General features: G+C 47.9%; 1 protein-coding gene across 1 annotated transcript; it reads left to right on the top strand.

Moving 5' to 3' along the window:
- Window positions 1-16,082: 16,082 nt before the first annotated feature.
- LOC133759063 (L-amino-acid oxidase-like) lies at window positions 16,083-27,398 on the top strand. The gene is made up of 7 exons (XM_062190067.1): window positions 16,083-16,113; window positions 22,056-22,270; window positions 22,687-22,799; window positions 24,999-25,200; window positions 25,684-25,752; window positions 25,961-26,097; window positions 26,594-27,398. The coding sequence occupies exons 1-7, from the start codon at window positions 16,083-16,085 to the stop codon at window positions 27,396-27,398; spliced, it is 1,572 nt and encodes a 523-aa protein (XP_062046051.1).
- Window positions 27,399-71,661: the final 44,263 nt, after the last annotated feature.

Raw genomic sequence — 71,661 nt, 5'->3', positions numbered from 1 at the left:
TTGGGGACAGAACAGGAGGAAACAAGCCCCCAGGGGAGGGGTAGTGACCTATATCCTTTTCTCGTCCTCTTGGGGATATGAACAGCTTGGGGACAGGGCCATGGCAGCGGGGCGGTGGGGTGGACTGGTCACTTTGTGGACATTTCAAGAACTGAAATCCTCATGCTGATTTCCCTCTTCGCTCCCAAATCCCTGAGTCCTGACTCATCCATTAAATCATGTTTGAGTCACACCACTATTCCTTCCTGAACCACCTGGGACAAGTTAAAACCCCCTAGATTCTCCACTAGGACTGTACAGCATCTCGAACGAGTCACCCAGCCTCTGGCGATAATCAAGAGTTGACCGCAGAGCACCTGCCCTCCACTAGATCCTAACAAGCAGCATCTGGAAGTAAGCCGTGCCATCCCATGCCACAAACCAGGCCACTGAGGCCCAGAGGGATGAGGGAAATTGTCTAATTTCCCTCAAATCTTGTAAGTACAGAGCCAGAATTTGGATCCTGATCTAGCAGCTTCTAGTACTTGTTCTCCTAAACTTGGTGTTATTCTGCCTCAATTTTTTCCTATGTAAAATGCTAACAACAACCTCTTCCTTTCTGGGGTAGTTAGGAGAATTAAATGAGATAATGGGTTGCAAACCCTGGCACAAGTGCTAGTCATGAGTTGCACGACCTCCAATCTGGGCCAATCTCCCTATTTGAATGAAAAAGTGGGATCCCCGTCTTCGTCAGCCACAGACCACCAGAACCAGTCATTAAATCCTGAGAAATATTGTGAGTCTTTTGTTTCACACAGCCGTTGTTCAAATTTATGTTATATAACTATAATTAAGTAAATTACATTGAAGGAAAGATAATAACTACTGCAAACTCTTCACATGCAAATTATTTTGCTACATGTGACTGTAATCTGTGTTCTGCAGGACACTTGCATCTACTGGATTTCTATGGTGGAAACAATATAGGATGGTTTGCTGTTGTGCACCCTAGTTCAGAGACATCATGTTCTCAGCTTGAAATTGGTCATCAGATCTATCAGAGACACCTGTAGCACCATGTTCATAGCAGCATTGTTCACAATAGGCAAGACTTGGAACCAATCAAGGTGGCCATCATTGGATGAATGGATAAAGAAAATGTGGTATACATACACGATGGAATATTATTCAGCTATTTAAAAAGAATGAAATTCTACCATTTACAGCAAAATGGATGCAACTGGAGGACATGATGTTGAGTGAAGTAAGCAGGACCCAGAAAGACAAAACTGCATGTTCTTCCTTATATGTAGGAGCTACAGTTAAAAAAAAAAAAAAGAAAAAAGAAAAAAGAAATGTCTATGTGTATCAATATTGCTGCAAATATAATTTTATAAAGTTCTGTTTCATACCTTTGTCAAACCAATGATTAAGAACACTATACTGCTGTAGTTTTAGTGATCTGTGATTACTTTAAAATTTACTATTTATGGATGAAATGGTCATTTTCCCATTCAATTATTGGTTGTGACTATTGTTTATGTTCCCACTAAACTAAGGGTCCTTTTGCAGAAAAGAAAAGAAGAGAAAAGAAAAGAAGGAAGGACAGAAAGAAAGAAAGATTGAAAGAGAGAAAGAGGAAGGAAGGAAGAGAGAGAGAGAGAAAGAGAGAGAGAGAAACTTGGCCATCAGAAGTATACTGACACTATAGAAATCAGCAAACGTTAGAATCAGGATCCTATCAGGCACCTTCCAAGCTTGACTGCTAAATATTTAGGGCGCCTCATTGCTCCCCACCCCGAGTCCTGAGAACCCAGACATTGCAGCAGTCTCACTGCTGTAGCTTCCGTGAGCACCCATGAGGGAGAGGCGCAGCCCTAAAGCTCAGCCCTCTTGGCCTAGGCCAAGTCCCCCAGCTTTCCTGAGAATCCCTGCCTCTTCTCCCCTTCCCTCTGGACCTTTGTTCAGCCTTCAGACGCACACCATGAAGCAGCCCAGCGCTGTGCTGACTCTTTAGACAGCATAACACCTTCCCCTGACCACTGGCAAAGGCCAAGGCAGGCAGGGCCTCCTGTGCATGGGCACCCCTTCACCCATCAGGCAGGCATCCGACAGACAGAAAGCAGAATCATGAAGGGTGCAGGCCTCCAGAGGTCACATGGCTAATAAGTGGAAGAGCCCGGATGCAAGCACTCCATGATCATCCCGCAGGGCTGTGACTTCTGAGATGAGCTCCAGCTTCCGTGTCTCTAACACGGTCAGACTGGTATCTCCTGGGGTTATGATGCAGATTCAAAGACGGCATACGTGGGCCTTCAGCCCAAGGCCTAACACAACAAGGGCTGAATACAGGTCAGGCTCCTCCCTGTGTCTGCTTCCCTGTCTCCCCGCTCCTACTCCCACTTCTTCAAATCATACCTGGCAGAGAAGGGACACAGACCCTCCTGATGGCATCTCTGGAGCTTCATCCACTCTGTTTCCCTGAGGTCAGGAGAACCAGAAAACAAAGGATCTCAGCTGGGTTCTCCATGGCTCCTTGAGGGAGGGGGGCAGGCTGTGACCCCAAGGCACCCTGCAACCCACAGCTCGTCCTCAAACTCAGTTACAGTCTTGGAAGATCGCCCTGTTGGAGTCTTCTCAGTACTCTCCACCCCCACCCCCAAACATTTCCTCCAGCCCAGCCTGATGGGCCCAGAGATGCAGAGGGAGGAGGGGGCTTGGGGCCAGAACTCAGGGCAGACAAAAACTTGCTTTATCAATTATTTTCCTGAGAACACAGCCATATGCAAATAGCCAGTTCTTGGCCTGAGCTAAGGCCCCAACCCTTCCCACTGACCCTCACTTCAGCTCTGGAGAAGGAATTCAGGCAGAAGTCAACTCCCCGTTGGATGGATGAGGGAACTGAAGCCCAGGGAGATTCAGTGACAGCCCTGAAGTAAGAAGCAATGTGGGATCATAGGACGAAAAGTGGGCTACTCCAAATTCTAGAATGATAGGATCACTTAAGTATCAACAAGCATGGTCCTACCTACTTCTCAGAAAATAAACTGTAGTCAGAAGGATGTGAGGGATTTAGCCAGGGTCACACAATGGCAAAGCCAGCTCCAGAACCTGAACTCTGGCCTCTAGGGCCAGTGTTGAATCTACAATACAAGAATACTTCAAAATGTTTGTGGAAAAATGGAATTAAGAGATTAAGTTTATTTTGGTGCAATTTAAAAAAAAAATCCATGCATAGTTTTTCCATAGTACACATTTTCCATTAACCTCATATAGCTGTTCTAAACTAATGGATGCATCTAAACTCTAACTCCCGCTGGCCCGAGAGTTAGTCATGGCCACCAGTCCATGGGCTGGAATGCAGGAGAAGGAACTCTCTGAATGTTAAACTCTGAATTAGATGGGCACACAAGCCTCAAGGAAAAAAATGATGGGTTAATGAGAAGGGAGACCCTAGGGAGGCACAGTTCTAACAACCTGGTACTCTCTAATTGGACCCAGCTGAGAGCTTTTCTGGGCTGGACCTTACAGGAATTGGCTCTCGTTTGGTAAGACAGATACTCTGGAAAGTTTTCTAGGTTTGCATCTGGGGAGGGAGCCTGAAGGGGATATCAGGAGCTGGTGATGACGCTAATGATCAAGAGCACCTTAATGGTCCTTTGGGACATCCTTATTGAGCATGGCAGTTTACAGAGCACTTTCACACAAGTTTTCTCACTGGGTCCTCCCAGCACTCCTGGGAGGGAGATTCTGTAGTCCCCATTTTATAAAAGGTAATGATAATGGCAGTGATGATACTTAGTGAGCACTTGTCACAGGCCAAGCCCAAGGGTGTCATTGGTACTGTTTTTGTTGCTTTAATACTTCCTGAGTCAGAAGAGGTCTTCAAAGTCATCATTCCAGCTCCCTACTCTTTCACAATCATGAAAATTAAAGCCCAAGGGAGGACAGTAATTCTGAACTGGGTTTCGTTAGTGTAGGGGACTAACACCTAGATGTCTTGCCTCCAGTTATGGCTCCTTTTCATTGCCCAGTGCTCTCTCTTTTGCTGTTTTCTCTGTAACTGGATCGTTGTTTCTCTGGGAAGGTGAAGAAAGAGCTGTCATTCTACCAGGGATAATTAGTCAATCCCAGGAATCTTACATGAGCCAACAGAGGGACACTTGGTTCAGACCAGTGGGGAAGGGGCCAGCCCAGGAGCTGGAATGAGGGAGAAGTCCAGCCAGATTTCTATTACTATAAGGACAGTAAACATAATGTTAATAATAACCACAAAACAACAACGATAATGGTAGTGATAATAAGAGCAAAACCTTTGGGCCGGTGCCATGGCTCAATAGGCTAATCCTCCGCCTAGCGGCGCCGGCACACCGGGTTCTAGGCCCGGTTGGGGCACCGGATTCTGTCCCGGTTGCCCCTCTTCCAGGCCAGCTCTCTGCTGTGGCCTGGGAGTGCAGTGGAGGATGGCCCAAGTACTTGGGCCCTGCACCCCATGGGAGACCAGGAGAAGCACCTGGCTCCTGCCATCGGATCAGCGCGGTGTGCCAGCCGCGGCGGCCATTGGAGGGTGAACCAATGGCAAAAAGGAAGACCTTTCTCTCTGTCTCTCTCTCTCTCACTGTCCACTCTGCCTGTCAAAAAAAAAAAAGAAGAAGAAGAAGAAGAGGAAAAACCTTATAGGGTGTTGCTCACCGAGTATCTGATATTCTTCCAAGTGCTTTACTTACAATAACCAATTTGTATTCAAAACAGTCCCCAAGAAACAGGCAACATCACCCTCATCACTTTGCAGGTGAGAAAACTGAGTCATAGAGCTTCATTGATGTGCCGAATATCCATAGCCACTAATTGGCTGTCTAGGATCCAACAAGTGGTGTGACGGTAAATGTCTCACATCTGACTTTCCAGAAAGAAAGAAGGTAGAAAAGAACAAGTAAACCTGCTTCATAGCCAGGTAGCCTTGGCGAGTTGGAGTCCACGTCATTGAGCCCATGTATAACCTCCTCTGTCACCATGGCCAATTTGTTCATGAGCCAAATCATTCATTGATGAGTAGAATGACCAGGGAAAGAGGTGGACTGGCACCCTAGAATGGGTCATTCCATTCCCTTGATTATTAAAATCCCACTTTGTTAAGGACACTCTTTGGTAAGCATTCACATGAAACAAAAACATCTTCACATTATTTGCCGAGTCAGAGACAATGCACACACATCTCTCCTGTGCGGACCAGCTGCACCAGCTGAACGGAACCTGAAGGAGGAGTGGGAATGAAAAGAGGGACAAGGGCACAGAGAATGGAGCCAAGACAACAAGGCTGATCAAGGCTCGTTTATTCTAAAGTCCCAGTGGTATTTATACATCACCAGCTGCAGAACAAAGAAGCACAAAAGATAACAACATACATAAGCAACTTATTGGGGCCTCTGGTAGCACAGATAATTTTAACAGGGTGTTCTTGATTAACATCCTCCTTCAGGATGGGAGTATGCGACTTTCTTATCCCAGGAATTCCACAAGCCAAGACTGGCCTTAACTTGTCCAAAGGCTGCCTACACTCTCCCAAGACTCATTCTCACCAGTTTTCTGATTACGCTCCTTCCAAGTCCCTGATCAACCAGATAGAATTACTGGTCACACTCTACTAACCAGTATAGGCTCTTATCTCTAACCATTTCACCTTCCAGACCAACCGACCAAATGCCCTGCTTGATATTCTGCCTTCTGGAAGAAGTTTTCTTCATCACTGTCCTTCAGGGATGTCCTAGAAAGGGGATATAGGTCAACAACTGTCCACATTCCGGTGGTATTGTGCACATCATGCTGAATCATCTGTCAACCAGGCTTGGGTTTCCTCTCCCCTGTCATCACAAGGAACACTCCAGAAGATGACAGATTCAGGCTATGGGGTGTAAAGCCAGGCACAGGGTATCTGGGCCACTTCCTACTGATATTACTTTGTGATTTCAGAGACGGTTAGTACTAAATGCCATAGATACCACCTCATTTGATAATGTAGTGCTACCATGCAGGTCAGCTCTATGATCTAGTAAGTCATAGGAAACCTAGTTCAAGACAGTTCGTGTCACATAATAAAGTGATGGTTCATGGTTCATGGATCAGAAGGTTTAATGTTGTCAGGATGTCAATACTCCATAATTAGTCTACAAATTCAAACATTCTTAATATAATCCTTGATGATGTATTTGAAGAAATTGACAAACTAATCCTAAAATTCATGAAATTTAAAGGACACAGAATAAGCCAAATAATTCTGAAAAGGAAGAACAAAGTTTGGGGTCTCACACTATTCAATTTCAAAACTTACTAAAAAGCTATACTAACCAAGACATTATGATACTGGCAAAAGGACCGGCATTGTAATTCCGTGAAATAGAACTGACAGTTCAGACATAAACCCTAAAATAATTCAAAATGATAGTCCAAAATAATTCAGTGGGGGAAGGGAACACTCTTTTTTATGAATGGTGCTAAGAGGGACTATGGCTGACCCTGGGGATTATGTCCCTCAGTTTTCTTAGAATGAAGCATCTGCAGGATGAATCAGCCATTCTCTCAGTAATGTTAGCTACCACTTCCAGGATAAATCTCTTCATTCAGACTAATGGAATCATTGATTTTTCTCCAACTATTCGAGATCCTCTTCCAGGAAGGAATTGAGGAAAGAAAGAAAGAAAGAGCAATCTGTGATATTTATATCACTTTCTATCCATCCACCTATGAACTAAGCCCTGTTACATACCTGCTAAGAATGTCAGATCTAATGCATGATAAAACATACCATAAACATAATTTTATTACTTCAAAGGATTCTAGTCTAGTGAATTGAATGTAAGAGGGCAGAGAACCTAAAATGCCATAAAAGCAAGCAGAAGACTGAGCCCGGTCTAGGAGTGCGGGAAGGCTTCCCATAGGATGTACCTGCAATGATCTCTCTGAATCCTTCTACATAGGTTACTTTCCCAACATAAAGCCCTATAAGTTTCCTGGGGAAGGTCCATCTTTTACCAAGGGTGGCACTTTCCCTTGGACTTGCCAACAGGCTATTGTATCTCTGCGTTATGTTATCTCTCTTAGTTCAAATCGCCTTCAGTTTTCTCATTTGCAGTATGGGGTTAGAAATACAACTCATATATTTAATTTAAGAATAGAGAGACAGATGTAAGAAGAAGTGCTCAACATATCCAATGAGAACACTGAGAGATTCCAAGATGGTAGAATAGGGAAGGAGAAATTTTAAAAATTCTTGAAATGAATAAAGATGATAATACAATATATCAAAACTTATGGGATACAGCAAAAGCAGTGTTAAGAGGAAAATTTATAGCAATTGGTGCCTATATCAAGAAACTGGAAAGGCACCAAATAAAAGAGCTATCAATGCATCTAAAAGACCTAGAAAAACAACAAACCAAACCCAAAATTAGCAGAAGAAAAGAAATAATTAAAATTAGAAAAGAAACAAATAAAATTAAAACAAAAAAATAAAAAGATCAGCAAAAAAAAAATGTTTTTTTTGAAAAATATAAAATCGACCCACTATTCATCCAACTAACCAAAAAAAAAAAAAAAAGGGAGAAGACCAAAATCAACAAAATTAGAGATGAAAAAGGAATGCAACAACAGATACAGATACCACAGGGGGAAAAAAAGAATCATCAGAAATCACTACTACAGGCCAGCGCCGCAGCTCAATAGGCTAATCCTCCGCCTAGCGGCGCCGGCACACCAGGTTCTAGGCCCGGTTGGGGCACCGGATTCTGTCCCGGTTGCCCCTCTTCCAGGCCAGCTCTCTGCTATGGCCTGGGAGTGCAGTGGAGGATGGCCCAAGTACTTGGGCCCTGCACCCCATGGGAGACCAGGAGAAGCACCTGGCTCCTGCCATCGGATCAGCGCGGTGTGCCAGCCGCGGCGGCCATTGGAGGGTGAACCAATGGCAAAAAGGAAGACCTTTCTCTCTGTCTCTCTCTCTCTCACTGTCCACTCTGCCTGTCAAAAAAGAAGAAGAAGAAGAAGAAGAAGAAGAAGAAGAAGAAGAAGAAGAAGAAGAAGAAGAAGGAAAAGAAGAAGAAGAAGAAGAAGAAGAAGAAGAAGAAGAAGAAGAAGAAGAAGAAGAAGAAGAAGAAGAAGAAGAGGAAAAACCTTATAGGGTGTTGTTCACCGAGTATCTGATATTCTTCCAAGTGCTTTACTTACAATAACCAATTTGTATTCAAAACAGTCCCCAAGAAACAGGCAACATCACCCTCATCACTTTGCAGGTGAGAAAACTGAGTCATAGAGCTTCATTGATGTGCCGAATATCCATAGCCACTAATTGGCTGTCTAGGATCCAACAAGTGGTGTGACGGTAAATGTCTCACATCTGACTTTCCAGAAAGAAAGAAGGTAGAAAAGAACAAGTAAACCTGCTTCATAGCCAGGTAGCCTTGGCGAGTTGGAGTCCACGTCATTGAGCCCATGTATAACCTCCTCTGTCACCATGGCCAATTTGTTCATGAGCCAAATCATTCATTGATGAGTAGAATGACCAGGGAAAGAGGTGGACTGGCACCCTAGAATGGGTCATTCCATTCCCTTGATTATTAAAATCCCACTTTGTTAAGGACACTCTTTGGTAAGCATTCACATGAAACAAAAACATCTTCACATTATTTGCCGAGTCAGAGACAATGCACACACATCTCTCCTGTGCGGACCAGCTGCACCAGCTGAACGGAACCTGAAGGAGGAGTGGGAATGAAAAGAGGGACAAGGGCACAGAGAATGGAGCCAAGACAACAAGGCTGATCAAGGCTCGTTTATTCTAAAGTCCCAGTGGTATTTATACATCACCAGCTGCAGAACAAAGAAGCACAAAAGATAACAACATACATAAGCAACTTATTGGGGCCTCTGGTAGCACAGATAATTTTAACAGGGTGTTCTTGATTAACATCCTCCTTCAGGATGGGAGTATGCGACTTTCTTATCCCAGGAATTCCACAAGCCAAGACTGGCCTTAACTTGTCCAAAGGCTGCCTACACTCTCCCAAGACTCATTCTCACCAGTTTTCTGATTACGCTCCTTCCAAGTCCCTGATCAACCAGATAGAATTACTGGTCACACTCTACTAACCAGTATAGGCTCTTATCTCTAACCATTTCACCTTCCAGACCAACCGACCAAATGCCCTGCTTGATATTCTGCCTTCTGGAAGAAGTTTTCTTCATCACTGTCCTTCAGGGATGTCCTAGAAAGGGGATATAGGTCAACAACTGTCCACATTCCGGTGGTATTGTGCACATCATGCTGAATCATCTGTCAACCAGGCTTGGGTTTCCTCTCCCCTGTCATCACAGGGGACACTCCAGAAGATGACAGATTCAGGCTATGGGGTGTAAAGCCAGGCACAGGGTATCTGGGCCACTTCCTACTGATATTACTTTGTGATTTCAGAGACGGTTAGTACTAAATGCCATAGATACCACCTCATTTGATAATGTAGTGCTACCATGCAGGTCAGCTCTATGATCTAGTAAGTCATAGGAAACCTAGTTCAAGACAGTTCATGTCACATAATAAAGTGATGGTTCATGGTTCATGGATCAGAAGGTTTAATGTTGTCAGGATGTCAATACTCCATAATTAGTCTACAAATTCAAACATTCTTAATATAATCCTTGATGATGTATTTGAAGAAATTGACAAACTAATCCTAAAATTCATGAAATTTAAAGGACACAGAATAAGCCAAATAATTCTGAAAAGGAAGAACAAAGTTTGGGGTCTCACACTATTCAATTTCAAAACTTACTAAAAAGCTATACTAACCAAGACATTATGATACTGGCAAAAGGACCGGCATTGTAATTCCGTGAAATAGAACTGACAGTTCAGACATAAACCCTAAAATAATTCAAAATGATAGTCCAAAATAATTCAGTGGGGGAAGGGAACACTCTTTTTTATGAATGGTGCTAAGAGGGACTATGGCTGACCCTGGGGATTATGTCCCTCAGTTTTCTTAGAATGAAGCATCTGCAGGATGAATCAGCCATTCTCTCAGTAATGTTAGCTACCACTTCCAGGATAAATCTCTTCATTCAGACTAATGGAATCATTGATTTTTCTCCAACTATTCGAGATCCTCTTCCAGGAAGGAATTGAGGAAAGAAAGAAGGAAAGAGCAATCTGTGATATTTATATCACTTTCTATCCATCCACCTATGAACTAAGCCCTGTTACATACCTGCTAAGAATGTCAGATCTAATGCATGATAAAACATACCATAAACATAATTTTATTACTTCAAAGGATTCTAGTCTAGTGAATTGAATGTAAGAGGGCAGAGAACCTAAAATGCCATAAAAGCAAGCAGAAGACTGAGCCCGGTCTAGGAGTGCGGGAAGGCTTCCCATAGGATGTACCTGCAATGATCTCTCTGAATCCTTCTACATAGGTTACTTTCCCAACATAAAGCCCTATAAGTTTCCTGGGGAAGGTCCATCTTTTACCAAGGGTGGCACTTTCCCTTGGACTTGCCAACAGGCTATTGTATCTCTGCGTTATGTTATCTCTCTTAGTTCAAATCGCCTTCAGTTTTCTCATTTGCAGTATGGGGTTAGAAATACAACTCATATATTTAATTTAAGAATAGAGAGACAGATGTAAGAAGAAGTGCTCAACATATCCAATGAGAACACTGAGAGATTCCAAGATGGTAGAATAGGGAAGGAGAAATTTTAAAAATTCTTGAAATGAATAAAGATGATAATACAATATATCAAAACTTATGGGATACAGCAAAAGCAGTGTTAAGAGGAAAATTTATAGCAATTGGTGCCTATATCAAGAAACTGGAAAGGCACCAAATAAAAGAGCTATCAATGCATCTAAAAGACCTAGAAAAACAACAAACCAAACCCAAAATTAGCAGAAGAAAAGAAATAATTAAAATTAGAAAAGAAACAAATAAAATTAAAACAAAAAAATAAAAAGATCAGCAAAAAAAAATGTTTTTTTGAAAAATATAAAATCGACCCACTATTCATCCAACTAACCAAAAAAAAAAAAAAAAGGGAGAAGACCAAAATCAACAAAATTAGAGATGAAAAAGGAATGCAACAACAGATACAGATACCACAGGGGGAAAAAAAGAATCATCAGAAATCACTACTACAGGCCAGCGCCGCAGCTCAATAGGCTAATCCTCCGCCTAGCGGCGCCGGCACACCAGGTTCTAGGCCCGGTTGGGGCACCGGATTCTGTCCCGGTTGCCCCTCTTCCAGGCCAGCTCTCTGCTGTGGCCTGGGAGTGCAGTGGAGGATGGCCCAAGTACTTGGGCCCTGCACCCCATGGGAGACCAGGAGAAGCACCTGGCTCCTGCCATCGGATCAGCGCGGTGTGCCAGCCGCGGCGGCCATTGGAGGGTGAACCAATGGCAAAAAGGAAGACCTTTCTCTCTGTCTCTCTCTCTCTCACTGTCCACTCTGCCTGTCAAAAAAGAAGAAGAAGAAGAAGAAGAAGAAGAAGAAGAAGAAGAAGAAGAAGAAGAAGAAGAAGAAGAAGAAGAGCAAAACCTTATAGGGTGTTGCTCACCGAGTATCTGATATTCTTCCAAGTGCTTTACTTACAATAACCAATTTGTATTCAAAACAGTCCCCAAGAAACAGGCAACATCACCCTCATCACTTTGCAGGTGAGAAAACTGAGTCATAGAGCTTCATTGATGTGCCGAATATCCATAGCCACTAATTGGCTGTCTAGGATCCAACAAGTGGTGTGACGGTAAATGTCTCACATCTGACTTTCCAGAAAGAAAGAAGGTAGAAAAGAACAAGTAAACCTGCTTCATAGCCAGGTAGCCTTGGCGAGTTGGAGTCCACGTCATTGAGCCCATGTATAACCTCCTCTGTCACCATGGCCAATTTGTTCATGAGCCAAATCATTCATTGATGAGTAGAATGACCAGGGAAAGAGGTGGACTGGCACCCTAGAATGGGTCATTCCATTCCCTTGATTATTAAAATCCCACTTTGTTAAGGACACTCTTTGGTAAGCATTCACATGAAACAAAAACATCTTCACATTATTTGCCGAGTCAGAGACAATGCACACACATCTCTCCTGTGCGGACCAGCTGCACCAGCTGAACGGAACCTGAAGGAGGAGTGGGAATGAAAAGAGGGACAAGGGCACAGAGAATGGAGCCAAGACAACAAGGCTGATCAAGGCTCGTTTATTCTAAAGTCCCAGTGGTATTTATACATCACCAGCTGCAGAACAAAGAAGCACAAAAGATAACAACATACATAAGCAACTTATTGGGGCCTCTGGTAGCACAGATAATTTTAACAGGGTGTTCTTGATTAACATCCTCCTTCAGGATGGGAGTATGCGACTTTCTTATCCCAGGAATTCCACAAGCCAAGACTGGCCTTAACTTGTCCAAAGGCTGCCTACACTCTCCCAAGACTCATTCTCACCAGTTTTCTGATTACGCTCCTTCCAAGTCCCTGATCAACCAGATAGAATTACTGGTCACACTCTACTAACCAGTATAGGCTCTTATCTCTAACCATTTCACCTTCCAGACCAACCGACCAAATGCCCTGCTTGATATTCTGCCTTCTGGAAGAAGTTTTCTTCATCACTGTCCTTCAGGGATGTCCTAGAAAGGGGATATAGGTCAACAACTGTCCACATTCCGGTGGTATTGTGCACATCATGCTGAATCATCTGTCAACCAGGCTTGGGTTTCCTCTCCCCTGTCATCACAGGGAACACTCCAGAAGATGACAGATTCAGGCTATGGGGTGTAAAGCCAGGCACAGGGTATCTGGGCCACTTCCTACTGATATTACTTTGTGATTTCAGAGACGGTTAGTACTAAATGCCATAGATACCACCTCATTTGATGATGTAGTGCTACCATGCAGGTTAACTCTATGATCTAGTAAGTCATAGGAAACCTAGTTCAAGACAGTTCGTGTCACATAATAAAGTGATGGTTCATGGTTCATGGATCAGAAGGTTTAATGTTGTCAGGATGTCAATACTCCATAATTAGTCTACAAATTCAAACATTCTTAATATAATCCTTGATGATGTATTTGAAGAAATTGACAAACTAATCCTAAAATTCATGAAATTTAAAGGACACAGAATAAGCCAAATAATTCTGAAAAGGAAGAACAAAGTTTGGGGTCTCACACTATTCAATTTCAAAACTTACTAAAAAGCTATACTAACCAAGACATTATGATACTGGCAAAAGGACCGGCATTGTAATTCAGTGAAATAGAACTGACAGTTTAGACATAAACCCTAAAATAATTCAAAATGATAGTCCAAAATAATTCAGTGGGGGAAGGGAACACTCTTTTTTATGAATGGTGCTAAGAGGGACTATGGCTGACCCTGGGGATTATGTCCCTCAGTTTTCTTAGAATGAAGCATCTGCAGGATGAATCAGCCATTCTCTCAGTAATGTTAGCTACCACTTCCAGGATAAATCTCTTCATTCAGACTAATGGAATCATTGATTTTTCTCCAACTATTCGAGATCCTCTTCCAGGAAGGAATTGAGGAAAGAAAGAAAGAAAGAGCAATCTGTGATATTTATATCACTTTCTATCCATCCACCTATGAACTAAGCCCTGTTACATACCTGCTAAGAATGTCAGATCTAATGCATGATAAAACATACCATAAACATAATTTTATTACTTCAAAGGATTCTAGTCTAGTGAATTGAATGTAAGAGGGCAGAGAACCTAAAATGCCATAAAAGCAAGCAGAAGACTGAGCCCGGTCTAGGAGTGCGGGAAGGCTTCCCATAGGATGTACCTGCAATGATCTCTCTGAATCCTTCTACATAGGTTACTTTCCCAACATAAAGCCCTATAAGTTTCCTGGGGAAGGTCCATCTTTTACCAAGGGTGGCGCTTTCCCTTGGACTTGCCAACAGGCTATTGTATCTCTGCGTTATGTTATCTCTCTTAGTTCAAATCGCCTTCAGTTTTCTCATTTGCAGTATGGGGTTAGAAATACAACTCATATATTTAATTTAAGAATAGAGAGACAGATGTAAGAAGAAGTGCTCAACATATCCAATGAGAACACTGAGAGATTCCAAGATGGTAGAATAGGGAAGGAGAAATTTTAAAAATTCTTGAAATGAATAAAGATGATAATACAATATATCAAAACTTATGGGATACAGCAAAAGCAGTGTTAAGAGGAAAATTTATAGCAATTGGTGCCTATATCAAGAAACTGGAAAGGCACCAAATAAAAGAGCTATCAATGCATCTAAAAGACCTAGAAAAACAACAAACCAAACCCAAAATTAGCAGAAGAAAAGAAATAATTAAAATTAGAAAAGAAACAAATAAAATTAAAACAAAAAAATAAAAAGATCAGCAAAAAAAAATGTTTTTTTGAAAAATATAAAATCGACCCACTATTCATCCAACTAACCAAAAAAAAAAAAGGGGGGGGGGGAGAAGACCAAAATCAACAAAATTAGAGATGAAAAAGGAATGCAACAACAGATATAGATACCACAGGGGGAAAAAAAGAATCATCAGAAATCACTACTACAGGCCAGCGCCGCAGCTCAATAGGCTAATCCTCCACCTAGCGGCGCCGGCACACCGGGTTCTAGGCCCGGTTGGGGCACCGGATTCTGTCCCGGTTGCCCCTCTTCCAGGCCAGCTCTCTGCTGTGGCCTGGGAGTGCAGTGGAGGATGGCCCAAGTGCTTGGGCCCTGCACCCCATGGGAGACCAGGAGAAGCACCTGGCTCCTGCCATCAGATCAGCGCGGTGTGCCGGCCGCAGCACGCCAGCCGCAGTGGCCATTGGAGGGTGAACCAACGGCAAAAGGAAGACCTTTCTCTCTGTCTCTCTCTCTCACTGTCCACTCTGCCTGTCAAAAAAAAAAAAAAGGAATGAAAAGAAAAGAAATCACTACTACAAAGAGCTGTATCCCAACAAATCAGGAAACCTCAAAGAAATGGATTGATTCCTGGACACATACAACCTACCTACATTGAACCATGAAGACAAAGAAAACCTAAACAGACCAACAACCAAAATGGAAACTGAATCAGTAATAAAGACTTTTCCAACAAAGAAAAGCCCAGGACTGGATGCTGAATTCTACCACATATTTAAAGAACTAACTCCAATTCTTTGCAAGCTATTCAAAACACTGGGAGGGAGGGAATCCTCTCACACTCCTAATAACAAGATCTGAACCTGAGTCTGGCCCCAGCTTCTGAGCACTGCTACATATTTCCTTTCCTCCCTACTCTCCAGCCCCATGCTCCCTACTCTCCCCAGGCTTGGTTCACACTGACCACCTGTTTCTCTTGCCAGCCAACCTGCCTCTACCTGAGGGTGTACGGTGAGCCGTACACGGAGAACAAAAGCCGGTCTTGGCACCTCAGCCAGCTGGCCCCACTACTCAGTGAAAGGAATTCCAGTGCCAGAGAAACCCAACTATTCCTAAAGAAACCTGGTGGGACCCAGAGGAAGGGGCAGAAAAACGCCCTGCTGCCAGTGGATGAGGTCAGAGGCCTCTGTCCTGGAGGGATATGGAAAGCAACATGCTCCCACAGGAGCTTCTGGCCCAAGCCCGACCCTGGGCAGACTCCACAGAGCAAAAGGCTCCACAGCGGAACAGCAGTGGGAACAGGTGCATTCTCTAGTGGGAGCAGTCAGGTGCCCAGATAATCAGTCCCAACCTTCCTGAGAGATGACCACAGCAGCTTTGTGGGGGCCACCTGGCCCCACAGCCCTGCCTCCCAGCAGCACCAGATTGCTATGAGGTGAGCGGGGGAAGGGGCATTCCCCAGGAGGGGAGATGATGGGGAGGAAGGTGTGGATGCAAAAGATAGGCCGAGTGACCATGGTCATTGCACCTGATTGATAGGCCATGACTTGAGGGGCAGGTCTACCCCGCTCGGTCCAGCCAATAGGCATCGGGAAGGCTAGTGGGAGGAAGACCAATTCCTGGGGGGAGGGGTGGATCTGGCTCCTCATAAAGAGAAGGAGAGCTACCCAGGACTGCAGAGGAGCTACCTAGGATTCAGCATGAGCTGCAGGCCCATGGCCAAGATGAGTGGTAAGTGGGGTCCCTCCTCCTGGGCTGAGGAAGGAGGTGTTGGATGCTGGAACAGGAAGAGGCACTAGATCGAAGGTAGAAATGGCTATGGAACTTGAGACAGATCTCAAGATGAGTCTGGCTATCAGGTTGTGCAAGGGGAAAATCAATGGAGAGAGATACAGGAGAAAGGAGCTCCACTGGGAGCTAGGAACGAGTGCCTGCTTCGCAAGTGGGTTAATAGAAAGGATGTGGGCTCGAGGAGAAGTCTGGGGGTTGGGTCCTTTCAAAGGAAAGGACGTGGGGACTGAAATGGCAGTTGCTCAGGGAGATGAGAAAATCTGCCCAAGATGGACAATGCATTGGGGAGTCTGGGGGACAGAGGGAAGGGGGTGAATTTTGGGGACTCTTCTCCAGTTGGCATGGTGACAGGTTGCCCCTGCAGAAGGTTCTCTTTATCTTTGGGAAGGGCCTCTGCTGGGAGCCAGCTGGGGCTCCTGGATCTCCATAGAGGGTGGTCCCTGAAGATCCTTTTCTGTCCCACCTGTTTGAAGCCTAGACTAAGGGGGATTTGTACCTGCCCTCCAGAAAAGCCTAGTGCTGGTGGAGTGAGGGTAGGTATAGTGTGTCACAGTTCCTGCCTGCTCACATCTGAGGTGACACCAGGGAACCACACCACACAGACTCCCTGTGAACTTCTCTGAACCTCAGACCACCTGATTGTGGAGAAAATTGAGTCATTGAGGACTTGATGCACAGTAGTTATTAACTGTCTGAGCCACGGTTTCCAGGCTTGGCTGGACATTAAATACCTGGAAAGCTTTGGGGGAAAGTGCTGGGAGGCCAGAGAGGAACAATAGAACTGCCAAGTGCCCCTGGGTGGCTTCCCACGCCCCACCTCCCAGAAGGACCGTGTCTTCCTCCTTCACACACTGTCGCTTTCACTCGCTCACACACACCACCCCCCGCACAATGCACACATTTCCAAGAACACAGATATCTGCAGGCTGTCTTGGAGCTCAGCCTTGTGCACAAAATGCACAGTCAGCGAAGAAGGCGAGCACCCACATCCTCACTCGAGGTCACCTCTCAGTCCCAGAAGCCACCCCGGCTTCCCATACAGATTCATGCAAGCTGTGACACACACCCACCCCCTCACACACAGTCAGACAAGCTACAGTCACCCAAGGCCAGAATCATGGAGTCAACCGGTCTCCTGCACAAACCGGCCCCCTCTCGGATCCATGCTCACAGACAAGCTGCTCGCGCACACATTCACCATCCAGACAGACACACTTACAGTCAAATATGAACCTGTGCACCTCGTGAGTTTCCGACCACAGGAACACATATGAACCTGTAGCCCTCATTCATAATCACACATTAATAACACAACTGACACCACCACAGTTCACACATGCACGCATACCCCACCCAACACAATCGCCCCTAACAGACACAGCCAAACACGCGGGCAGTTCAAACAGACCATGGAAAACAGAATTAAAAGGTAAGCTTACTTGGGTGCAAAAATTTTGGAAATCTACTCGTGTGAGGGGTGTTTGAGAATCTCATGGATAATGTGTATTGTGAAAAAAACTATGCATGGATTTCAAAGTGCTTTTTTTTTTCTTTTTTTTTTTTTAACTTTTATTTAATGAATATAAATTTCCAGTGTACAGCTTATGGATTACAATGGCTTCCCCCCCCCCATAACTTCCCTCCCACCCGCAACCCTCCCCTCTCCCGCTCCCTCTCCCCTTCCATTTGCATCAAGATTCATTTTCAATTCTCTTTATATACAGAAGATCAATTTAGTATAAAGATTTCAACAGTTTGCACCCACATAGAAACACAAAGTGAAACATACTGTTTGAGTACTAGTTATAGCATTAAATCAAAATGTACAGCACATTAAGGACAGAGATCCCACATGAGGAGCAAGTGCACAGTGGCTCCTGTTGTTGACCCAACAAATTGACACTCTAGTTTATGTCGCCAGTAACCATCCTAGGCTGTCGTCATGAGTTGCCAAGGCTATGGAAGCCTTCCAAGTTTGCCGACTCTGATCATATTTAGACAAGGTCATAAAAGACAGAGTGAGGATAGTAACCAATGATCCTAAGAGTGGCATTTACCAGGTTTGAACAATTATACAGCATTAAGTGGGGAAGAGGACCATCAGTACACACATGTTGGGAGTAGAGCCATTGGTGGTAGAGTAGAGGTTATGATTACAAAGGAATGAGGCCCAAGTGCACTAGACAGGGCCTAGAACAAAGGACAGAGTCATTATTAGAGGAGCTAAGGAAGGTGCTGTCTAAGCTACAATTAAGTTTTCTGATTGAGAGGCAAATAGAACCTGATAGAAGGGGCTTGATAATAATCTGGTGGGCTTTAGGCCTTGTAAGTAAAGAGGCCCAGACCTATCTATCTCTTCACATGGGGTATATCCTAAGGGAGGTGTGAACCTCCTAGGGGAAGGCACTCTGTTGACTTTCATTACTTGGCTGGGCTGGGAGGAGAGCTGGCCAGGTAAAGGCAGGTGGCATCTCTAACAAGAAATTTATAGTTCTGCCTGCAATGTTGCTGACCCTACTTGACCATCCCCTCAGCTGCAGTGGTCACTTTGGAAGTTGGGCTGAGTGAAGGGCTTTTCAGCTTAGAGCCAATAAGATCTGTGGCTCTGACCTGGGCATCCTTCGACTCCAGGGCAGGTCCATTTCCAGTGATCCAACTCTTGGCAGAGCTGCCAGGGCTCTTCATAAGCTGACTTCTGCTGAAGCCCAGGCTTACCACATTGAAAGCCACTGCAGTGGACTGGCCTGTTGGGTCTGCTTGAGGGCAGATCACTGTACAGATCAGCCATTAATAGGCCTGCCACCCATTGCTTCTGATGCCTAGCTTTCTTTTCCTCCTGGTTTGTGTTAAAGCAGACCAGAAGATGCAAGTCAAGGGAGTGCCCGTTTCCCATCTCTAATCTTCGGTGGCCTGAACTACAAGTCTATAGTCACAGGCATGTTCTGTAGTAGTTTTTCTAAGGTAGACAATGCCCATGAGGAAAATTATATTCTCACTTTAAAACTTTCTTTCCCTTTGGTCTGAAAGGGAGGTTTTTTCTACTTACTGTATATTTCGCTGATGGCGAAGTGAATCTAGCTATGAGATTATTATTTGAGTTCTTATTTTGGCTATGCTATTGCAGAAAAATGTTAGCCATCTCTTTTATAAGGTCTAAAGATTAAATTGTGCATCCTACAGATTCCTTCATAATAGAATTAGTTTCCTACCTTGAAGAGAATAGAGAAATGAAAGAACAAGTTGGGCTTAGAATAGAGAAATGAGGGAGCAAGTCCTAGATCGCTTGCTGACAATTTAAAATTATAAACTCATCAACCAACAAGAGGCACTTGCTTACTTCACAGTATTTTTGAAAGCACCTGTAGGATTTTACAAGTATTTAACCCTTTAAGCCTCTGGGGCTTTCTCATTAAGATAACTATCATGTCTCCAAAATATCTGGTTGAAATAAGATTTCTTAAAATCATGACATAACATAGACCAAATCTGATCATTGTTACAAGGTGATTATTCAAATTTTTGAAAAAAGCACATATTTAAATAACCCATAGCTCTTAATAAAAATTCAGCTGTTTTTGAACAATTAGAATTTAACAGACATCAAGAGAACATAATAGATTACTTTAACACATTGCTTTAACAGAGCATCAGAGTTTAATTCTATGTCAAAGAGAAATTGAGCTTCCTGTGATCTTTTGCTGTGAGGTTTCCTTCCTTTACCTTCTTTCATGTTGGTGACCATGTTTCTGTGTTTCTGTGTGTAAGACATCTTTAAGCATCTTTTGCAGGGCAGGATGAGTGGCAACAAATTCTTTCAGTTTCTGTTTGCTATGAAAAGTCTTAATTTCACCTTCATTCACAAATGAGAGCTTTGCAGGATATAGTATTCTGGGCTGGCAGTTTTTCTCTCTTAGTACCTGGGCTATGTCTCGCCATTCCCTTCTAGCTTGTAGGGTTTCTGATGAGAAGTCTGCTGTGAGTCTAATTGGAGATCCTCTAAGAGTGATCTGACGTTTCTCTCTTGCACCTTTTAGGATCTTTTCTTTATGTTTCACTGTGGTGAGTTTGATTACAACATGTCGTGGTGAGGATCTCTTTTGGTCATGTTTATTAGGGGTTCTATAAGCTTCCTGTACTAAGATGCCTCTGTCCTTCTCCAAACCTGGGAAATTTTCTGCTAGTATCTCACTGAAAATGCCTTCTAATCCTTTCTCCCTCTCCATGCCTTCAGGAACTCCTAGAACCCGAATGTTGGGTTTTTTAATAGTATCCTGTAGATTCCCGACAATATTTTTTAGATTTCTAATTTCTTCTTCTTTTCTTTGGTTTGCCTGTTTCCTTTCCTGTTCTCTGTCTTCTAAGTCTGATATTCTCTCTTCTGCTTCACCCATTCTGTTTTTAAGGCTCTCTAATGTGTTTGTCATTTGATCTATTGAACTCTTCATTTCATTATGATTTCTAGTCACTATCAGAGTTTCTTGTTCCACTAGTTGTTTCATTTCATTTTGATTCCTCCTTAATATTTCACTTTCACGAGAGAGATTTTCTATCTTGTCCATGAAGGATTTCTGTAGTTCAAGAATTTGTTTTTGAGAACTTCTTAATGTTCTTATCAATTTTTTGAGATCCGCTTCTTGCATTTCTTCGATCTCATCATCTTCATAATCTTGAATTGGGGTGTCTTTTTCATTTGGGGGCGTCATAGTGTCTTCCTTGTTCTTGTTAGCTTGGTTTTTGCGTTTGTTGTTTGGCATGTTGGAGATATTTGGTTTCTTCACTGTGGTGTTTTTTCTTGTTACACTATGGCTCTATATTAAGTGGACTGTCTGCTTTCAGTGGAGCCTTAGAGGCTTCAGATGAGTGTGGACTGAGAGCTGTGTTTGGTTCCTCAGGGTTGAGGGTGTGTCAAGGATGACACTCCCAGGTTAGGTGTGGTAAATCTCTCTTTTTTTGATTTAAAAGGGAAGTAATTCCGCACAGCTGAACGTAATTGGAGGTAGTTAGCAGGCAAATGATATACCCACAGGAGCCAGAGATCGGAAGCTCTTTCCCAAGGACCACACAGGGAATCTCTGCTGCCCTCAGTGTGGGCTCCAATTCTCCTGCAGTCTCCCACTGGGTTGCCAAGTTAGATGCTAATCTCCTGTTATTTCACCCCTCCCCACAGAGTCAGGTTTTTCTGCTAGGCTCAGGGCTGGTGCAGACCTGAGGTCGCCCTGCTTATGACGTATGTCCAAAATGGCGCCTGCTCTGTCTTGCTCGCCTTTGAGAGGTGAGCGGAGAGAGAGAAACTTGTGTCCGTATCAGTCACTTTTTTTATTTTTTTTCTCTCTCTTCTAGTTAGCCTGGTGAACTTTTCCCCACGGAGTTTCAAGCCTCGTTCCCTCTAGCCTCCTCTTTCCGCTTGCCTGCTGGTATCTCGGGCTATTGAGGTTCGGCTCACCTCGCGTTCCAGCGCTGGTGCGTTGAGTCTGCCGCTGGTGTCCCGAACTTGGGCTCCCACGCTCTCCACGCAGGGCCACTGTGAATCACTAGTTCGGAAGAGTTTCCTCTGCTGTTTCTTCCCCTACTCTTCCTTGACCCTGCAGTATCTCCACTTATATTAAACTTTCTCTCCGCCCGGACTAAGTGTGCTCCCTGCCTATTCCGCCATCTTGCCGCCTCTCTCAAAGTGCTTTCATACCAAAATAAACTTACCTCCATTCCATGCTCCGAGAAGTATTTAAAGTATCCTCACACACAGATTTGCAGCCACACACTCACCAGACATTGCCCTGACCACCCGACCGTCATTCCTGTAGCCACGTTCATCCTGGGTAGGCAGGCAGGGCCCAGAGCCTGGGCCCCCGGAAGGCCAACCCCGTTGCTTTCTCTGCTCACAGGAATCCTTATCCTGGGGCTCCTGCTGGCTGCCCCTAGCTGCCTCGGCTACTTGGAGGACCTGGCCAAGTGCTTCCAGGACCCTGATTATGAGTCATTCCTCGTCACAGCCCAGGAGGGGCTCCACGCCTCCCCACTGCCCAAGCGCGTGGTGGTAGTGGGAGCAGGCATGTCTGGCCTGGCGGCAGCCAAGACCCTTCAGGATGCTGGCCACCAGGTGAGGGGGCCTTGAGGGAGCCTCAGTTATTTGCTTCCAGTTTGCTTTCTTGGGTGGGAAGAAAGTGAGTGGTGTTGCAGCCACTTTTTGCACAACTGTACATAATCCATGGAGTGTCTCAAACCTCTAACCCTTAAGTCATTGTTAACTGCAATTTGTATTCCTGTGGGGAAAAGGCAAACAGCTTTGCTACAGGCAGGGCCGGAGGTGCTCTGTCCACTGCCCACTTGTGTCCAGCTTCACTCTGGGCTCTGGGCTCCTCTGCGGGAAACACCCCCAGGTTGGTTATCCCGCACAGTGGGAGACCCAGAGCGGGGATCTCCAGGCCGGAGCATGTGGCCAGGTTAGGGCGGGAACAGGGGTGGAAGCAGCAGCAGCATGTCTCTGAGGATGACAGCAGCTTCTCTGGACTCCAGGTCACCATCCTGGAAGCCAGCAACCACATCGGCGGTCGAGTGACCACAATGAGGAACGAGGAAGAGGGCTGGTACTGCGAACTGGGGCCAATGAGAATCCCCAAATCCCACAGGTAAGTGCTGGGAAAGAAGTGGAGCGGAGAGCCAGTGGGAGGGATGACCAGGAGGGGCCCTGCTGGCCTCGTGTCAGGGCCCGTTCAGACTCACTGTGTCTTGGGACTCAACTCCACAAATCAGGACTAATACTTCCCGTCCGTCTAACAGAGAAGACCAAGGTGCAGAAAGTAACAGATCCTAACTAACAGCTATGATACTTACCATTAACCCAGCGATTGTGTACTCTAAATATGAGCAGTTTCTTATGTGTCAATTATATTAAGATGCAAAATAATTATTTGTAGATGATAATAACTATTTGTTGAGCACTTACTATGTGCTAGATCCTGTGCTAAGCACTATATGTGCATTTTTTAAAAAGATTTATTTATTTCTGGGGCCGGTGCCGTGGCTCACTTGGTTAATCTTCCACCTGCTGGTATCCCATATGGGTGCCGGGTTCTAGTCCCAGTTGCTCCTCTTCCAGTCCAGCTCTCTGCTGTGGCCCAGGAGGGCAACGGAGGATGGCCCCAAGTACTTGGGCCTCTGCACCCACATGGGAGACCCGGAAGAAGCACCTGGCTCCTGGCTTTGGATCGGCGCAGTGCCAGCCGTGGCGGCCATTTGGGGACTGAACCAACAGAAGGAAGACCTTTCTCTCTGTCTCTCTCTCTCTCTCTCTCTCACTGTCTAAAACTCTACCTGTCAAATAAAAAAAAAGATTTATTTATTTTATTGACACGCAAAGTAACAGAAAGAGAGGGAGAAAAGGAGAGATTGAGATCTTCCATCGCTGATTCACTCCCCAAGATTGGCCTCAACAGACAGGGCTAGCCCAGGCTGAGGCCAGGAGCCAGGAACTCATTGAGGGTCTCCTTTATGGGTGGCAAGAACTCAAGGACTTGAGTTCCACTGCCTTCCAAGGAGCACTATAAAGGAGCTAGGCTGGAGTGGAGTAGCCAGGACTCAAACCAGCACTCATATGGGATTCCAGCATCGCAAGCAGCAACATAACCTGCTGAGCCACAACACCAGCCCCTATATGTGTATTATTTAACTGATATTCACAATTCTATAATTTGATACTCTTATTATTCCCATTTACAAATCAAGAAACTGAGCTCCCATATTAAGTGACTCACTCATGTTTCTCCTAGGAGGTGACAAAGTTCCTCCCTTCACATAAGGAGGAACCTGACACAGAAGTATATGCTTAACCCCTCATCTGCACCTGACTCCTAGAAGAGAACCAGGCCCCTGCCTCTAAAGCTTCAAAACAAAGAAGCTCCCTGGCCTGGTAACCCACACGCCTTCCCAAATAAAATACGAGAGGTCTTCAAAAAGGCTCATGGAAATTGCATGTGTATTATGAAAATAACACACATGGATTTCAAAAGAATGTTTGCACCAAAACAAACTTACCTTTTAATCCCACTATCCTTTGAACTGTTTAAAGGACCCTTGTGTGACATCTGTCTTCTCGCCTTAAATGTAAATTGAACCCAAGAGTTCCCTCCTAACATGGAAAAAAACAAACTAAGCTGATCCAAACTGGGAGTCTTTAGACATGACCTCAAATCTACTTCAAAATGAAAAACAGAATTTTTTTTTATATGTGCAGAGTGGACAGTGAGAGAGAGAGAGACAGAGAGAAAGGTCTTCCTTTTTCTGTTGGTTCACCCCCCCACCCCACCCAATGGCTGCTGCAGTCAGCACGCTGCACCGATCCGAAGCCAGGAGCCAGGTGCTTCTCCTGGTCTCCCATAGGGTGCAGGACCCAAGCACTTGGGCCATCCTCCACTGCACTCCTGGGCCACAGCAGAGAGCTGGCCTGGAAGAGGGGCAACCGGGACAGAATCCGGCACCCCAACCAGGACTAGAACCCGCTGTGCCAGTGCCACAGGTGGAGGATTAGCCTATTGAGCCGCGGCGCCAGTCCGAAAAACAGAATTTTAAACACTGAAATGAAAGGCTTCTGTCTCTACTTTCTGGTTCTATAAACTGGGACTCCCTATGAGGCCTAATGCAGTGAGGCTTAAACTCCCCCAGAGCAACAGTGAATGCCCCCAGCAACAGGAAAAAGGATTAGCATTGAGGACGCAGCTAGCCCGAGCTCCCTAGGTACATGAAGGAACTTGGTTTTCCTGGAAATGGTTTCTATGTTGAGGCCAACAGGAACAAGGATAGCAGCTGTGTTATGCCTGTTTCTGCTCCAGGCTGGTCCATACCTATGTCAAAAAGCTTGGCTTGAAGCTGAACAAGTTCATCCAGTATGATGACAACACCTGGTACCTCATCCATGGACAACGCTATCGTGCCCGGGAGGTCGAGGCCAACCCAGAGCTCCTGGGCTACTCCGTGAAGCCCACAGAGAAGGGCAAGAGTGCTATGGCTCTCTTCCATCAGTCCATCACCAAGGTGCCTGTCAGGGTTGCAAAGGACGAGGGGTTGGCCAATAAAGTTAGTGGGTGGGCCCAGGCCACCTGCTTCTTAATCCAGTGCTCCTAAGACTGATCTGCCTTCCTTCCAACACCCCTTAAGAATGATGCTACCTCCAGCCCCTCACCCAAACCCTGCTGTTCTCTTGTCCCTGGGTAGTCCAATGGCCTATTGCTTGATCAGAGCAGTGGGAAGAAGAGCATCATTAGATCACCCAATCCTTGGTAGTTAATCAGTCCTCCTGGGTCACAGTGAATGTCCTCACCTTAAATTTTCATCTCCAAAAAGTCTCTAAGTGACAGGGTATAGGGAAAGAGGAGCACTTACAAGCTCCTGGAACTATCCAGACCCTGGCCTTTCTATCTCATTTGCTGGCCCCTACTCTCCTGAAGGGTCAGACAAAGAACCTAGGAGTTCTGCCGCTAATCAGCTGCTAATCTTCTCTCTCCTCCCCTTTTGCAGCTCGGACAAAATCTGAAAATATTCAACTGCAGTCACCTTATGACTTTATATGATTCTTACTCCACCAAGGTAGGTGAGGCACGGAAGTCCCAGGATGGGGGCGGGGTCTGTGCTCACCTGCCTTGGGGTTGTCCTCTGCTACCAGGAAGCTCTCTTCACACTGCCAAGATCTTCGCCTCCCTGGAGTTCAGTCCCTTGCCTTGGCCAAGGCTCCTGCCGAGCCCCTTGCTACTGGGCCCTCCACCCAACACCCCCACCTGTGGTGCCCCCTCCCCAGGCTTACCTGCTGCAGGAAGGGATGCTGAGCAGAGGAGCAGTCGAGATGATTGGGGACATGATGAATGAGGATGTCGGATACCACAAGTCTCTCCTGGAGTCCCTGCGGGCTGACATCATCTTCTCCCAGAGTGATGAGTAAGGCTGGCGGGGGTCGGGGCTAGAGTCAGTTCCCTCCTCCAAAACCCAGCACTGAGGAAGGCCGTGTGATCCACTGAGTATGCTCTGTGCCAGGCACATGCTGAGCGTGGCCCCAGGGGAATCCTTAGAGCGCCTGTACAGCAGGTGCTCTCATTCAGAGCCCGTTCACCGGAGCAGAGGCTGTGACATTCTAGAACTTCACCAACATCACACAGGTCAGGCAGTGTTTGCAGGACTCCTGGGAAGCAGAGCTGCAAAGTGCCTGAATCCACGGGCTTCCACTCCCCAGGCTGGACTGCCTATGGGGTCTCAGCGAAGTGGCTTCTCTCTGGGTGTCAATTTTCCAAGTTACCAGATTAACTGAGAACCGTGCATTAATTAGGGTGAGGTACACGAAGCCTTGGGCCCAGGGTGCAGGCCTTGGCGTCCCTTTTCAGAACAAGTTTGGAGGTGCCTCCTACCTTCACCCCTCCCCCTCTTTGCACTCTTGCAGCTTTTCAGAAATTATCGGGGGCTTCGACCAACTCCCCTATGCCCTCAGCGCCACCTTGAAGCCTGGCACCATCCATCTGGGGTCCAAGGTGGAGACGGTGGTGAGGGACGGCTCTGAGGTCCAAGTGTCCTACTGCGCAGGCGAGCCCTGCTCCGAGCTGCACAACCTCACCGCCGACTACGTCCTCATCTCAGCCTCCGCCAAGGCCACGCGCCTCATCACCTTCCGGCCACCGCTGTCCGCGGGCAAGATGGACGCGCTCCGCTCTGTGCACTACAACAGCGCTACCAAGGTGGTTTTGGCCTGCGACGAGCCCTTCTGGGAACGCGAGGGCATCCGAGGCGGTGTCTCCATCACCGACCGGCCCTCGCGCTACATCCACTACCCAAGTCACCACCTCCCTAGCGGCAAGGGCATCTTGGTGGCCTCCTACACTGTGGATGACGACTCCCTCTTCCTCACCGCCATGACTCAGGAGCAGGTGGTGGACCTCGTCTTGGACGACCTGGCAGCGGTGCACCGGATCCCCAAGGAGGAGCTGCAGCACATGTGCCCCTCCTCTGTGGTCAAGCACTGGTCCCTGGACCCCCTCACCATTGGCGCCTTTGCGGAGTTCACACCCTACCAGTTTGTGGACTACTCGGGGCAGCTCTTCCAGCCAGAGGGTCGCATCCACTTTGCTGGCGAGCACACCAGCCTGCCCCACGCCTGGATAGACACGGCCATCAAGTCTGGCCTCCGGGCTGCCAGGAACATCCAGGCTGCCGTGGACGAGGAGGCCAGAGTGGGACAGGGGCCGCCATAGGCGCTCTTTGCCAACATCTGGGATGATTTCCCACACAACATCTGTTCCTGAGGGAGTCTGGGGGGAGGAGCAGGCTGGGAAGTGTGAGGAGGAGGCAGAGACCCAGGAGAAAGTTCACCATTGGTCCCCCTGGCCCATGAGCAGGAACCCCCAAGTCCTGGACTCCTTTATCCAAGTTTTCCGTTCTCCACCATATTAGCCGGGACTTTTTTTAGTTGAGAGTGGCAGAAATCAAACCCAGACTAACTTAAGGAAAGAGATGATCTTTTGCCCACTGACCTAGGAAGTTCAGGGTGAGGCTGGGTTCTCTCAGAGTAACTGGGTTCAGGGACTGAGAAAGCATCACTAAGGTCCTCTCTCTTTCCACCTCTGGCTCTGCTTTCCCATATAACACCTGCTTGGGGTTGAAGAGTGTCCCTCAAAATTCATGTCCACCAAACCCATGAACATGACCTTAATTGGAAGCAGGATCTTCACAGATATAATCAAGATCATTATCAACGTGGCTTAGGGCAAGTCCTCATCCGATGACTGAAAAACGTGAGCCCAGACACACACAGAGGGCAGACTGACACACCTTAGCAGAAACCGCCAGAAGCTAAGAGAGAGGCATGGTTAAGTCACCGTCAACACCGGGACCCCCACATTCCATATCAGAGTGCCTGGTTTGAGTCCTGGCTACTCTGCTTCTGATCCAGCTTCCTGTTATGTTCCTGAGCCAAGTGCCACCCCAATGGGAGACCCAGATGGACTCCCTGGCTCCTGGCTTCTGCCTGGCCCAGCCCTGGATTTTGCAGACATTTGGGAAGGGAACCCCTAAATGGAGGATATTCTCTCTCTCTCTCTTTCTCTCTGCCTTCCAAACAAAAGTGAAAATAAATAAAATTTAGAAAATAAAAATGGCTCTCCTGGACAGATGTACGCTGCAAGCTGCAACTCCTTCGGACCCCAAGGTTGGGGTAGGGACTAAGGCTGGGCTACTCCAGAGCTTGGTTAAGCCAGTGGCCTTGGGGTTTCCAGGGCTAAATGGTCACCACGGATGGAGTCACAATATACTTAGTGAACACGAAGCAAAGTAAACTACACCCTAGAACCTGGCCCCACTGAGACAGAAGTCTTTTCTCAAACTGTCTTGAACCATTTAGATTTGGAAGTCCCACCACTCCCACTCCAGCATTATGACAAGGGCCGTGCCTTCTTTGAAACTCTCCAAGCCACCCAGTGGAATCTGGTCAGTGAGAGGAGCAGAAGGCAGGACAAGAGAAGAGGAAAGGGGGGCAGTGCTGTCATGGAGCGGGTTAAGTCACTGAGACACCGGCATCCCCTAGGAGCACCTGTTTGAGTCCCGGCTGCTCCACTTCTGATCCAGCTCCTTGCTAATGCACCTGGGAAAACAGGTGGCCCAAGTACCTGGGCTCCTGCCACCCAAGTGGGAGACCTGGATGGATTTCCTGACTCCTGGTTTCACCCTGGCCCAGCCCTGGTCCTTGTGGTCAGTTGGGGAGTGAACCAATGGATGGAATCAATCTTTCTATCTCTTCCTCTCTCTGTAACTCTACGATTCAAATAAATAAAATAAATCTTTGGGGGAAGAAAAGGAGAGGAAAGGCCCTGGGGAGGAGCCCACCATGAATTCCAAGAACAGGATGTCAAGTGAACACATTAGGGTGGAACACAGGCAAGAAACTGAGCAGCAGAAACAACAACTCTTTGCCAACCTTTGTCCTTGGTGCCCAAAAGGGCACAGAGTCTGTGCAGAGAGGGATCAGAGTGAATACAGAATGAATGGTGGGAGTTTGGCTCAATCTGTGGCTTTGAGGCAAATGACTCCTAGCATTTGGGAGAAAATATTTTAGGCAGAATGGGGAAGATTCAGAAGTACCAGAGGACTACCACTGGGCACATAGAGTTGCCACACGGCGTCTTGATTACAAACACGAGAAACCAAATCTGAGTCGCTTAAGCTGAAGAGGAAATTAAGGAAGACTCACAAGAAGCTCACCACATTGATAGGAAGGCTCAAAACCAGTCTCAGGAAGTGGGCAATAGCCAAGGGAGACAAGGTGGCCTGGGCCATGGGCGAGGTCAGGCCTACTAGATGGCACTGTGGCCCCTGAGCAGTGGGCATGACCAGAGACTCACTACCACGAGTCACAAGATGCTCCCACTGCGACCTGAACTAATTCAAACTCTCCACTGCTCCTTTGAATCATTTCCCCCAGATTCAAAGTCCCAGATGGGAGCATCCAGTTGCCTAGGGCTAGGTCAACACCCACTCCCTGGCTGTTAGGAATCAGCCAGCAACAAGGAACCATCAACAGTACTCATTGGCTTTTAAGGTGGGAGTGAGGCATTGCCTTCCAGAAAACCTCACATCAGTGAGTGGATTTCCCAGACACAGAGAACAGATATTGAAGCTGGGCAGCCATAAGGCAGAAGTCAATGTAAGGCCCAAAAAGACGCCAGCACACAGGCACCTCTGCCACCTGAGCCGTTTATATCTCCTCTAAGCCTCGCTTTGCCATCTGGACAAGAAGGACAGCATCCCATCTCATCGTGGCTGGTGGGGTTGGAGATCAGGAATAAAGAGCACCCGGAGGTGACAGGTATATAAAGCATGCAGCAGGCCTTTGCCTTCTAAGGCTCTGAGAGAGGAATCTTCCCAGTTTAACCATGAGGACACACGAGTTCAGTGGGGTTCAGTGATTGAGCAGTGGTTTTACAGTGAGGGATGGGGGTGGTGGGATTGCAGCCAGGGCTGCCTGGCTCAGAAAACTAGTGCCTTCCGTTCTCTCTGGAGAGAGGAGGAGGCCTGAAAGAAATGGGGCAGATTCCAGACCAAGTAGATTCTGGGGCAGTTGAAGCAGCAGGGTCTCCGTGGTCGAGAGGAGCACAGGTCAGAACGGCCACCTGTCTGGGTGACACATGGCCTCTGTCGCGTTACAATCCCCCATTGCTACCCTACAGGCTTCTTGAAGTGGGGAAGAATAGAGCTGAGTTACAGCTCGCAAGATCAACAGCCTCTCTAACGTCTCTGCTATACATTTCAGCAGGCAGACTTTTTATTTTTGTTTTTCTCTTACTTAAAATTGAGGGGAACCCAGGGAAGTGGAAGTACACATAAGGACCACACGTACCACACGAGCATAGCAGCAAAGACCGAATAGAAGACCACTCCACTATCAAGAGAAAAGCATAGAGCCGGCGCCATGGCTCAACAGGCTAATCCTCCACCTAGCAGCGCCGGCACACCGGGTTCTAGTCCTGGTTGGGGCGCCGGATTCTGTCCCGGTTGCCCCTCTTCCAGGCCAGCTCTCTGCTATGGCCTGGGAGTGCAGTGGAGGATGGCCCAAGTGCTTGGGCCCTGCACCCCATGGGAGACCAGGAGAAGCACCTGGCTCCTGCCTTCAGATCAGCGTGGTGCGCTGGCCGCGGCGACCATTGGAGGGTGAACCAACGGCAAAGGAAGACCTTTCTCTCTGTCTCTCTCTCTGTCCACTCTGCCTGTCAAAAAAAAAAAAAAAATAGAAAAGCATGTCTCATTTCTCCCTGAAACGCATCAACACACGATCCACTGGAAGGTCTGACCTGGGAAGTGCAGGCTGAAGCTAACTCTAAGGGCCAGGAGACTCCTGAAAGAATCCTTCCTGGGAGTCCCCAGGCACGGCATGTTCTCTTCCGGCCCCACGGATCTGCCTGGAAGCCAGTGAGCACATCAAGGGCCAGGCTCCAGAGCTCCAGATTAAGCAGCTGCAAGACTAGGGAGCTGCACCTCCTTTGCCAGCTCAAAGAGGAGCACTGAGAGGCCCCAGGAAAGGGGGTGAGGTAGGCAGGGCAGAAGAGGAATCAGATGCGGGAGCCTCCAGCAGGGGCAAGGCAGCTCCTGTTCACCCTCCTTCTCCACGCCTTCGGCCGTCATCATTGAATTTTAGACTTCCAGCTTGACAGAGAAGAGAAACTCAGAGGGGGCTCATCTGATCCAGGGCTACCCAGCATGTGAGTGGGAGGGCCGAGAGCAGAGGATGACGACAGCAAGCATTGTTACCGAGGCTTACGCCACAGGCAGTGTGCTGAGTATGTCCACTTTCTAACCAAATCCCCATCAAAGAACAAATTCTATGACTCAGGGGCAGGTGTTGTGATGCTGCGTGTTTGGTCCCTGCTTGGATGCTTGCACACCAGATCCCAAGGCCAGTTCAAGTCCCAGTTACCCTGCTGCTTTTTATTTTAAAAAAAAATTGGTTTATTTATTTGAAAGGCAGAGTTACAGAGAGAGAGGGAGAGACAGGGAGAGTGAGATCTCCCATCCACTGGTTCACTCCCCACATAGCCACAATGGCCAGTGCTGGGCCAGCTCCAAGCCAGGAGCCTTCATCTTTGTCTCCCATGTGGGTGGCAAGGACCCAAGTCATGTTGTTTTAATGCAAGTTTTGTTTTGTTCTAAGTTGCATAAACAAGATTTCCTACTTAGCACCCTATGTATATACGTGGATTTAACTTTTTTAGTGTAAAGTGTAAATTAAAGATCCTCCAGAGCCCCTGTAGTAAAAAGTGAGGCTTGATGCTGGTGCTGTGGTGTAGCAGGTAAAGCCACTGCCTGCAGTGCCAGCATTCCATATAGGCACTGGTTCTAGTCCCAGCTGCTCCACTTCCGATCCAGCTCTCTGCTATGGCCTGGGAAAGCAGTAGAAGATGGCCCAAGTCCTTGGGCCCCTGCACCTGCGTGGGAGACCTGGAGGAAGCTCCTGGCTTCTGGTGTTATGATTCACCCTGGGTGCTCTCCCATGCCCAACACAAGTGAAACACCATCTCTAATCTCTGTTGTCTCTAATCACGTTCTCAGCCAGTGTTATATTAAGCATGAAGGCTTTGTACTATGCCTCAAGCAATCTCTAGTTCTCTCTGTGTGGGGTCCTCTGTGCAATTTTGGTTGTCTTCCTTTCTCCCCTGCCCCAAGGAAGACAGGCATACTGCCAAACCCCCCTACACACACACATGCACACCCACGCACGCACCTGCGAATTTCATAGACTGCCCTGAGTGCATCGTCCCTGGCTGGCTCCTTCAGTCTCTGTGCACCCTGTACTCTCAGACTGTATTCAGTCCTGAGTCTTATCTTTCAGCTTTGTTTGAGTGTATTAATCCTGGGGGATGCTTCTCTTTCCCTTTGCCCACTTGTAACTAGTGTGTTCTTGGGGCTCCATTAAATCTCTACCTGTGGCTGGAGGAGCAGTGCAGGAAACGACTTGGCCCTGTCTCTGAAGCACACGCAGGGTCTGGGCTTCCGCTCCTTCAGGGAGTACGTTATTGACGCAGTGTGTCAGGGTGGGAACAGAGCCCTCCCTCCCCTGGACCTCAACACCACAGACCCTTAGCCCCACACAGGACCACCGTCCTCACCCGGAGTTCGTCTTCCTCAGTCTACACCTCTGTGCCTGTCTATCATGATCGTTGTGCCAGTTACCATGCTGACCAAAGGGGACATCTAGAGGCCAGTGCTAGGAATTGTTTCTTCTTGAGAAGTTCTGTCTTCATTTCTACCACAGTTGGAACTTCCAGAGGAAGGAGAGAAAGCTCAGGCTTTGTGCAATCCATTTCTGGGCCTGCTCAGACCCAAATCCCACTTCCCTTGGCACAGAACACACGTAACGCAATGCAGTGCCTGGGGTTGAGGGAAACGGGTGGGGTAGTGAATGTGTGTATGAAATATGCATTGTTTGGGCTCTGTGTGACCCTACGCTTCTTTCGTATTCTACCTTCTGTGATGGTGCTGAACCGGATACCCTGTGGGGAGAAAGAGAAGAATGAGGTTATCAAAAATTATAGTCTGTATAATCAAAATTTATCTAGAAGAAAGCTGAAGAAATTATCTACAATCTGAGATGAACAGTTTGAAAAAGAACTAAGGGGTAGCTGTTGTGTCACCATGGGTTAAGATGGCACTGGTGACATCGGCATTTGATATGAGAGCTGGTTTGAGTCCCGGCTGCTCCACTTCCAGTCCAGCTTTCTGCTAACGCACCGGGAAGCCAACACAAGGGATGTCCAACATGCCTGCACTCCTGCTACCCTCAAGGGAGGCCCAGATGGAGTTGCAGACTCGTAGCTTTGGCCTGGCATAACTCTGGCTATTTTGGCCATTTGGAGAGTGAACCAATAGATGGAAGATCTCTAGCTCTCTCTCTCTCTCCCTCTATCTCTCTTCCTGTGTGAGTATTCTCCTCCTCTCTCTGTAATTCTGCCTCTGGTTTACCAGGAAAGGCAATATTTGTCTTGTAAGACATAAAACAACAGTTTAAAGAGGTTCAACAAATTCCCAAAGTGGGTAAGTAAAAACAAATCCATGCCTGAACACATTATGGTCAACCTGCTGAACACAAAAGACAAACAGAAGATCTTAAAAGCAGCCAGAGGGACTGGTGCTGTGGCATAAGAGGTGCAGCACTGGCATCCCACGTGGGCACAGGTTTGAGTCCCAGCTATTCCACTTCCAATCCAGTTCCCTGCTAATGGCCAGAGAAAAGCAGTGGAAGATGGCCCAAGTGCTTGGGCCCCTGTGCCTACATGGGAGACCCAGAAGCAACTGGCTCCTGCTGGCCCAGCTCTGGTCGTTGATGCCATATGGGGAGTGAACCAGCAAATGGAAGATATTCCTCTCTATCTCTCTCTCTCTCTCTCTCTCTCTCTCTCTCTCCTTTTTTTCTTTGTAGTTCTGCCTTTCAAATAAATAACTAAATCTTAAAAAAGGAAAAAAAACAGCCAGAAAAGAGGTTACCTATGAAAATCTGTCAATTAAACTGATAGCTGGTTTCTCAATTGCAGTAACACAGGCCGGAATAAATAAAATACCATCTGAAAAGTGCTAAGGGAAAGTAGCACTTGGCCTAGAGTTGAAAACTCAGCAAAATCATATTTCAATAATATGGAAGAAATAAAGGCATTTCCAGGCAACAAAAATGGACAAGTTTTACTGTGAACAGATACTCATTAAATGACCTTCTGAGGAGCTGACTTTAGGAAGAATAAAATGATTCCAGTAGGAAAGTTTGAGATAAGAGAAGGAACGGGAGCAAATAACATTATAAATGTGGTAAAAATCTAAACACCAAGTGTGTAAAACAATAACTGCAACCCATTTTTAGTCTAAAAAATTTTAAGACAGAATAAAAATCCTGGAGCAGAATAATCTATAAGCCGAGGAAGGCAAGCAGAGGCCAAATATACTGTGTCCCCGCTACAGTTCACCTCGGGAAGACTCGAGAGCCACACAGCATGCAGTGAGACAACTGCAGGGCTATTGACACTGTACCACAGCAGGGAAGAAAGAGAAACAAAACTAGGACTTACAGGGGAGCAATGGCTACAGACACCAGAGAGGCTTTTAAGACATGTTATGATAGTGGGGCTGGCATTGTGGCCCAGCAGGCTAAGCTGCCATTACAGCGCTGGCACACCATACTGGAGTGCCAGTTCCAGCATCAGCTGTTTTGCTTCCAGTCCAGCCCCCTGGCTAGTGTGCCTGTGAAGGCAGGAGAAGATAATCCAAACATCTGGGACCCTGCCAAGTGGTAGGCCAGGATGGTGTTCCTGGTGCCTAGCTTTGGCACAGCCCTGGCTGGTGCAGTCACCTGGGGGTGGAACAGTGGATGGAAGATCTCTCTCCCACCTCTCCCTGTCACTTTCAAATAAATCAATAAATAAATCTTTTAAAAATCAGAAAAGAAAATTAAAAATAAACACAAAAATTCCTACCGTATCACTATTGCTGCAAATATGGCTTTGTCAAACTTTGTTTTATATCTTTATCAAAAATGATCCTTGATTATTTTAAAATTTACTGTGAATGAATAAGATGGTCATCTTTTCATTTGATAATTATTGCCTTTGCCTGTATTCCCACTGAAGTAGGGTCTTTTTACTTTTTACTTGTTGAACTTCCTGTTTAATCTTGTCAATTTTTTCTCTGGATCAGATCAGAGTGATCAGTAATATTAAAACAACAAGCCCAGGACATTGTTGACATCCAGTACATTGTTTAAACAACAAATAGTTCATCACAGCTTGATTTTAGACAATCCCAAAAACAAGAAAGCAGGGAAGGATCTCTAAAGTTACAATAACATTTGATAAAGAAGTTTTTAAACAATTAGTGTAATAACAGGGATAGGGAGGCAAGACATCGAACTCATCAATATGAGGGTGGGAGTATACGTGCACTGAGCAGAAACTGTAGTAAGCGAAGTCTCTGGTGTTTCTTTTCTTTGTTCCCGAAGTAAGCGTCATCGAGCAGAGGCGACCAGGGACTTGATGTTTCCCCGAGTAACCGGTGGTCTTTCCGGTTTAGGTGTCTTCTGTCGGAGAGTTGGTGCTTCTTCCAGCGTCGCTGGGGTTCAAACAGCAGCACTGGCTCTTTGTCTTCCAGTTTGAGATGCACTGCAGTATTGGATCCTTGACGTCAGCTCATGTTGCTGGGCAGGATGCTCACTCTGGGCAGCATCCACAAAGCACCTGCGGGGCACAGAACAGACACACTCCTGCTCCCCCATGCTATTAACGTTTAAGGGCCTTTCCTATTAGGGTCAGGGGGCTCGTTGTAACAGACTAGTGGTCGTGATTCCTCATTCACTGGATGAAAATGCTTTTGTGTTGGGGTTTCACAATCTATAGAAGCAGAATTAAATTTTGAAAAAATAAGTTAAATGATTAAGAGTAAATAAGAGAATTGCCATAGTCTGATTCATTTCCCCGGGGATATTTCCCTCTGTTTAAATTTATTTTTGTAGAACGGATTTTAGAATATGATGGGCACATTCACAATGGACGCATTCCACAATGGCTTTGCTTGCAGCATTGTAAGGAATTCCATGAACAAGCTTAATATCCCAAAACTGACACAATTGTTTAAGAGTAGAAGAGGTGTAAAAGGGCCCATGACCTGTTTTTAATTGGAAGGTGCGCCCATGACAGCCACAGTCGTTAAGAAGTGTTTCGTGACGTGTGGAAGAGGAGACCCCAGATGTACCCTGAGTATCAATAGCGATAGGTACATAGGAAAAAGGTTTCCGTAAGGGTCAGTGAGTGACATCCATTTGCCAAATCTCATTGGCCCAATGACCACGAGGGTTAACAGCTGCAAAGGGAAAACAATGAAGGGTGTGAGCACATTGGGAGCAATTAGAAAGGACAGCGTGAGCGTCAGAAAGGGACTGTGAACCGTGAAGTGATTTATCGGACTGCTGGAAAACTCATGACTCTGAAGAGGATCAGTAGGTGGAAAGCCTCTCCCTCCCTCCCTCTCTCTCTCTCTCCCTCTGCCTCTCCTTCTCTCTCTGTGTAACTCTGACTTTCAAATAAATAAATCTTTTTTTAAAGATTTTTATTTATTTTACTTGAAAGTAAAATAAATCTTTTTTTAAAGATTTTTATTTATTTTACTTGAAAGTCAGAGTTACACAGAGAGAGAAGGAGAGGCAGAGAGAAAGGTCTTCCATCCCCTGATTCACTCCCCAATTGGCCCCAACAGCCGGAGCTGCGCCGATCTGAAGCCAGGAGCCAGGAGCTTCTTCTGGGTCTCCCACGTGGGTGCAGGGGCCCAAGGACTTGGGCCATCTTCCACTGCTTTCCCAGGCCATAGCAGAGAGCTGGGTCGGAAGTGGAGCAGCCAGGACACAAACCAGCACCCATATGGGATGCCGGCACTGCAGGAGGCAGCTTTACCCGCTATGCCACGGAGCTTGCCCCAATAAATAAATCTCTAAAAAAAAGAAATTATAGAATGGAAAGAAAATGATAATGCAGTAAAAAGAGTTCACTGAGGATCTTTAGTGAGATTATAGGAGAGTTCTCCTACATAATCAATGAAAGAAATTTGATAAACAAGTTGGAATTGTAATACATTTTCATGTTCCTGTCTGGAAAAAGGTAGATAAATATTAATTAGATCAAGTCCATTCAAAGGCAGAAATCAATGATGTCCTTTGGTAATTAGATGAGCAATAGCTTGTGAGGAAGGATTAATATTGAGAGGAGGGGCCTGGGGCAGGTAAAGTCATTCAACTGTACAAATTCTTTCCTCAACCTTTGCAAGCAGGACTCCAGTAGGGCTGATGGGAGCAGGAAGCAAGGCTAATTATAAGCGAGTGCTATTAGGAATGCAGTCAACAAAGCTCTTAGTGTAAAATTAATGTCTTTAGTGGCCTTTTGAATTTGAGGGGAGATTTTAATATTAGCAGTAGGATGTGCTTTTCCTTTAATGCTTCAAAAAGAGGTTGTAGTTGTTGAGTAGTTAAAGTAAGGACAAGCCCAATTAATGACCTAAATATTGTAATTGGACCAAGGCTAAATGCTGAGGTAAATGTCCTGAGGAAGACAAGGAATAGACTGAGTGGTGGGAAACTTACGGCCCAAATAAGAATAAGGAGACTGTTTTTGTATTTTTTCTGGTGTGATGTGTAATCCATATTGTAATAAGTCAGTAGTGAGTTGTTGTAAATGCATGGAACTAACAGTGGGTCCTGCTATTAAAATATCGTCCATATAATGGATTATCATAAGATCTGGAAACTTTGATCTAAAAGGAGTTAAAGTCTGATGTACGTAATATTGATGTAACGTAGGACTGGTCAGCCTGCCTTGGGGGAGTACTTTCCACTGATAACACATCACGGGTTGAGCAGGATTTAACATGGCACTCTAAAAGCAAATGTCTTCCAGTCCGTCTCAACCAAGGATATGGTCAAAAAAAAAAAAAAAGCAGTCTTTTAAATCAACAATGAATAAAGAATATTCTGAGGGAATTAAATTGAGATTAGGTCACCCACATTGAAAGGCTCCATGGGTTGAATGCGTTTATTAATTTTCCATAAATCATGAAGCAACCTCCATTTTCTAGACCTTTTTTTAATACTAAAAATTGGCATAAACCAGGGGCTGGTACAATGTTCAGTGTGACCTAATAGTAAATGTTCTTGAACTATGGACTTCATTGCAAGTAATTTTTCTTTAGGAAGGGGCCATTATTTAACTCAGACTGGCTCCTCAGGCAACCAAGTTAAAGGCAGCGCTGTGTGGGGATGGACTGAGTCGGTGGAGGCCCCTATTATAAATTTGTATGGATAGTAGCTTGGACTTGTTGTAATAAGTCTCTGCCCCAATGGGAAAGCGAATAGGAAAAATGTAAGGGCCAGGTGTTGGCCTTCAGGATCTTAACAAGCTAACCAAGCTCTACTTTGTGGAGCCTGAGAATTACCACTAATTTCCCACAAGGGGTCAGCAGAGACCGGAGGCCAAGAGGCAGGCCACTGTACTAGGGGGATTAGAGAGACATCTGCTCCAGTGTCTATTAACCCTGAAAATTCTCTAACTTGTATGGTCATTTTAGGCCGGTCATCCGAGATAGAGGTGACAGCTGTAACAGGGGTAGATCCAAAGCCCTGATCTCCACAAATTTTATCCTTACTAGAAGTAGAAAGATAAGGCAGAACAGGAAGTGAGCAACAGGAGTTCTTGCGGTAAACTGGACCAGACCTGTACGTAAATAATTCCAGTACAATCAGCATCAACAACCACAAAAATTCCTTTTTCGTAGGCATGAGATGGGGGGAGGATGAATCCCACAGAGCCCGGAGGCAAAGGACCGGTCAGTGGAGTAGGGGCTTTGTAAATGGTGCCAGGCGTTTCTAGAGAAATGGGCTCCTGTAAGGATGAGCCTACTCCGGCACTGGAGGTGGTAGTGTGAAAGAATCGTTGGAAGGTTGCTGGTAGGGGGCATCGGGAGATTTTGTTGTTGGACCAGAAACATCCTCTGTTGGGCCAGGGCCGAGCGTTGGCCCCTTTTGCAATTTCCCAATAGGACAGAACAACACTGATTAGCCCAGTGATAACCCTTTTGACATTTTGGACACATTTTCATGGGAGAGCTGTAGCTGTAGGTGTGCAGCAGCAATCTCTCTTAAAATACCCAGCTTTACCACAACCAAAACATTTTTTATCAGGACATTTTAAGAGCACCAGCTGACAGATTAGTTTCATTAAGTTTCTGTGCCCACTGTTTGACATAATTTAACCAACTCTGCCAAGGTTGTTTTAGGTTTGGAGGCAGCAGCTTTTAAAACATTCTTACAGGGCCAGTGCTGTGGCATAGCAGGTAAAGCCTCCACCTGCAGTGCCGGCATCCCATATAGGCGCCAGTTCAAGCCCTGGCTGCTCCACTTCGGATCCAGCTCTCTGCTAATGGCCTGGGAAAGCAGTGGAAGATGGCCCAAGTGCTTGGGCCCCTGCACCCATGTGGGAGACTGGGAAGAAGCCCCAGCCCTGGCCGTTGCGGCCAATTGGGGAGTGAACCAGCAGATGGAAGACACCTCTCTCTCTGCCTCTCCTTCTCTCTCTGTGTAACTGACTTTCAAATAAATAAATAAATATTTTTTGACAGGCAGAGGTAGATAGTGAGAGAGAGAGAGAGAGAGAGAGAGAGAAAGGTCTTCCTTTTCTGTTGGTTCACCCCCAAAATGGCTGCTACGGCCGACACGCTGCACCAATCTGAAGCCAGGAGCCAGGTGCTTCCTCCTGGTCTCCCATGTGGGTGCAGGGCCCAAGGACCTGGGCCATCCTCCACTGCACTCCCGGGCCACAGCAGAGAGCTGAACTGGAAGAGGGGCAACCGGGACAGAATCCGGCGCCCCGACCGGGACTAGAACCTGGGGTGCTGGCTCCGCAGGCAGAGGATTAGCCAAGTGAGCCGCGGTGCCAGCCAATAAATAAATCTTTAAATATATATATATATGCCTTCACAAGGCTGCTTAGGCAGAGGCAGGACCGCAGCCATGTCTGGGATTCAGGAGGCTGTGCCCTCGCTGTGAACACCTAGGGGTATCCACTGCCAGCAACCTCACAGTAACTCCATGAAGTAGATGCTGAGCTCTGATCTTGCCCTCTTCTGACTGATGAAGAGACTGTGGCAGCAAGAAGTTCAATCCTTTTCCCTAGGCCGCCCAGCAGGGCCCTGGTGGAGTTAGATTTCCAAACCCAGTAGGCATCCACAAAATCTAATCCAAAGTGGATCACGGGTCTAAGTGCCAATGTATAAACAAACGAAACTTTTACAGCTGTCTGCTGGTGATGCCAACAAGATGACAGAAGCTTCAGGTTGTCACTGTCATCGTTCCCACACAGAAACATCAGGTAAACAACAGCTGGGCTAAAACAGCACTGGGGAGCCCCCGGGCTTCAGTCAGAGATCTGAAGCTCCCTAACGCTCAGTGAGAACAGGCAGTGCTGCAAAGGGGCAGGAGATGGCGTGACTGGCCTACCCCTCCTCGGTGTGGCACAGTTAGGAAGAAGTCACCCAGTTCCCCATCCCTCCCCCAAGGCGGAAGGAAAAGGGTGGACTTGTTTGCAAGGATCTGGCTTGTGAGCAGGCTGCCCGAGGACTGCGCTCTGTCCTGACTCAGCTCAGATGGGAACTGTGGCGTGGGTTGCATACGGTGGGAGGCTAGGAAAGCAGCGGCAGGTGCCACAGCACAGGAGAGCCGCAGGAACACAGCGGGCCCTGTGCAGCTGGGGTGGGAGGAGATGGACAGGAGACCACAGGCAAAGACAGCAGAATGTCTAAGCGATGCAGAGGAGAAGCAGGGTGAGCTTACTGGGGAAATGCAGACATTTAAAAGCAGCTGTGGTGGCTGGTACCGTGGTGCCATGGGTTAAGTCATCTTTTGCCGTGCCAGCATCTGATATAGGTGCCTGTTCAAGTCCCGGCTGCTCCACTTCTGATCAAGTTTCCTGCTAATGTTCCCGGGAAAAGCAGCAGAAGATAGCCCAAGTGTTTGGGCCCCGCATCCACATGGGAGACCCAGATGAAGCTGCTGGCCCCTGCAGCCACTTGGGAGTGAACCAGCAGATGGAAGATATCTGCTCTCCCCCTGCCCAATCTATCTCCTTCTTTCTCTGTAACTCTGACTTTCAAATAAATAAATAAATCTTTAAAAACAGCAAAAGCACCTGTGACAATGTGTGGTTTTCAGCATCCTGGTCAATGCAGTACGAGAAGTCCCAGCCAAGCTCAATCAGGGAAGGAAAGTAAATAAGAGCTATCCAAATTGCAAATGAGCAAGTAAAATTCTCTCTGTTCAGAGACAGCAGGATCTTTTTTCTTATTATTCAAAACATCTATTTACTTACTGGAAGTGGACGAAGCAGGAAAGGCAGTGATGCATTTTTTTATTTTTAAGATTTATTTTATTTATTTGAAAGACAGAGTTACAGAAAGAGAGAGAGAGAGAGAGAGAGAGAGAGAGAGAGAGAGAGGTCTTCCATCCGCTAGTTCACTCCCCAGATGGCCGCAATGGCTGGAGCTGCGCCAATCTGAAAACAGGAGCCAGGAGCTTCTTCCAGGTCTCCCACGTGGGTGCAGGGGCCCAAGGACTTGGGCCATCCTCCATTGCTTTCCCAGGCCATAGCAGAGAGCTGGATCAGAAGAGGAGCAGCTGGAACTACAACTGGCACCATATGGGATGCTGGCGCTTCAGGCCAGGGCTTTAACCCACTGTGCCACAGCGCTGGACCCATTGTGATGCATTTTTTTTAGAATAGATGTGGTTTTCCACCCATAAGCTCCCTTACATCAAAAGAACAAGATGGGCTTAGCATCTCACTCCTGATCATTCAGCATTATCAGCTTTCAAAGAAACAAATCCCTTAGAAATAAATCAGACCACCTTAACAAATTGCAATCATGCTATGCAAGTTGGATCCTCTTTAACGGTCATGCCCAAAATCCAAACAGCGGGACAGCCCTCGGAAACACTGGGATGTAAACTGTGGAGCTCCACTTGGAGATCACCAATGTCTTCATCATCAGCTCCAGTGTCATCAGACTGGCTTTCAGCATCAGCTCCAGGACCACGCTGATCCGTTTCGTTGATTCTCACAAGCCCTGGAAGCTCACCATGTGCTTGCAGCCTTCCTGGCTTCACCTGCACTGTATTTGAACGTACAGCTTTGTCATCCTGACAGTCTCAGAAGCCAGCCAATATAATGTCCGAGGTATTTGTCCAAACCTTTATTCCCAATTTCCCTCTGAGGGGACACAGCGTCCTTCACCCCAGCCAAGCACACTGCCTCCACTGGTCCAGGCCCCAGCATGTGGATGACCTGAGCGCTCCTGTCCATCCTCTTTGTTCAGATGCCTTCTTGTTCCTACCTCTGCGTCTGGATTCACCTCCTTTTCCTGTATTCTTTGGCGTGGTGGTGACGGGGGTCTCTCGGCGTTTGTAATTTCTTTCTGGAAGGCTGTGGTGGCAGTGAGGACTTCTCGAAGCAAGCACTGGGGGCTGAGCAGTGTGCGTGGGAGCCTCTCAGCCAAGCTCTTCTGAGATCTGCTGTTGCCTACATTCGGCGGCACCAAAAAATCAACACCATGCTCTTACACATAGAAAACTAAAGATTCCACTAAAAAATTGTTAGACATAGTAAATAACTCCACGACACTGCAGGATACCAAACCAACACAGAAAAATTACATATGTTTCCATGCACTAAGAATGAACAACTCAAAAAGAAAGAAAAAAAATCCATTGACAATGGCATCAATAATAGTTAGGAATACATTTAACTGTCGGGATGAAAGCCTTGTACACTGCAAACTACAAACATTGCTGAAGAAAAGTGAAGACTCAAGCAAGTGGAAAGATAGCCTGTGTTCTAGACTGAAAGATAAAATATCGTGACAATGTCAACACCATGCAAAGCAATCTACAGATTTGATACCATGGCTATCAAAATCCCAGTGAGTTTTTTACAGAAATGGAAAAATCCATCACTAATTCAGATGGAATCTCAAGGAACCCTGAATAGTCAAAACAACCTTCAGTACCAAAGTCTGGGCTACCGTACTTCTTGATGCCAACACGTACTACAAAAGCAGAGCCACCCAAGCAGTGTGGCACTGGCATAAAGAGAGATATGGGGTAGGCCCTCGGGACAGGACGGAGATGCCGGAAGTTAACCCTGCACGTGTGATCAGATCACTTTGTACACTCAGTGGGTGGTGTGGGGAAGCAGTTTTTTCAATATGTGGTACTGAAAGAGAACTGCACGTCCATCTGCAAAAGAATGAAACTGGACCTTTTTCTTCACGCATAGACATCAACTAAAATGGATCAAAGGGGCCGGCGCTGTGGCGCAGTGGGTTAAAGCCCTGGCCTGAAGCGCCGGCATCACATATGGGCGCCGGTTCTAGTCCCAGCTGCTCCTCTTCCAATCCAGCTCTCTGCTGTGGCCTGGGAGAGCAGTAGAGGATGGCCCAAGTCCTTAGGCCCCTGCACCCACATAGGAGACCCATAAAAAGCTCCTGGCTCCTGGCTCCTGGCTCCAGAACGGCTACAGCTCCGGCCATTGCAGCCATCTGGGGAGTGAACCAGTGGAGGGAAGACCTCTCTCTCTGTCTCTACCTCTCTCTGTAACTCTGTCTTCCAAATAAATAAAATAAGTCTTAAAAAAATGGATCAAAGACCCACCCAAAACAGGACTCCTAGAGGCAAAAAAAAAAAAAAAAAGGAGAAAGCTTCGTGGCATTGGATTTTTGGATATGGCACTGAAAGCACAGGCAACAACAACAACAAGAAAAAAAAATCAGAATTTAAAACTGTGGCCTCAAAGGTGACAATCAACAGAGTGAAAAAGCAGCCACAAAATGGGAAAGGGGATGTGTAACTCATATATCTATAAGGGGTTGATATCCACAGTACATAAAGAACTCCTACAGCTCAACATCAAACAAACAAAGAGAAACAACTAAAAATGGGCAAAGGGGACTAGCACTGTGGCATAGCTGCTTAAGTCGCTGCCTGCAACACTGGTTCGATTCCTGCTGCTCCACTTCCAATCCAGCTCCCTGCCAAAGCAGCTAGGAAAGCAGTAGAAGATGGTCCAGTGTGTGGGTCCCTGCACCCACGTTGGGAGACCCAAATGAAACTCCGGACTCCTGACTTCAGCCTAGCCCAGCCCTGGCCATTGCAGCCATTTGAGGAATGAACCAGTGGATGGACCATCTCTCTTTCCTTTTCTCTAACTCTGCCTTTCGGATAAATAAATCTTTTAAAAATGGGCAAAGAATATGACAAGACATTTCTCCAAAATAGATCAAATGGGGGGCAGGACTGTGCTATTACGGGTAAAGCCACTGCCTGCAGTGCCAGGGCCCCATGTGGGTGCCAGTTCGAGTCCCAGCTCCAATCCAGCTCCCTGCTAATGTGACTGGGAAAACAGTAGATGGCCCAAGTCCTTGGGCCCCTGTACCCACGTGGGAGACCCAGAAGAAGTTCAGGCTCCTGGCTTCCGACTGGCCTAGCTCCAACTGCTGCAGCCATTTGGGGAGTGAACCAATGGATAGAAGACACACACTCTCTCTCTCTCTCTCTCTCTCTCAACCAATGGATAGAAGACTCTCTCTCTCTCTCTCTCTCTCTCTCTCTCTCTCTCTCCCTGTGCCTCTCTGTAACTCTGCCTTTCAAATAAAAGATGCAGGCCTGCGCCGCAGCTCACTAGGCTAATCCTCTGCCTGCGGCACCAGCACTCTGGATTCTAGTCCCGGTTGGGGCACTGGATTCTGTCCCGGTTGCTCCTCTTCCAGTCCAGCTCTCTGCTGTGGCCCAGGAAGGCAGTGGAGGATGGCCCAAGTGCTTGGGCCCTGCACCCGTATGGGAGACCAGGAGGAAGCACCTGGCTCCTGGCTTCGGATTGGTGCAGAGCGCCAGCCGTAGCAGCCATTTGGAGGGTGAACCAATGGAAAAGGAAGACCTTTCTCTCTGTCTCTCTCTCTCTGTCTCTCTCACTGTGTAACTCTGCCTGTCCAAAAAATAAATAAATGAATACATAAATAAATAAATAAAAGATGCAGAAATGACCCACAAACAGTCAGAAAATGTTCAACATCACAAATGATCAAGGAAATCAGAACCAACATGAGATCCTACCTCACACTCACTAAGATGACTACTATCTAAAAAGCCAAACAGGCAAAATAACAAGCATCGGTAAAGATTTGGAATGACAGGGTCTCATGTGTATGCGCTATTGGTGGGGATATAAAATGGTGAAGCAGGGCCGGTGCTGTGGCATAGCAGGTATAGCAGGTAAAACCAACACCTGCAGTGTTGGCATCCCATGTGGGCACTAGTTCGAGTCCCGGCTGCTCCATTTCAGATCCATCTCCCTGCTAATGGCCTGGGAAAATTAGCAAAAGATGGTCCAAGTGCTTGGACCCCTGCCACCCATGTAGGAGACCTGGAAGAAGTTCCTGGGTCCTGGCTTCAGCCTGGTCCTGCTCCGGCCGTTGCGGCCATTTGGGGAGTGAACCAGCAGATGGCAGATCTCTCTGTGTCTCTCCCTCTCTCTATAACTCTGCCTTTCAAAATAAATCTTTTTAAAAAAATCTAAGGCAAAAATTGACAGAACTATAAGTCAACAACCATAGTGGAAAATTTCATCACATTTCCCTCAGTAACTGATTCAAATGCAGAACAAATCCGGTAAATACATGAAAATTTATAAAAAGGAACTAACAAACCTACCTAGTGGAACATAGAACAGTTTCCCTTACCCACTGGAATATGTCATACATAATAGTGTTAACTGTTAAATTAGCAACAGGAGTCACTGGGCACTCACCTTCCATGCAGGACCTCTGCATGGAGAGCTAGCAATAAAACTTGTTTTCAAAGATTTAGTCCATTTTAGTGTATTAAGTGGAGGATATACTTATGTCTCATAAATTTTAGTTAGGCCAAAGTGTCCAACTCCATTGCTTATGTTCTTAGGTGCTTCTTCAATTAATGACAAAACTTGACCCCAAAAACTTACTTTCTTTTAATGTATTAAGTGGAGGATACTTTTATGTCTCATAAGCTACAGTTATATCTAAGTGCTGGAAAAGATGTAGCATTCTTGGGTGCTTCTTTAAAGTTAATTATGTTTCTCAAAAAAAAAAAAAAGAAGAAGAAGAAGAAGAAGAAGAAGTGAAACAAGGGTCCAGAGACCCGCCCCCCTCATTTCCTCTCCTCTATGAAACCCTCTCATTACTTGGTTAATGCCACTCGTAGGATTATTGGTTGCTATTCTCACCTTGTCTTTTATACTACTGTGTCTGTTTAAGTGTTTACAGGAGGTGATAATGGAACGAACCAAGGCCTTCACCAACCAGGCAGTCAATCAAATGCTACTACAGGGATATACTCAGTTCCCCACCCAGGAGACAGCAGCTTGAGACATCACCCCATGTCAGCAGGAAGTAGCTCTAAAGGCAGATCATCGTCCCTCTACCCCTCCTGGACTTTGGGGGTTAATGTAATACCACAAAATGCCTGCTTTATAAAAAAAACAAAAGGGAAGGAATATTAGTAAAATGGCAGTGTCCTATCTATGGCGCGATCTACACCCCAGATGCCATCCTACTCTCTAGCCCCCCCCTCCCCCGCCACCATGGCTGGAAGCCAGGTGACCACATGGTCCAACCACCGATGTCAGCTCCACCCCCATCCTAATGGGATTCGCTACTCCTGCTTCCCTGCCTCCCCCTGGCAAAGTTTTAAGAGAACTTGTTCCTGAACATGTGGCTCACTCGCTCTCTCTCTCTGTCTCTCTCTCTCTCTTGATCTCTCTCTTATGCTCTCCTTCTCCCTCTTTTCCTTCTTCAACCCTCTCCTCCGGTCTGTCAGGTTTCCCCCAATAAACCCTTTCCCTTAAAAGAAAAAAAAGAAGTGAAATTAATTTCAAGATGCAATGACATTGAATAGCCCTTGTCTGAACTGTCGGGAAACAAGTTTTTTCTTTTTTTTTAATTTTTTTTCTACAAATTGATGAACTCTTTATTTACTATAGACTTAATCTTCTGTGCATAAAGTTAATTGAAAATAGATCTTAATATAAAATAATACTGGGAATAGGAGAGGGAGGAAGATGAGGGGTGGGAAAAGGGGTGAGGGGGTGGGCACGGTGGAAAGAATCACTACATTCCTAAAGTTGTACTTAAGAAATGCATGAAGTTCACAGTCACTAAATAAAAGGTTTGTCTGAAAAAAATAATGTATGTAACAAAGGTAAACTCAACTAAAACTTTAACTAAAAGGTTAAAAAAGAAAGAATGTTACAGGGAGAGAGAGGTGTGTGAGAGAGAGATCTTCCATTCTTCCATCTACTTGTTCACTCTCCAAATGGCTGCAATGGCCAGAGCTGGGCCAATCTTAAGCCAGGAGCTTCCCCTGGGTCACTCTTGTGGGTGCAGGGGCCCAAGCATTTGGGCCATCTTCTGCTGTTTTCCCAGGTACATTAGCAGAGAGCTGGATCAGAAGTGAAGCAGCTGGGACTTGAACTGGCATCCGTATGGGACGCCGGCACCACAGGTGGCAACTTCACCTGCTATGCCACAGAGCCTGCACCAACAATACCTATTTCTTAACTGTGATGAATTAATAAGGTATGTAGGGGGTTTTACATGGTGTGTAACCCAAGTCATTGTTCCCAAAGAAATGTTTAGTATCAAATATAGTTCTAGCTAAATTAGAAAAAGAAAATGGGAAACAGCAGACCCTAGAAAATAAAGGATTCTTTCTAACATTTTGATTTAAAAAAAATCCTTACAGTAAAACAGGGTGAAAGCACACAAAAACTGAAAACTAACTTCACTTGAATACCGATGTAACACTCCTAATGAAATAAGAGTAGCCTACAGTGCCATCATCCCATATGGGCACCTGTTAAGAGTCCTGGCTGCTCCACTTCCAATCCAGCTCCCAGCTAATGAGCCTGGGAAAGCAGCAGGAGGTGGCTCAGGTCCTTGGGCCTCTGCCACCCTGTGGAAGACCCAGATGGAGTTCTAGGCTCCTGGCTTTGGCCTGGCCCAGCCTTGACCATTGAAACCATTTGGGGAGTGAACCAGCGGATAGATGCCTGTCTCCCCATGTCTCTCTCTTGCTCTCTGTAACTCTGCCTTTCTAAATAAATAAATAAAACTTTTTAAAAAGTTGGAGAGAAATAAATGCATTTTGCTTACTATAAATAAAGCAATTATATCCATAGGTTAATAAAGAAAACCATATGAAGATTTGTAGCGACAGAGTGGCCAGGTATCTGAAATCAGGGAGAAGTGATTTAACACGAAGTCCAAAGCTGAAGAAAACCATGTCTGGGGTCTCTCAACAGAAGCAGCTTCAACGCCTGGAAGGACCAAGGCTGTATTAGCTTGCCCAGAATTTGAACTCTGGCTCCATTGTTTTATTTACTTAGCTGTGTTCTAAACTGACCAGATGTCTTACCCTGGGCAAGTCACTTAGCTTCTCGGAGCATCAGAACTCACATCGATAAGATAGAAGTCATGATATTGCAATGATAAAACAACCAATGTAGCAGCACTTAGTAAAATGTTTGCCATAGAATAAGCTTTCAATCAACAAACCGTTAAGATAATTTAATCACTTACTTGGGAATTTCTACTTTGGAGCTAACTGGTTGGGACAGAGCACACAGCAGTTCTGTTTAGATTTAGTTGCTTAACAGAAGGTTCTGCTTTGTTTCTCTAGATCAGAGGTGGGGAACTCCAGCACTGCGAATCCCAGGAAATCATTTGGTCTCTCCTTGCCGAAGCAACCGACCACAATAAATCTACATAACAGGCTAATCTGCTCTCAGATGATGCTATAAATGTCCAAGTGACCCTTGACACAAAAAAGGTTCTCCACCTCTGCTCTCAGTGAAGGGAATACTTATGGCAATAAACCTGACACAGATCTGATCTTGGGCTCTGGGCACTTTGCTGCCATCTGCTGGCGATTTGCCTACACAGTGCAATCAAATTTTTGAAAGGTTCTTCAAAATGCAAGTGGCAAACATGACTCTCTGTGGATCTCATGGAGTTCTGTGAGCTTACATGAGGGGTCTGTTGCTTGAGGTGTTGCCAGATAATGACCCTCAAGCAGCAGGTGCTCCGAGGAAACCTGTCCTAGGACAAGAAGACAGTGGAGAGGTACAGCTCGCTAAGGAATCCACCTCTGGCGGAGCATTGGCTTAGGGGCGTGTCAGCGCGTGCGCACTCCCCCTCAAGCAGCGTGCATCTTCACACAGTTCCCGTGCAGAAGTCCGCCTCACACCTGCTTCTTGCTGCTTTCCTTGCTTGCAGGGGTCAGGTCTGTGGCAAGACAGGCTTTCCTGCAACACTCCCTGGAAACCACGCTCCACCGAGCACACTGTCAGGTTCTCTGCCCTGGTACACCCTACATTCATTTCCACCTTCTGTCACTGGCCTTATGATCTCAGACTATTCAGTTCCGAATTACACATAGAAATGTGTTTTTGAGATGTGTTTATTTATTTGAAAGGCAGACTTAGAGAGAGAGAGAGAGATTTTCAATCTGTTGGTCCATTCCCCAGATGGTCTCCCACATGGGTACAGGGGCCTAAGCACTTGGGCCATCCTCCATTGCTTTCCCAGATGCACCAGAAGGGAGCTGGATCCAAAGTGGGGCATAGCTGGTAAAGCCACTGCCTACAGTGCCAGCATCCCATATGGGTGCCGGTTCGAGTCCTGGCTGCTTCACTTCCAATCCAGCTCTCTGCTGTGTCCTGGGAAAGCAGCAGAAGATGACCCAAGTCCTTGGGGCCCTGCACCTGAGTGGGAGACCCAGAAGAAGCTTCTGGCTCCTGGCTTCAGATCGGCACAGCTCCAGCTGTTGTGGCCAATTATGGAGTGAACCAGCAGATGGAAGACCTCTCTGTCTCTCTGCCTCTCTTTCTCTCTCTGTAACTCTGACTTCCAAATAAATAAATAAATCTTTTTTTAAAAAGTTATAAAGGAACTAAAAACCATTGGTGCGGGGCTTTGACATCAATGTTACAATTATGTATCCCCATCTGACCGTGGCTGCCCCTTCAGGAATATTACAAATGTGAACCTGAAAGCAGTCTCTGTGCGGCGTAGCCATGCACAAAACCTACAGAGGCCAAGTCAGTGAGAACGTTTGCGCTCCAGGCTGCCAACAGGTCGTGTGCCAGTCTTCCACGTGTCAGCAAGTCTTCACCACCCTCTCACCCCACGACCAAAGAAGCTTAAAGCTGAGAGATGAGAAAACAGGCCGGGAGCAATCTTAGGGAGAATGGTTAAGGGATCCGTACTCACCTCTTCCTGAATATAGATGACATCAGAATAAATGATGTTCTTCTATATCAAGGGTATTTTTCTTTGAAATTACCTACAACTAATGAAGTCTTGGGTTAAAATCTCCATCTTACACCATTTGGGCTTTTTTCTGTTTCTGCTGTGAGCCTTCGATGAATATCTAGCTTCCTTCTGTCTCCAAAAAACTAAATTCTGTGACAGCAGCAGCCGTGTGGCTTTCTTCACCATCACATCCCCAGCACCTGGAACATATGTGGGCCGTAGCCATGTTGAAACTAATTAAAAACTGAAATTATCTGCAGAGGTATTTTCTCTGGCATATTTGGTTTTTTAAAGCAAGATCCATGGAAAAGGAAATGTTTAGGTACATAGAAACCACTAAGATTTCAAGGAATTAAAAAAAAAAAAACTTTCGGGGGCCAGTGCTATGGTGCTTGCAGTGCCGGCATCCCATATGGGTGCCGGTTCAAATCCAGGCTGCTCCACTTCCAATCCAGCTCTCTGCTATGGCCTAGGAAAGCAGTAGAAGATGGCCCAAGTTCTTGAGCCCCTGCACCCTCCTGGAAGAAGCTCCTGGCTCCTGGCTTCGAATTGGCCTAGCTCCAGTCATTGCAGCCAGTTGGGAAGTGAACCAGCGGATGGAATACTATTCAGCCATAAAAAAGGATGAAATCTGTCTTTAGCAACAAAATGAATGCCACTAGAAGCCATTATACTTAGTGAAATAAGCCAGTCCCAAAAAGATAAGTGCCATATGTTTTCCTTGATCTGTGGTGACCAATAGATTACCAAAAATGGAATGGATAGGAGTGAAACTCATATTTTGAGATTTGATGATTGTTTACAGCCATTGTCTGTACTGTTGAGGAGCAGTGTTTTTGTTTTTTTTTCTTCTGAGAATTTGTTGAACTCTGTACTTAGTGTAGGGTTAATCTTATGAGTACAAAGTAAACTGAATACAGATCATTGTAAAAATTGAGAGAGGGAATAAAAGAGGAAGGAGTGTGGGAGGGAGGGAAGGTGGGGTAGGAAATATCACTATGTTCCTCAATCTGTATATATGGATTACAAGAATTGGTTTACCTTAAATTTAAAAAAAAAAAAAAGAAAAGAAAGAAAGATAACCTTCAAATGCATGCAAAGAACAAGTTAATCTCGATCCAACTTAAGGCCAAGGGTCTCGGCAGAATTAAACAAAAACAAACCTAACCGAAACACATTTAAAACCATGTTTTGAGAGCACCATCCAGTGCTCATCTGTCCAGGTGCAGAGCTGCAAGGCAGAGTTCACAGTTAGTGTACCTCTCCCACAGGTTCAGGGCGATCCAGAACCCGGGTCACGCACACCGCTGGACCTGTGTCTAGTAGGATGGACCAGAAAAGAAGAGGCCTGTCTGTCAGTCTTAACCCTGCTCTGATCCTGCTCCACCCCGTATCTGGATCCACTCCTTCTCTGAGTTGGGAACAAAGAGAACTTGTTTCCCCTGGTCCATGATCCCCCAGACCTGTGGATTAGGAGCCCCTGCAGCCCTGAGGAACTTTTCCAAAATACACACACAGAAAACAGCAGATTCACAGGCTCCAGCCCTGGAGCCCAGCCCGGCTCACCTGCTCTCTGGTCTGGCCCTCTAACGTCTGAACTGAGCTGAACTCCAGCACAGAGAATTCCACCACGTGAGGCCCTGGACCTAGATGAACCCTGAGTAAAGGAATCGGAGACTCAGCGCCACCAAGCAGTGAGGACGGGTTCTCAAGTCATTTCGCTGCTTCAGGGCCTCACAATCAAGATCGCCCATGGAGAAAAACAAGTTGGGGGGGGGGAGTCTCTTGTGACGGGTACCTTAACGGGGACATGTGAGGTCCAGGTTCGGGAGACTGGAGAAGAGAGTACAGAAAATGAAGCTTCTTGTTTGCAGGGTAAATACAAAAAGAAATAAAAACCTTCCTTTTAAAAACATGATTTTTCGTGATAAAGGTGAGATGCACAAAGGAATTTAGACCAAAGGAACAGAGATTTGTAACAAGGTACGGAGAATTATAAGCAGGTGAAAATAGATATTTAAAAAATAAATTAGGGGCCGGCATGGCATAACCGCTACCTGCACTTCTGATCCAGCTCTCTGCTATGGCCTGGGAAAGCAGTAGATGTCCCAAGTGCTTGGACCCCTGCACCCCTGTGGAAGATCCAGAAGAGGCTCCTGGCTTTGGATGAATTAGTGGGCACAGCAGGTTTGTGGCACAGCGGGTTTAAGCTGCCACTTGAAACACATGTGTCCCGTGTGGGAGCGCCAGTCCCAGCTACTCTGCTTCTAATCCAGCCTCCTCCATCTCTCCTTCTCTTCTTATCCCTCTGTCTCTGTCACTCTGCCTTTTTTTTTTTTTTTTTTTTTTTGACAGGCAGAGTGGATAGTGAGAGAGAGAGAGACAGAGAGAAAGGTCTTCCTTTTTGCCGCTGGTTCACCCTCCAATGGCCACTGCAGCCGGCGCATCTCGCTGATCCGAAGCCGGGAGCCAGGTGCTTCTCCTGGTCTCCCATGCAGGTACAGGGCCCAAGGACTTGGGCCATCCTCCACTGCCTTCCCGGGCCATAGCAGAGAGCTGGCCTGGAAGAGGGGCAACCGGGACAGAATCCGGCGCCCCAACCGGGACTAGAACCCGGGGTACCGGTGCCGCAAGGTGGAGGTTTAGCCTGTTAAGCCACGGCGCCGGCCTACTGCCTTTTCAACTAATTATTAAAAGCTTAGGTTTTAAAGACAAATAACATTTTAAAATAATTAATAATTATTAAAACCAATAATTAATAATCAAATAAATAATCATTAATTTTAATTAATAACTTAATGGATAAAATAATGATTATTGCTAATTTAAATTTTATTGATTTTATTAATTTTATGATTAACATCAATAAATATTATAATCTAATTAATGTTGTGGTGTAGTTAGTAATTAATATAAGTAGTATGATTAATATATTTAATTATAATGCTAAGATGTTGATATTAATATATTAATATAATTAATTACATATTAATTATGATTAAATTAATTGAATGTATTTATGTGCTTGATTGATTGTGTAGTAATCAATGATAATAATTAGTAATAATGATAAACAATAATTATTTAATAATTATAATAATAGTATTAATATGATAATAAATATCAATAATTAATTATCAATATTGTTTTATATTATGCTATTATATTATTAACTATTGTAATACTAATTGTTGTTAATATTGATTAATTATTAATACTTATATTATTTATTGTATTAATTATTAATATTAATAATCGATATTATGTTGATTAACAATTTTTAAAATGATTATTTGAATTTATTATTAAATGATTTAATAATTAAAAGTTAATAAAATTTTAAAGACTGAATTAGCTTCTACCCTAGACTTTTCCCAAAGCTTCTAAAGCAGGTTTTGCAGCTGTGTTCATCAGGGCTAGTTTCTTTTCTCATAGCATCTTTGTATGGGTAAAATGGGTTTGAAAGTGTTTCTTCCTCTTCAGGTGTTTTGGAAGAGTTTGAGAAGTCTTGGTATCAGTTCTTCTTCCAACATTTGTTAGAGTTCAACAGTGAAGCATCATTTTTTCCTGGAAGACTTTGTATCATTAATTTAATCTCCTTACTCATTGATCTGCACAGAACTTCTTCATGGTTAAGTCATGGTAGGTTCCATGTGTCTAGGAATTTACCCAGTTCTTCTACGTTGTCCAATTTATTGGCACACAATTGTTCACAGGGTCTTTTTCAGTGCCTCGCATTTTTTTAAAAATATTTTTATTTATTTATTTGAAAGAGAGAGTTGTAGACAGTTGGCCATCCTCAACTGTACTCCCAGGCCACAGCAGAGAGCTGGACTGGAAGAGGAGCAGCCGGGACTGCTTTCCCAGGCCATCAGCAGGGAGCTGGATCAGAGGTGAAGCAGCTGGGACTTGAACCGGTGCCCATATGGGATCCAGCTGTGCAGGCAGTGGCTTTACTTGCTATACCACTCCTGACCCAGCGTCCTGCTAATACACTTGGGAAGGCAGTGGATGATGGCTCAAGTGCTTAGGCCCCTGTGGGAGACTGGGATAAATTTCCTGGGACCCGGCTTTGACCTGGCCAGCCCTGGTTGTTATGGCCATTTAAATGGAAGATTCTCTCTCTCTCTCTCTCATCTTTCTGCCTTTCAAAATAAATCAATATTTTTTAAAACAACTCAGTTTTATTTCATTCATTTCTGATCTGATCTTTGCTATTTCCTTCTTTCTAACTTTGGACTTAATTCTTTTTCTGGTCTCTCGAGGTGTAATATTAGGTTGTGTTTTTTGTTTCTCTTTTCAAAAATTTTTTTGTTTATTTTTATTTTACTTAAAAAGCAGAGATACAAAGAGAGACACAGAGGGATGTCCATCTACTGGTTCACCCAAACCAGGCACTTTGACGTGGTATGCGGGCATCCCAAGTCATGTCTTTTCACCACTAATCCAAACACCTGTCTTTGTGTTTCCTTTTTTGATTAGCATTTATTGTTGTAACTTCCCTCTTGAAACTGCCTTTGCTGGGTCCAGCGCTGTGGCATAGTGGTTAAAGTCACTGCCTGCATTGCCGGCATCCTTATGGGCGCTGGATCGAGCCCCAGCTGCTCCACTTCCGATCCAGCTCTCTGCTATGGCCTGAGAAAGCAGCAGAAGATGGCCCAATTGCTTGGGCCCCTGCACCCATGTGGGAGACCTGGAGGAAGTTCCTGGCTCCTGGCTTCGGATCGGTGCAGCCCTGGCCGTTGCGGCCATCTGGGGAGTGAACCAGCGGATAGAAGACCTCTATCACTCGCCTTTCCTTCTATCTCTGTGCAACTCTGACTTTCAAATAAATAAATAAATATTTAAAAAAAAAAAACTACAATGCGATTGTATCTCACACACATCAGAATGGCTATCATCAAGTAGACATAAAATAAAAAGTGCTGGTGAGAATTGCAGGAAAGAGAGCCCTTATACATTCTTGGTAGAAATGTAAATTAGTACAGTCATTATAGAAAACAGTATAGCAGTTCCTCAGAAATTAAAAATTTGCCGTATGATTCAGTAATGCCATCACTAAGTATTTATCCAAAGGAAATGAAATCAAGTGTCAGAAAGACATCGCACTCTTCTGTGTTTTGCTGCACTATTCACAGTGGCCAAGCCTGGAAACAACCAAAGTGTCTATCAAGGGATGAATGGGTGAAGGAAATGTGTAATACATACATGATGGAATGTTTCTCAGCTCTGAACAGGGTAAAAATTTGTTCTTTGCCAAACGGATAGAACTGGAGATCATTTTGTTAAATGAAATAAGCCAAGCACAGGAAGACAAACAGATAAATCTTAAAAAAAAGAAAGCCTCTGTACTGGAAGAGGGTTTGGAATTTGCATTCTGTCCTGGTCCAGGCTGAAGTTAGTCCTGATCTCAATCACGTTGGCAGAGGGGACACTACTCGTCAGTGGTGTGCAATGGACATGCAGGTACTTAACTTAATGCCTGTAACTGGCATAGTCAAGGGTCTACAGAGGGCCCGGCCTTGGAAGATCATGTAGCCGCGGTGATAAAACATTCTGATAGTGGTAAAGCAGACGAGGATGGGGGGTGGACTGGATTCCTTGCAGAGAGCTGGAGAACCTGGTGAAGTATGACAAGGTCAGAGACCAACTCTCAGCTCACCCCTGTGTAGAAAGCTGGACAACAGGACTAGCTTGAGGGAATCCCTTATTTCTTGAAGTGCAGAGACTGGATTTCTGAACAACAAAACTGGGATCCGTTCCTGTGGTTGACTAAATTATACCCAAATTAAATTCATGGCCCCGCTTTTTAAATAAAGTTATACTGTTGCTAGAAAAAGACATGGGCCTTGGGGATTGTCATAGGGATAGTGCAGATTTCAACCCCCTTCACCTTCCAAATTAGGCCAGTCCTCCGTTGCCAGAGAAGGTAGCCCTTCCTCCCATCTCGATATGTGCTCCCATTTCCTGAAGAATCTATGATGGCCTTGCTTGAGGTAGCCACCTCGGAAGCCCATGGTTGATCTCAAAACCCACACTCACAAGCCCACACGGATTCCAGACCCCTAACACGATGCGGATGGCACAGCAGACCCAGATCTTCCTCAACGAAATCCTGAGGAATATTTACAGAAATAGTTTCCGCAGAAGTTATACGAGGGAGAGAGAAACCTGTTTCCATTATGTTCAGCCCATTGACACAGATCTGTTGGATCAAGAAACTGAAAGTGGTTGTGACAGCTTTGTGATTGAGTGACTGAAACCTGGACTTAATGGCAGCTTACCTTAAATTAAGGAGTTATGCCTAAACTTCCTCAGGTTACAGTTAGAACAAAATAGTCCAAGGTGCTGTGGCATAGTAGCTCAAGCCTCAGCCTGCAGTGCTGGCATCACATATTGGTACCATTTCAAGTCCTGGCTGCTCCACTTCTGATCCCGCTCCCTGCTAATGGCCTGAGAAAGCAGCAGAAGATGGCACAAGTGCTTAGGCCCCTGCATCCACATGGGAGACCCTGAAGAAGACTCTAGCTCTTGGCTTCGCCACTTGGTGAGCGAACCAATAGATGGGAGACCTCTCTCTCTCTGTTTGCAACTCTACCTCTCAAATAAAAAAAAAAAAATCTTCAAAAATAAAAATAAGGGCCGGCGCTGTGGCATAGAGGGTAAAGCAGCCGCCTGCAGTGTCAGCATCCTATATGGGCGCCAGTTTGAGTTGCGGCTGCTCCACTTCCAATCCAGCTCTCTGCTATGGCCTGGGAAAGCAGTAGAAGATGGCCCAAGTCCCTGGACCCCTGCAACCATGTAGGAGACCTAGAAGAAGCTCGTGGCTCCTGACTTTGGATTGGTCCAGCTCTTCATTGTAGCCATTTACGGAGTGAACCAGTGGATGGAAGACCTGTCTCTCTGCCCCTGCCTCCCTGTAACTCTGCTTTTCAAATAAATAAATAAATCTTTAAAAGAAATTAAATCCTTGCACAGTTTTTTCCATAATATACATTTTTGTGAATTTTTTTGAAAGATTTATTTGTTTATTTGAAAGGAAGAGTTACAGAGAGGCAGAAGCAGCCAGAGAGTTCAGTCTTCCACCTGCTGTTTCACTCTCCAAATGGCCACAATGGCCAGAGCTGGGCCAATTCAAAGCCACAAACCTCTTCCTGGTCTCCCGCGTGGGTGCAGGGGGGCCCAAGGACTTGGGCCATCTTCTGATGCCTCCCCAGGCCATAGCAAGGAACTGGATCAGAAGTGGATCAGCCAGATCTCAAATCGGCACCCAAATGGGACGCCGGCACTGCACGCAATAGCTTTACCCACTATGCCACAGCACCAGCCCATTTTTGTGAATTTTTTTTTTTTTTTTTGACAGGCAGAGTGGATAGAGAGAGAGACAGAGAGAAAGGTCTTCCTTTTTGCCGTAGGTTCACCCTCCAATGGCCGCTGCAGCCAGCGCATCTCGCTGATCCGAAGCCAGGAGCCATGTGCTTCTCCTGGTCTCCCATGCGGGTGCAGGGCCCAAGCACTTGGGCCATCCTCCACTGCACTCCCGGGCCATAGCAGAGAGCTGGTCTGGAAGAGGGGCAACCAGGATAGAATCCGGCGCCCCAACCGGGACTAGAACCCGGTGTGCCAGCGCAGCAAGGCAGAGGATTAGCCTGTTAAGCCGCGGCGCCGGCCCATTTTTGTGAATTTTTTAGAGACGCCATGTATATAGGGCTTTTAGTTTTTCTGCACAAAAAAAAAAAAAAAAAAAAAAAACTTTACCTTTTAATTGCATTTTCTATAGATTTTTAAATACTTTCATACATTCCTAGGGTATTGTTTAATACATAAATTGGGCCAAGCAAGAGATTAACAACAACAGAGTAGAACTAGGTACTGTAAGAAAGGCTATGTGACTGTGAAGTCTGTCTCTTAAGTCAAGACAAATATTAGCATCTTCAGAAAGCAGTCGACTGTGGGCATCTGAAACCACAGAAAGTGAGACCACAGAGAGGGACCCCTTTACCTCTCTGGGGACGCTGCTAAGGCTTGTTTTCTGAGTGATCTAAAAGACTTCCACAGGGGGGCAGTGTTGTGTCTCAGAAAGTTCTGGAGCGTCAAACAGGCCTCAGTGACTCTGAGCCTATTTTCTCATAAATGAAATGAAAATAAATGACTTCCTTATAAGGTTAGGATGACTATAAAATGAGCTAACGTGTGGCAAAGTCTTTTAAAGCATGCATCTATACGTGTTGGCTGTACCACTCCAATTGAAGCCATTCTAACGACAAAATGTTTGTCAGCCCAGAGTAAAACTCGCCCCACAAAGAGTGCCAAAAAGTCTATTGCGTTTCATCAATATTAATGTAGAGCTGAAAGAGGGATTATCACACAACACCCTTCTAACCATCACTTGAGTCAGGAATGGAACCCACATTGGCCAAGCAGCCACTAACCCTGCACGAGGGTTAAGGACAAAGGGGGCCCTGAAGTCGGACAAGCTCCTACCCAGACCTGCCGGGTGCAACGTGTACCAACCTTCCCCCAGGCCCCTGCATCTGAAAGGACGTAGCTCAGCCCGTCCCCTTCTCTTCTGAGGCTGGCAGGTCACTCGCTCTCCTCCCTTCCAAGAAGTGCCACTCACAGACCACCAGATGGCACAGCTCCCCAGGGTGCAGAGAGCCAGCCTCAGCCCTGGGCCTTTCCCTTCTCCTCTCCAAGTTTGCAGCACACACCGGAATGACATAGCACAAACATCAGTGCCTTTGGTGAGAGGGAGACCTGGGCTTGAATCCTTGAACAGGTAACATCATCTCTCCAAGCTGTGCTGTCCTTATCTGGAAAAACAGGGTACAAAAATAGCACCCTGCCCATGGGGCCGCGGGTACGACTGGGGATAAAGGGCAAAGCACGGTCCAGATATCAACTGTTCTTTGACAACACAACAATTAACCTAATCTGATTTCTCCCCAGTCCTGGCAGCCACAGGAGGGAAACACGACTCCCATTTTTCAGATGAAGAAATTGAGACTCAGTGGAATGAGTTACGTGACTGGCAGCCTCATGAGAAGGCGCAGCGGTCTTATTTTCCAAGTCCCTCCCTCAGCCATTGTACAGTGAGGGCAGTAGATCTGGGAGACTGGTGGAGAACCCCTTGGAGGTCCAGACAGGGTAAATCTCCTACCCAAGGCCACACAGTGACTCGGTGGCCAATTCAGGATGTACAGAGCCATCCCACACTGCTCTCAGTGTCCTGATCCAGTTATCTGTGAACCTCATCTCCTTAACCAGACAGGGAGCTAAAAGAGAAAATTCTCAAGGAAGACTTATTGTTACAGAACAGCATTCACGGCACGTCCCTAAAGACTGAGAGAGCAGTAGGTACAACGTGATCCCAGTACGTATTTATGTATACTGGCAGAGGACGAAAGCGTAAGGTCATGACACATCATGGTAAACATGCTTATCTCTGCGTGGTGGCACTACAGGGGACTTTTTGATTTGTCCCTTACTCTGGCGTGTGTGTGTCTAGATGTCTCCAGTGAGGATGTTTTACTGCTGCGGTCAGAACAGGTCCGTGAGTGTGTATTACACTATTGCAATTGGCCACTTAGAGAATGAATAGGGAGGGGCTGGTGCTGTGGCGCAGCGGGTAAAGCCGCCACCTGCAGTGCCGGCATCCCATATGGGCACCGGTTCTAGTCCCGGCAGCTCCACTTCTGATCCAGCTCTCTGCTATGGCCTGGGAAAGCAGTAGAAGATGGCCCAAGTGCTTGGACTCCTGCACCCGCGTGGGAGACATGGAGGAGACTCCTGGCTCCTGGCTTCCGATCGGCGCAGCTCCAACCGTTGTGGCCACCTGGGGAGTGAACCAGCAGATGGAAGACCTCTCTCTCTCTCTCTCTCTCTCTCTCTCTCTCTCTAACTCTGCCTCTCAAATAAATAAAATAAATCTTTCAAAAAAGAGAGAGAGAGAGAGAGGGAGAATGAATAGGGAGTGGGCATGTAGCGTAGCAGTTAAGATACCCATATCCCACATCAGAGTGCCTGGGTTCGACTCCCGGCTCTGACTTCGGATTCCAGCAGCTGATGGCTCAAGCAGCTGGGTTCCTGACACCCACATGGGAGAACTGAGTTGAATTCCCAGCTTCTGGTTCTGACCTCAACCCAGCCCTGTTGCAGGCATTTCAGGAGTGAACAAGCAGAAGTGAGCTCACTCTCTCTCTCCTTTCTCTCTCTCCTGCTCTAAAAATAATTTTTAAGAAATTAGTATATTAAGAATCAGGCAATGGGCTGTCCTCTCCCATGAATTTATTGTGACTTGAACAAGCCCCTTAGTCCTCTGAGCCTCAGTTTCTCCAGCTGAAATATGGGGATGATGTGCCTATGCCCCCTTCACCCACGGGTTCAGAAGCACCCCCGTCCGGCCCCTTCATCTGAGCCAAGCCTGGGCATGGCTCCTCCCACCACCCCACCCTGTGCATGAATCCGTCCCCTCGGCAGGCGGGGCAGCGTGCCTATTGTCTCCTCTTCTTGGATCACCAGGGTCTCCTCATTGTCTTCTTGCCTTCGTGTCTGCCCCCTGTTCTGCAGCCTGTCACTGGCCGTCATTCCCTCCTTGGAACGCACTCTTTCCTCGCCCTCTAGGGCTACCACGGGCCTTGGTGTCTGCAGCCCCTGCGGCCACAGCTTCCCGCAAGGCTCTGGCCTCCTCCGGAGGACTTCCTGGGCTCCAGGGCCTCTCTCCAGTCGGCTTGGATGGCCTCACCCAAACCACCAGCTGCCAGCACCATGAGCACATAAACAACTCACTTGTCCATGTCCACGTGCAGCCCCAGTCTGTCTCCTGAGCCCAGGTGGGGTCCACCCTACCCTCAGTGCCTCAGGAACAGAGCCCCTTCTCTCTTCAGTCCCCTTCCTCCACCCCACCAACACTCCTTCATTATCCACTCCAAAAACAGCCCACCTCCCCGGTGCCGGTCACCCAAGGTCAAATGCAAGGTCACGCAGAGGCGCCATCTGCCCACCCTTCTGTACTCCTGGAGCCTTCTGAGACCTCTACCGTTCCTTTAATTCACCCAAGGGGATCCTCCTGGACCTCCGCACCTCACGACCACAGGATTTCCGGGGCCTCCCACCGGTCTCCCTGCCTTCACGCTCTCCCTTCTGTTAGCCCATAGCACTGGCTGCGCTGTCAGGGTCCGCTGAACACTTCCAAGGGGCCAGGCACGGAGGGCTGCACCTGCATCCTCCCTTCCTCACTGACCCCTCACAGCAACCACGAGAGGGAAGCACACCTCCGCTTCAAGACAAGGACACTAGGATACAGAGGGTCTAAGGAGCCCCTCCGGCCAGGCGAGCAGGCGGAATGGGGGAATTGGCAATTATACAGCTAGCAAAGTTAGGAGCTAGGATTTGAAGATTTATTTTATTTATTTGAAAGAAAGAGTTAGAGAGAGAGCAGTAGAGACAGAGAGAGAGGTCTTCCATCTGCTGGCCCAGTTCCCAGATGGCAGCAATGGCCGGAGCTGCGCCAATCCGAAGCCAGGAGCCGGAGCCAGGAGCCTCTTCTGGGTCTCCCATGCAGGCGCAAGGGGCCCAAGGACTTGGGCCTCTTCTACTGCTTTCCCAGGCCACAGCAGAAAGCTGGATCGGAAGTGGAGCAGCTGGGATTTCAACCAGCACCCATATGGGATGCTGGTGCTTCAGGCCAGGGCTTTAACCCGCTGCGCCACAGCGCTGGCCCAGGAGCTAGGATTTGAACACAGATAGTCTGATCCGACTAGTGGCTTCTGTTCTTAACCACTCAGCCACATTGCTCTTTTGCTGGAGTCACCTTTAGGACAATGTCCACACCCTTCCCCCAGCCTCTGAGGACCCTCCTGTGCAGCTCAGCCCCCTCACCCACTGTGCCTGGTTGGTGCCGTCTCACTTCAGCTTCTTGACTGCACTCCCTACTTGCCCACGGCCACACCTTAACCCAGGTCTTCTTGCCACCTGTGGCGAGCACCTGTCGGCTCAACCCCATCCCCATATGTCTAACACTTCCCTGCTTGGAGTCACCTCCCGTGGGTCATGCCGAACAGCAGCCAGTAGGAAACAGGCCTGAGGCTAGGGGATGGCAGAGGCTAGGGGACGGCCCTTCTGGAGGGTCCCTGGGGAGTGAGGACCCCTCATGCTGTTTCCCTCCGTGAGATGGTGGGGGGGGGGGGAGGACTGCATGATTTTCAGGAGCCCTCGATGCTCTAACCAGCTGGGGCCCTGACGTGGAGGTGAAGTCGCCCTTTTTGGAATCTCTTTTAACATTCACAGAATGAGGAGAATGTCAGCGCTGGGAAGGACTTCAGAGAAAACAGAATCCCACCCTCACTTTCCCCCCCAGGGACGCCGACGCCCAGGAGGGGCAGAGGCCTGGCAAAGCAGCTGCCGAGTGGTGGGAGGGAGGCAGGTCCCCAGCCCCGCAGAGACTCAGGTGGGAGGGGCCTGGAAGGGCAAACGCTGCAGAGCCTGGCTCCGGGCCGGCCGGGCTCAGCTCCGGGAGGCCCCAGTAGTTTTCCATAACCAGCAGGCCAGCCGCCCAGGACCTGCGCTCCCCTCTCCCCTGCCGGCCGCATTCCTTTGCACATTCAGGCAGCAAAGGGGCACTGAGGGCCCTGTTGGGGGCAGGAGGAGAAGGGGGGACAGAGGCAGAAATCCAGACACACAAAGACTTGCAGATAAGGGGACAGCCATAAGCACACAGATAACAGGAATCCCGATAAGCAAAGGTGCCCAGACACACAGAGCCAACAGCCCACCGGTCCAGAGATAGCATGGCCCCTTCAGAAAGACACACTTAGAGATCATTGCAGACCCTGTGCAATGCAGACCCTGTGCACAGACACACACAGGCACATTCCCCAAGTCACCATACACCCGCACACCTGCCCCCGATGCCCCCACTCCCTGGCTACATCAAAGAATAGAGAAAAACTCCCGCACTGCCCGGTCCTGGGAGACAGGCTGGGAGCCAGACAAAGCCCCTCTGCAATGAGCAATGAAAGCATCACTTTTTAATTCCAAGGAGCTCCCCGGACTATCCCCACCCTGCTCCAGGGAGGCCAGGGTGAGGCTGGGTGCTGGGCATCCCACCCTTCTCCTGCCGCTGGGATTCCAGCTTTCTCCCCAGCTGCAGGGTCAGCGCAGAGACACATCTGGAGAAGTCATTGCCCTGGTCCATCACCTCCTCAACCCTACCTTCACGCCACCTTTGCCCTCCACTCCACCCAACACCTCCAGCCTCACTCCCTCTCCTCGCTCAGCCCCACATTGTCCTCCAAGACCGAGACCCCTCACTGGATGCACCACACTACGCAAACCCTGGAGCAGGATCCTGGATCTGAATCCCTCCTAGCAGACGCTCAGGGAAGAGCAGGTGGCCTGGCTAAGCGTCTGCACACCTGGGTCTCTCCATGTGTGCAGTGGGCAGTCGTGGTCTTAGGACCTTGGGGAGGTAGCTTCAACTCCAAGCCTCAGATCCCTCATCCATAAATCAGAAACGATGATGCCACCTAATTGAGACCATTGTGTACAAAGACTTTATCATAGGATCGAATTCAGAACCTGGCTTTGCCTCTCAGCCAGAACCGCCGTCTTCCAGTAACTGGCCAACATGCTGCACACAGAGGCACAGAGGAGACACAGCCGATACATGTCCTCCCGGCTGTTGAGAAAACACGGAGCTGCTCCTTCGGCCACACACACAAGTGAGGCCGGGAGAAAGGTGACGTTGTAGACAGCAAGGCAATGGGCACTGCTCAGAAAGGAAGGCTCCACAAAGGTTACCTTGGCTAAATTGGAGCAGGCCACACTACCCAGCATGCTCTGGCACTGTGGTATACAGACAAGTCAAGGGCAGGGTCCTTGGCGAGAGCGGCCATGTGCGCCCTCCAAGAGCCCAGAGAGTGACTGACACATCCGAGCATCAGAAATGAGGGAAGCCAGAGAGGAGGGGCCTGGGCTCACGTGAAACACCAGTCTGCGCCCCCCACCCACAGAGGACCATGGACGGGCATCAACGTGGGGGAGCCAACTCAGGGCACAGTTGGTGTCAAACACACAAAAGACCTCTGGACTATAAAAATATTTGTTTTGGCATAACGGGTTTAAGCCTCTGCCTGAGACACCAGCATCCCACATGGGCACCGGTTCAAGTCCCAGCTGCTCCACTTCCAATCCAGCTTGCCGCTGATGCACCTGGGAAAGCAGAGGAAGATGGCCCAAGTCCTCAGCCAGTCCCTGCACCCATGTGGGAGACCTGGAAGAAGCTCCTGGCTCCTGGCTTCAGCCTGGCCCAGCCCAGCTATTGCAGACATCTGAGGTGTGAACCAGCGATGGAAGACCACCCCCCCCCTTCTCTCTCTGTAACTCTTTTTTTTTTTTTTTTAATTTTTTTTGACAGGCAGAGTGGACAGTGAGAGACAGACAGAGAAAGGTCTTCCTTTTGCCGTTGGTTCACCCTCCAATGGCCGCCGCAGTAGCGCGCTGCAGCCGGCGCACCACGCTGATCCGATGGCAGGAGCCAGGTGCTTCTCCTGGTCTCCCATGCGGGTGCAGGGCCCAAGCACTTGGGCCATCCTCCACTGCACTCCCTGGCCATAGCAGAGAGCTGGCCTGGAAGAGGGGCAACCGGGATAGGATCAGTGCCCCGACCGGGACTAGAACCCGGTGTGCTGGTGCCGCAAGGCGGAGGATTAGCCTATTGAGCCACAGCGCCGGCCGTGTAACTCTTTCAAATAAATAAAATAAATCTTTTTAAATTTTTTTTGTGTTAATTGAGAAGTGCCCTGTCCTGGCCCCCCTAAAAAAATAAAGAAGAAGAAAAAAATTTTATAAAGCTGTGTCACTTAGGACAGGGGATGTGACCGCTCCAAGTCTCAGTTGCCCTGTTTGAGAACTGGTCATCCTCGCGACCCTGAGGTGTTGGGACATCAGCCCCCACCCTCACTCTCCCACCCCCGCCTCATAGAGCAGGTGGCCTCCAGCCCCTGCTCCCGCCAGCGGGCCGACCTCCTCTGTGCCTACTGCCCGTTCCCAGCCGGCCGCGCCGTCAGCCGGAAGGGATTTGCCGCCCGAGAGGGATCAGCTGCGGCAGCACAGAGGCCGCCTTGTCCCAGTGGGGCCCGGGGCCATGGCGGTCGTGCGGCGCGGTCACGTTGCTCCGCGGGCGGCCCCGCTGCCAGCGCCCACCCCGCCCCCCGCTGGACCTAGGTCCGCTTCAAGGGCCGGCGCCGGATTTCCTGGCCCCGCGCCCAGCGCCCCGCGGGCAGTTTGGGGGCGCGCGGCGCGGGACCCCAGGGCCACCGAGGGCGCACAGTTTCCAGCACAGCCGGCCCGGCAGCCGATTAGATGGGGACCGCCGAGCGCTCCCTGCCTGCCTGCTCCTTCGCCAGCCTGCGAAACTGGACCACCCTTTCCCGCATAGGACGCGGGCCTGGCTCCTGCCCCCTTCCCCTTCCTGGCCGTCCTGATAGAGGACCCCAGATGTCTCCAGAGGCAGCTTTGGAACTTGGGAGACCTATGGCCGGTGAACTCTGCGGAGGACAGGCGGGCGGTGGGGGGCCCTGGGCGCGCCCTTTCCCGGTGTTGCACCGGCTCTGGTTGTTGAGGATCAGGCTGTAGGAATGCAGTCCGGGTGCTTGGAGTCAGGGCTGGAAGCCAAGCCTGGCGTGTCTGGTCTGGGTGTTATGCGCTGTTGAGGGTTTGGAGTTGGGACCCCCTTGTGAGTGTTCTCAAGTGGACGTTGGGATCCTTGCGGGGTGCAGGAGTGGTTGTAGGGATCTTTGCAAGGAAAGCCTATCAGAGTGTCTGGTGTGAGGGCTGGGGTCTGGTCGCTGTGCTCTGAGTGCAGGAGTGCCATCATCTGTGGGCCAAGCTGCTGGCTGGTGGACCCCGTCCAGGGTATATGTTCTGGGGTCTGGGCCCAGTTCTTGCTCTAGTGGATACAGTGAAGGTGTGAGCAGCCAGTCTAGGTTGACTTGGGACCCCTGGACCAGGGTATTGCATTTGACCCCAGCCTTTCCTGTGGCCCTGCTAAGCCCCTGCCCTCGCTCACCAACACTCCTCCAGGACCACGGCAGCTCAGCTTGACACCCATCTTCAGAACCCAGGGACTGGGGACCGACCCTGGACGGTAGCAGGGAGTCAGTCATGACTGCACTGAGTTCCTCCCCTGGCCTCAGCGTCCTGGCCAGTAGAATGGGCGAGCTGGTTCTCTCCAGGCCTCCAAACCCTTGCCTTTCCTGCTGTACACAGACACACACACACACCTATCATTCCAGCCTCCACCACTTCCTGCCAAGAAGGCCCCTGTCTCTCCTTTCCCTCCCCAGTCCCCACCAGTCCCTCAAACACCCCCCCCCTTAGAAAATCCTCCTTGGCACCCCCCTCCTTCTCCATGCCCACGGCCCTAAGCCCACTAGCAGCCTGATCTCCTGCTTCTCCCCGCAGGCTGGGCGCTCTCTGAGGTCAGGGCCGTGTCTGCTCCTGGCTCCCCGTCTTGAGGCCTTGTTCCAGATGAGCATGGGGTCCCATGCCTGGCTCAGGCACCATCCACACTGGCAGGTGACCCTTTAAGAAGAAGAATCTGTTTAGTCTCTAATACCCCGGATGGCGGGGTGGGCACTAATCGGATTTGGGAGTCTGTCTCCTGCCCACACCAATCCTCCTTTCCAGGCCACTGCACCCATGTGACAGCCTGTCTGGGGCAGCGGGGAGTCTGTAGGCCCATGTGGGCCTGGGCAGGTGGTTGGGAGACTGCCTGCCCAATTCTGGCTCTCTGGGGTACTTGGGTGGCACAGACAAATCAGGAACCCCAGAGCGATCTGGAGCAGTAGCCTGTTTTCTGGCCCACCCTGCACAGTCGCACGTGAGCGCACCCACAGGCCCACACCTCATAGGGTGGGGACTGAGCCAGAGTCTAGGCTAAGCACTTTGCAAACAATGTTTCCTAGCCCTGCATACAGCCTTGTGGGAATCCTTAGCTGCATTGGGCAGAGGAGGGAACAGCTCCAGAGAGGGGAAGGGGCCCGTGTGGGACCACTCAGCGGTTCAGTGTGGCATCGCAATTCAGAACCATGCCCTCTGCACTGCACCGCCCTGACGCTCACACACATGCGCACTCGGTGCTCAACCTCTCGTCCAGCCAGTGACTATCAAAGCTAGAGGGGAGCTCAAGAGATCCCCCTGTCCTGTCTGTTCCATTTTGCAGGAAGACAGCTGGGAAGGGATTTATTCAAGGTTTCAGCGGTTACAAAGCGGCAGACACAAAGCTAGAATCTACATCTTCGTGGTGGCGCAGAATCACAGGTATCACATCCATACCACACTGCTTACCCAGACTGTTACACACACAAATCCATGAGCACTCACATGTACTTGTACCCACAGTCTTTCACATTTCATACATACATGCTTTGTGGGTATCTGCACACGCACCATGGCATACTTGCACTCATCACACACGTACAGGCATATGTGCTTGCACACAATGCGCATGCATGCACGCTTATTTACACACAGTCTTCACCCTCACGTATGTACTCACACACATGTAACATGCACCCACTTCTCCTCACTGATGTGTGCCCTCTCTCCTAATGCAAAGAGCTGAGTTAGCCTTGATCAGGAGCCCTGTACAGCTCAGGCAGGGAGCTACACACTGAGCCTTTAAGATAGGTGCCCTGGAGCCAACATTGTGGCACAGCAGGTTAAGCTGCCACCTGCCACCCTGGCAAGCCATGTGAGTACCATTCAAGTCCTGCCTGCTCTGCTTCTGCTCCAGCTCCAGCTCCTTGCTAGCGCACCTGGGAAAGCAGTGGAAGATGGCCCAAGTCCTTGATCCCCTGCCACCACGTGGGAGGCCCAGAGTTCCTGGTTCGTGGTTTCAGCCTGGCCCAGCCCTGGCCATTGAAGCCGTTTCGGAGAGTGAACCAGCAGATGGACGATCTCTCTCTCTCTCTCTGTAAGTCTGCCTTTCAAATAAATAAATCTTTAAAAAAAACAAAAAACAAAATATGGGTGCCGTGGAATCAGCATGGCATTGCGTGGGTGCCACCTGGCGCTGCCATCAGCAACCCTGGGGAGTGTGCTCTGCCAGCAGCTCCCCACAAGCCCAGGCAGCTCGCCCCACATCCCCTTGGCCAGGCTCAGTAGGTAGCCCCAGAAAGTGCCGAGTCATTGGCCAGGGGCGACCGGGCCAGGACGGCAGTAGAGCTGGTCCTGGCTTGTTTGCTAATGTGTGTCCTCTGCCTAGAGCCCTGTGGGGGACTCACCTCCCTGGGCCAGACCCTGAGTCATGAGGCCTCTTCCTGTACCCAGTGAAGATGAGGATTGAAGTGCCAGGATTTAGGGGCAAAGCAACGGAGCTGCTAATGAGATTTACCAAAGTTGGTGAGCCAGCGAACTCGGGCTTCTGAATGACACCTTGAGATGGGTCCATTAAGCCAATTAGACCTTTCTCAGTGACTGGAATGCTGGATGCACCTGCATGCCAAAGCAGAGGTCAGTCTTCTAGCAGACGAACACCGGGTAAGGAGCAGCCCCACAGGACTTCGGGGGGGGGGGGGGCACTTCACCTGCGTCATTAGCAGCGAGTGGGAGTTCACCGGGGAGCTCTCCTAGTAGAGGGAAAGGCGTTTCAGGGAACAGAGAACATGGCTATGTGGGCTGCAGGGATGGAGATGAGGCCGGTAGTCTGTCATTCAACAAATGCTTACTGGGTACCTACTGTGTGCTAGCTTATGACACATAAAATACACAAGCCTGGCTCTCCAGGAGCTAAGGCCTCAGGGTCTCAAAATTATGGGCCAAGGGCATCAGGTGTGAGGCAGGTGATGTGGAAGGATGCAGAGCAAGGGTACGAGCTATAGGGAGTGATGGGTCTGTGTCTAACGGGAGTCCCTGCCCTCACTAAAGTGTTTGTGTTTGAGAACATTTGTCGGGGCCAGCACTCTGGCATAGTGTCAGCGTCCCATATGGGCACTGGTTCAAGTCCTGGCTGCTCCACTTCCCATCCAGCTCTCTGCTATGTCCTGGGAAAGCAGTGGAAGATGGCCCAAGTGCTTGGGCCCCTACACCTGCATGGGAGACCTGGAAGAAGCTCCTGGCTTCAGATCAGCATAGCTCCAGCCATTGCAGCTATCTGGGGAGTGAACCAGTGGATGGAAGACCTCTTTCTCTCTCTCTCTGCCTCTGCCTCTCTGTAACTCTGCCTTTCAAATAAAATAAATAAATCTTTAAAAAAAAATAGAATATTTGTCAGTTTTGTTGAAGCTGGAAAAGAAAAAAAAAACAATTTGGGGCTCGGTTCAGATGGGAGACCATGAATTTGCAACCCCAGGTTTTGGACTCCAGAATTGCATGGGGATCAAAGGAGCTGGGGCCTGACCCTGTAGGTGGGCCTCAGATGCATGGGAAGTTCCTACTGTGAGTGGACATTTGTCACAGGAGCCTTCCAGAAGGCTCAGCCACCTCACCCAAGCTCACTGGAGATGATGGGGCTGTGTGTGTGCTGCCCAAGACCAGGAAGACAAGGACAGCGTTTTGCTGTGTCCTGGCCATGGCCACTCTGTCCTAACACAACTCTCAATCTTCTCCCCTCCGCTTCTCTGACCTCCAACCCCCTTTGGCCACCTGCATGTTGGATGGAAAAGCTGACCAGAATGGATTCCACATTTCTCACTCTAATCCGAGGCCCGCACAAAAGCACACCCTGCATCCATGCGTGGGGGCATGCTCCTGGATCCAGGGAGAGAAGAGGCGCTTCCCAGGCTGCCTACAAAACCCTCCTGGGGGTGGGCCCCAGGGAAGCAGCCTCCAATCTGGGAGGAGGGGAGGCCATTCCAAGAACCACCTTGCAATTTGCTAGGGGTCGGTCCTGGCCAAACAATGTGGAGAGGGGAAAAGTTGCTGCACTTGGATTCAGACGCTCTTGCTCGCTGGGTGACTTCGGGTAATTCCCTGCCCCTCTCTGGGTCTCAGCCTCTCCTCTGCACTACAGGGGATTTAGACTCAGTGTCGACCTACAGGCCTGCGCTGGGTTCTCTCTTGTGGAAAGTTCCCTGGGAAACCTGGGGACAACGCTGTGTCGGGGAGGGGCTGAGATGGCTCTCCCACTGCACAGGGCAGGAGGCAGTCACAGCCAGGTACCCTGCATGGTCCATTCCCCTCCACAACACACATGCAGCCCCCAGGTGCTGGGCTGTGAGCCCTGGGAGCTGCCCCGGGCACAAACTGGCACCCCTTCCCACCCCCACCAGCTAGAGCCTCCCTCCTGGATCCTCATTAAATTATTCTGCCCCACTAGGCCTGGGCCCGGCCTGCCTTTGATGTCTGCCCATCTCGCTTCTGAAGCCAAGAGCAGGCCCCTCACGCCAGGCGAGGCTGATGGGCTCTGACAGCTTCCCTGGGGCCCCATGGTGGCAGGAACACTGAGGCCCACATTCACACCCGTAGGAGCACATGTGCAGCACAGGCCCAGCCAAAGCTTCACACACACACACACACACACGTACACACACACGTGTATACACATACACACACGGTCGCCTAATCTCACAAAGACAAAGGCACATGGGCCCTACACAATGGCACAGACATGTGCACCCCACACTTGGGCACATCACACAGGGACCCACTGCCGCACTGGCCACACGCACACCCTCTGCTCGCCTGTGGTCGTGCGTGTTCACCCAGCCGCCCCAGGCTCTGCGACAGGGCCTCCTGTTACCCATTCCCTCGGCCCTCCTTAGGAATGGAGGGAGACTCCGTGCTCCTTCTGCAGTCTCACCCCTCCAGTGCAGGGCTGAAGGCGACGCCATCGTGCTCTGGTGGCGCTGGCGTTGTGACGACGAGCACAGGCAGCCTGATTCGGGTCCCAGGTAGCTCCGCAGCAAACCGTGTGCCGGTGGCAGACAAGTTGCGAAGCTCTCTGGGCCTGTCTCCTTTCCTGTGGAACAGGAATGGCAGCAGCAGCGCTCTCCTAGCGCGGCTTAAGGAGAGCCCGTTCTTCGACCCTTAGCCCAGTGCCTGGCACACGATTAGCGC

The sequence above is a fragment of the Lepus europaeus genome, chromosome 5, assembly GCF_033115175.1.
Source record: "Lepus europaeus isolate LE1 chromosome 5, mLepTim1.pri, whole genome shotgun sequence".
NCBI classification, from domain to species: domain Eukaryota; kingdom Metazoa; phylum Chordata; class Mammalia; order Lagomorpha; family Leporidae; genus Lepus; species Lepus europaeus.
The sequence above is the reverse complement of the archived record's forward strand: the minus strand, read 5'-3'. Positions and strand labels throughout refer to the sequence as shown.

What these genes read in the sequence shown, in the direction of transcription:
- LOC133759063 (XM_062190067.1), top strand. Translation starts at nt 16,083, where the DNA reads ATGAGCTGCAGGCCCATGGCCAAGATGAGTG. An exon ending in TTCAGGATGCTGGCCACCAG is followed by an intron (nt 22,271 to 22,686) that starts GTGAGGGGGCCT and finishes TCTGGACTCCAG; the next exon opens with GTCACCATCCTGGAAGCCAG. An exon ending in ATGATTCTTACTCCACCAAG is followed by an intron (nt 25,753 to 25,960) that starts GTAGGTGAGGCA and finishes CCCCCTCCCCAG; the next exon opens with GCTTACCTGCTGCAGGAAGG.